The sequence below is a fragment of the Diabrotica virgifera genome, chromosome 9 (genome assembly GCF_917563875.1).
Source record: "Diabrotica virgifera virgifera chromosome 9, PGI_DIABVI_V3a".
Lineage (NCBI taxonomy): Eukaryota > Metazoa > Arthropoda > Insecta > Coleoptera > Chrysomelidae > Diabrotica > Diabrotica virgifera.
Window position 1 is genome coordinate 129,375,475 of NC_065451.1, and position 72,089 is coordinate 129,447,563.

Consider the following 72,089-nt stretch of genomic DNA (forward strand, 5'->3'; position numbering starts at 1 on the left):
AAATTACAAGATACCTTTCTTGTTTAGAATGACCCAAAAACCTAAAAACTTTTTTTGTATTTGTTTAAAAAAATTGTTTAAACAATTTCTGCCCAAAAATTCCGCACGACACCCTTTAGATTTGATTAAAGGGGACATTTTTGAATAGGAATCTACAAAGAGACCGAATCAGAAATTTTTCCAGACGGGAGCGGTCTCACCACAAGGACTATCTGTACGTATAAATAAATAAAAATAAAAAATATTTATTTGTTTTTTATTCATTGGCGTTTTTTTTTAATTTTTGTTTTATTTGTTTCTCGGGTTAGGGTCAAAAAGCGCATTCTTATGTATGCTAGGTTTATTGCAGTTTCGACATTTCTATTTGAATACAATAAATTGAAATATACAATACTTACAATAATATTAATTGCAATAAAAACTTAGGCACCATAATTTAATAGATGTCTTATAATTTAATAGGTGCCCAAATCAATGAGGGTTTGTAGCGTAATAGTGTATTTCAAAGGCTACCCGATTGCAGCACTCTGGTGCCGTAGTATAGGAGCATTTGTAAATATGCGTAGGGGTATGGGATGAATGCGCCGATTTTACCTGGTATAATCTGGTCCGATAAAGGGTCCTTTAAGCTGTAGGCACAAGTGCGCCGATGACAGTTTTAATCCAAGGGTGTGGGACGAAAGCACGATCATTATTTACTTAATGGAATTTCTGCACATCTAGGAAAATATGTAAATTACGTAAAGAAGAGAGTCTGTTTATTATTATAGGTACAAGGTACCTATAATACCTATATTATACTAAGAAGAAAGGTTGGGTGAGAGGTAGGGTGTTTATTAGTACCTAACACAATTTAATTTTTCAAAAACATGCCAGTTGTTTAGATTTAGTCATCTGATTTCTGCATTATGGAGAAAATTACAAGTCAACGAGGCAAAACTGTTGCCCAAAACAAAATTTTAAATTTCCAAATTGCGGGCTCATTCTATTAGAGAAATTAGAAAATGACCGTTACAACCTGTCATATCCGGACCTCCCCATATCCGGACGGTTCTACCGTCCGCATCTACCGAAATCTACCGAGAAAGGTATTCCTGCTGTTGGACAACGCACCCGCTCATCCCGACGCAAAAGAACTAAAATATGGCGAAATAAAATGTCTTTTTTGTCCCCAAATGTAAGATCCCTTTGTCAGCCTATCGATCAAGGTATTATAGAATATATAAAACGTGTCTATCGACGAAAGTTATTGACGGCGTTGATCACTGGAATGTATGAAGGAGAACACGTTTCAGAGACTATAAAAGAAGTGGTCTTGATATCCGGATTTTTTCATATCCGGATCAGTCTGTCGCCACATTGATCCGGATATGGCAGGTTTTACTGTATCTAACAGAGAATTATATAGATGACAGTTCTCGTTTTCCAGCACATAGTTTTGGGCTTGTGCTTTAGCGTCTTCTGCGAGAACAACGAGTTGCTGTGAGTCGTTTCATTCAGAGTACAACAAAAGTTTTTATTACCCCCATCCTAATATTTTACAATTTATACACGTTTTAATACAATCAAATCAAACTAATGTTTAAGTTAAAGTAAATAGCATACACCTCCCAAAAATAATGTCTGACAAAAAATACAAAGAGCGCTTAAAGTTATTACGAGCATTAATGGAAAAACATGAAGGCGGTGAAATAAGTCGATTTGATTTTGTAAAATCAGCTTCATCCCACTACCGTAGTAACATGGAGCTTTAATTTAATTAGGTGCAGTTATTAATCCGTAAGTGTAGTGTATGTATATTCTTGAAATAAATTCTTATATTTTCGTTCAATTTTTAATTATATAGCTAACCTATTTCGTCTATAAATTTAGTATTTTAGGTGGAAATAAGCCACAATTTAAGTTTGAAATTAAATTTATTTGACGTTTCGATTTCCACTTCAGAAATCGCTATTAAAATACAAAACCTTAATAAATTATACAAATTTTGTTTTTGTTGCTTGGTAAAAGAATTCTGTCAATAATTGAAGGATTGTAATTCTAAAGGGTCTAAGTGCCAAAAAATCAAAAGTCAATATTTTTGCGAAAATAGGATTAAAGTGCCAAGCCTAGTAAAACTTTATCTCGATGTCTGTAAATAATAATTATTATTATTTATAGACATCGAGATAAAGTTATACCGGGGTCTAAGTGCCACCACTGGTTTCGCTCAAACGGGTCTGACCGCGTGTACGCGAACAGGGCGAGGTTGCGGAGTGGTGGTCGCTTATGTGCATGGGTATAGTTGACTTAATAACGCTGTAAGAAATGGACGTTGCATTATTGAGTGATCAAAACATTCAAAGAAAACGTAATAAACAGAATTATAAGGTCGAACAAAAGAAACATCGTTTACATGGAGAGGAGTACAAAGCATCAAAAAAGGTTACAGTGGCAAAAAAACTTTAATAGAGGTAAGTTTGTTAATAATATTTTGATTTTGTAGTTTTAATGTATTTGGAGTAGTACAGCTGTGCTCTTCGGCATCATTTTAATGTCAGCCAATTCAAATAAAATTAACGGTAACAGTCAACGGTTTCGATTTCGTTTTATGCACTTATGGTGTGTGTACACTTGTACAGTGTTATTTCATTATAAAATATTAAATTAATATGAATACTTAGATGATTTATCCAATATATTTTTTTGGTTTCAGGTGAATTGCAAGTGCAAATTTCAGTGTAAACTTCTTTCACGGGGTCTAGGACGTTTCATCGCCGCCAGTTCATCGCCGCCGTTTCGATGCCGCCAGTTCATCGCCGGCCGATTCATCGTCGGCCGTTTCGATGCCGCCGGTTCATCGCCAGTCAGTTAATCGCTAACTGACATATTTCCGAATTTTCGACCAATTTTCGACAGTTACATTTATTATTTATTTTTAGTATTAATTAGGAATTCTAGGAAATGCGAGATATGACCATTCCCGTTGCCATACTTAATCTTTTAATAGACTTTTAAACTTTTATAATATAAAATATAATTTAACACTACAAATTTAATACTGTTTAGTATCAAATTTAGGGGAAGTAGAAATAGAACAGTAAATTAATATAATAATATTTTTTATCTATTTATTTGTCATAAGTTTTGAACTGAATTTAACGTCGTGTCGTGTCATCTCCCATAATACAAGATCAACTGACTAACTGGCGATGAAACGGCCGGCGATGAACTGGACTGGCGATGAACCGGCGGCATCGAAACGGCGGCGATGAAACGTCCCATTCCGTCTTTCACGCGGCCGAAAGGAAGGGATTTTTAACGAGTATTACGGTATTGGAGACTCTATAAACAAGGTAGATAAAATTAAAATAGTACTTAATCGAAAATACTTTAAAATAAAACGGTAATTTTACAAAAAAATTCTCAAAAATGAATTATTTATATTCTGATACTAATATTTTATTTCAGGTACTTATTTACTTGGTCTCATTCAAATAATACCTGTAGGGAGAAGACGTCATGGAACATACGTCGATCAATCGAAGAGTCGCAGGCAGACATCTGTAGTTTACACGTTGCCTGATGGTACCGGTAATCACGTTCAAGTATGTAGAAAAACATTTGAATCAGTATTTGCGATATCCCATAAAAAAGTACAGACTTTGGTAGAGAAAAAGAAGTGCAGAAAAAATATTTATAAAGACAACCGTGGATCAGGAAACAAACCGAGAAAATTTTCCTCTGATATACAAAATCTTGTAATAGAGCATATAAAATCACTCCCATATCAGGAAAGTCATTACAGTCGACATGATACCCAAAAGTTCTGTCTGAGCCCAGACTTAAATATTAATCGTTTATTTAAAGCATTCAAAGAAAAATACCCTAATTCTCCTATTAACTACAGATATTATTACTTAATTATTAAGGATAAGTTTGCTTATTTGAAGTTTGGACGCCCTAGAACCGATACTTGTCCCAAGTGTGATTTGTTGCACGCAAAAGTAAAAAGTTCGGCAGGAAGAGATAAGACAAAATATACTGCAGAGTTAGAACTACATCATCGCAAAGCCGAGAGTGCACAAAAAGCTATGAAAGCTAATGCAGTAGTCTCAGTCTCCAGCTAGCAACACAATAACTATGGCTATGGATATGCAACAAGTTATTTTCATACCAACACTGACACATAGCCAAATGTTTTATAGCAGACAAGTACGGTCCAGGACATTAAGGCGCGGCCACATAGGCGCGGCCGTTTAGGCGCGGCCGTTTAGGCGCAGGGACATTTAGGCGCAGGGACATTTAGGCGCAAGGACATTTAGGCGCAGGGACATTTAGGCGCAGGGACACTTGGGCGCAGATACATTAAGTTAAGAGGGGTATTCAGAAGTGGAACTTGTAGAATGAATATACCTACTTAAAATATAATAATATAAGGTATGCAGGTAAACAAAATTTGTATATAATCCGGCTCTGCCCGAAAAGGTATAAACTTTTGGGACATTTTATGGCCAGAGGGATTATACAAGTATAATATTTCCCCGAAAAAAAAAACCACTTAGTTTCTTTTGTCCTCTAAAAGAAACAATCCCACAATAAACATTGTATATTTTTTTTTCTTAGAAGGCAATATACAGTTTAAATATTTACAACCCCCATCAGTAGATTACAATGGTACTTACAGGTAATTAGCATCGTGATTGGCCGCCGTAGGATTATTACAGGTATATAAATACTATAATAAATACAGGTAAACATGCTCTCATTTAGTTACTAGTGTGCTAGCTTTCTGACAGTATAGCTGTTTGTGATATTTTTTGTGATTATTGTGGTGTTTTGTGAAAAATGGAAGTAGTTTCGCAGAAAGGAAACAAGAAATTTCATAGCAATGGGTATTGTTATATTTTTGATAGACTTAGTGCATGTGAAACAAAACAATTTTGGCGATGTGAGCAAAAAAACAACGGTTGTAAAAAACGTATTCATACATTGGAAAATGTGATTGTGAAGGAAATTCATCAACATTCACATGATAGTAATGCGGCTAAGGTTGAGGCTGATGTTGTGCGTACAAAAATGAGAATACGTGCTGAAGAAACAATGGAACAAACATCTCAAATTATTAATACTTGTCTAAATGAAGTTAACTTGTCGCAAGCCGCCCAAGCAGCTTTACCTAAAAGTACATCGTTGAAGAAAATGATACGAAGAAAGAGGAATCTAATAAATGCCGCACCTCCAGTTCCTCTACGGATAGAAAACTTGATTATTCCCGAAGAATATAGAACCTATTCAACAAATGGAGCGGCAGAAAATTTTTTGCTAGCCGATAGCGGTCCAGACGCAGACAGAATTTTAATATTTGGCCGAGCAAAGAATATCGATGAGGTGAGATATTTTGAAAAACTGTTAAGGTTTTGTCTCTTAATGGGACTATCCTTTTGTCTTTTGTCGGGAGGTAAATTAAAAATTAAAAAATTACCTTTATATTTAAAAAAAAAATGAAAAAATGACAGGAGTAAAGTGTGCTTTGGAATGGTCAAATTTCTACCGTTTTTTTGAAATATCTTGGTAATTATTAAATATTTTTAAAAAACTTTAGTATAAAAAATGTAGGTTATAAAGAGAAGTAACTTTTGTTTGTTTAACATTTTTTACGAGATAGGTACACTTTTGTCCTTTTTTTCAATATGCGTGAGCTCATGTGTTGGACCACATCAGATTTTTTCTACTTAAGTTATTTTAAAATATTTAATAATTAAGAGGATATTTCAAAAAAACTTAAAAATTACACGAGTAAGTGCGCTAAAAATGATAAAAGTGGACTTATCTCGTAAACCTCACTATATATACTTCGTATATGCGTGAGCTAATTATATGGCACGAGTTTGTCAAGTACCACACCAATTAGTGTTTATTTTGTTACAGATATTGGTACCATCGCAGCATTGGTTTGTGGATGGCACATTTTCAACGGCACCGCCTTTTTTTTCACAAATATATGTAATAATGGCCAAAAGATTTGGTGGAGTTCATCCTGTAGCATATGCATTATTGCCAAACAAACAAGGTGTCACTTATAGAAGAATGATAGAGTTGCTCAAAAACATAGGGCCAAATTTAAATCCAAATAAAATTTCTTGCGATTTTGAATTGGCAGCCATAAATGCCTTTCGAGATGCATTTCCAAATGCTCAGATGCTGGGTTGTTTGTTCCACCTTACGAAAAACTTAAGAAAACATTTGGGCGAATGTGGTTTGATGGGTCGTTATAATAATGATGCTGATTTTGCTCTGCACGCGCGTATGATAACGTCGTTAGCGTTTATTCCAGTACATGATTTGGATAACGCCATTGAGGAATTATCCCATTCATTGCCTCCAGAATTAGAACCGTTGCTGCAGTGGTTTGAAGATACCTATGTTGGACGTCCAAATCGCCGCGGGAATGGAAGGCGGCCTGCCATTTTTGGCCCAGAATTATGGTCCGTTCACAATCGTGTTTTGTCTGACACAGACAGAACAAATAATCATGCCGAGGCGGCACATAGGCGACTACAAATAGAATTAAGTATGAATCATCCTAGTATTTGGAAATTGATTGATGGCTTAAAAACAGTACAGCGAGGTAGGGACATGTTTTTTGAGCAACTGGTTGCTGGTAATGAACCTCCAACGAAAAGATCCAAATATACTCTTGCCGACGTAAGAATAAAGAATCTTGTACGAGACTACGAAAATAGAAACATTATTGAATTTCTTAGGGGCATCTCTCATAATTACGAGATGAACGCATAATAGTACTGTTATTATCATTATTTTAAATATTATTATTGCTACAATAGATTGTTATTAATTATTAATTAGGTTTTACTAAGTGCGGATTACTCTTGCTATGTACATACCTATACGAATAGTTTGTGTTGAATATGATTGTGACCTTTATTGTATAGAATAATAATAAACTTGTGCTTGAAATGAACTAATTCTACTTTATTATTCAATAATTTTCCTAATGTATCTGCGCCTAAATGTCCTTGCGCCTAAATGTCCTTGCGCCTAAATGTCCCTGCGCCTAAATGTCTCTGCGCCTAAATGTCCCTGCGCCTAAATGTCCCTGCGCCTAAATGTCCCTGCGCCTAAACGGCCGCGCCTAAACGGTCGCGCCTATGTGGCCGCGCCCTAATGTCCGGCTCCGCAGACAAGTATCATGCTATAATCTATGTGTTCATATTGCTGATAACCAACAGGCTTACATGTGCCTCTGGAATGAGTCATATGCAGGAAGAGGTGGTAACGAAGTCGGCTCTTCCATATTTAAGGTACTAAACATGATGTCACCTAAAACTTTAAAAAAGCATGCAGTTATTTGGAGTGATAACTGCATAGGCCAGAATAAAAACAGAATGGTTCTTTTTGCCTTGATCTATTTAGTAGCTAATGGCATTTATGACACTATTGATCATAAGTATTTGGTCAGTGGTCACTCTTTTATGTCCTGCGATCGAGATTTTGCCCAAATTGAAAAAAAGAGAGTAGTTAAATGTTTTGATCCAAAGGATGTTGAAAAAATTATACGAGAATCATGTCACAAAAATCCATTTGAAGTTGTTAATTTGGACCAAAATGATTTTAAGGACCTGAATAAGGCTTCCACAGACTTCTTGAATACGACAAACTTAAAAATTTCAACTATTTCTTGGATTCACATAAGCAAAGACAAGTTACCTCGTGTTGATTTAATGGAATCACACAATGACTCAATACCGTGGGACAGTGTCAACGTTTTCAAAAAAGACAAAACTCCAAATCAATTAAAAAACTACACTTTGCCAGTGCTAGAAGCTCGAAACAATATTTCCAAGGAAAAATTGAAAGATTTGAAGGACATGCTACCATACATACCCGCCGAAAAGAAAGCATTCTATGAACATTTTATTAACCAAACCGAAGTCTGAGAACTTTCTGGATATCTTCCATAAAGGCACTTAGCTCATTTTCAATATCGCTTCAAATGGTACTTAAGTCATTCTAACACAATGAATGTTCATTTTGTATTGGTTCCTTGGATTTCTTTTTTTTTTAATATTTTACGGTTTGCTATAATATATGTTTTTAATTGATTTATGTAAAAATAAAGAAATATTTCATTAAATTGTTTATTTAATGATGTTTTTTTGTTATATCTCAAAATAAAAGAAATGGCACTTAGACCCTTTAGACTTACAACCCTTCAATTTAATTTTATCTGACTCATTCATATTGACAATTCAGAAATAGGCATATGTCTGTCTAAATTATGCATTTTAAAGTAGATGACTGTAAAATGATATTGCCAATATTTATGAGTTGAGTTCCTGGAACGACTTATTGGTATTTAGATAGTTCAGTTGATTATATGAAATCAACTTTAACTTAAAAATATCCGTTAGAAAAATCATGGCATCTGATTTGTCTTTAAAAAGACAACCACATGCAATGATGTTATTGATCAGTTTAACGTACGTTAGCTAAAATAAAAAATGTACATTATATAACCATATATTTACCATGTCGGGGTAGTATTTTAAGAGGAAACAGTAGCGATCAACAGGTAGCGAAAACGCGTTCCAAGATTGCGGCTGTAATTTTGAATATTTTTTCGAGATATTTGGCACACGTATTCGTAATATAATAAAGAATGGCGGTACAGAGCCCAATTTGAAAAATATATTAATATGTGGAAATTACTCTGTAATTAAATACAATATTAAAAAACGAGCCTGTACCGCCATTAAGAAGACCAAAAAATATACTTTCTTCAAATAAACTTTTTTATCCGATGCCTAGATTTTGTGTCATTTTGGAACTACTAAATTTTTTTATTTTATTAGTAGTTCCAAAATGACACAAAATCTAGGCATCGGATAAAAAAGTTTATTTGAAGAAAGTGTATTTTTTTGTTCTTCTTAATGGCGGTACAGGCTCGTTTTTTTAATATTGTATTTAATTACAGAGTAATTTCTACATATTAATATATTTTTCAAATTGGGCTCTGTACCGCCATTCTTTATTATATTACGAATACGTGTGCCAAATATCTCGAAAAAATATTCAAAATTACAGCCGCAATCTTGGAACGCGTTTTGGCTACCTGTTGATCGCTACTGTATCACCTTAAGTTTTTTTCCTCGTGATTTGCTATGGGATCACTAACACGAGAATTTTACTGCCATCATTGAGGAATATTCTTAAGTTAAAGTTAACTTCATGTAATCGAATGAATTATCTTCCAATAATGTTCCAGGAACGCAACACATAAATACTGGCAATATCATGTATGTCTGAATTCTCAATATGAATGAGTCAGATAAAATTAAATTATAAGAATTTTTTACCAAGCAACAAAAACCAAATTTGTTTAATTTATTATTTTTTTGTATTGTGATAACGTCAAATAAATTTAGTTTTAAACTTAAGTTGTAGCTTATTCCTCCTAAAACAGTAAATTATATAAAAAGTAAAAGGAAGACATTATTACAACACCACGGGTGGCGGCGCAGTCATACCAAGGGATTAGCGACCCTTCGGCGCATTTATGTCCTCAGCTTAACGTAGCTCAGGTAAACTCGGCGCATTCGTCCCCTGCCCGTAAGTACTTTCGATAAGCATTATCTATTGTTCTCTGATTAACAATATGTCAGTATTGAAGTCCAGGCACTTTTATCATTACTTGGACGTTTTGAGAGTAAACAAAATGAAACAGTTAATAATAAATAAATAATATTATACTTCTCTAATTGGACGGCGTTATGTAGAAAACCACCAACCCTCAATATATGAGATATTGGGTTAGATGCACATTTGGACAAAATACGCGTTCTGCATTCTGTAAAAACCTGCCACCCCTAGATTAATGTATAACCGATAAAACTATAAAAATGCTAAGCCACATATTAAATTTATCTGACATTATAATTTGCAGAAACCTGCCAACATACTTGGTATTATTCTTTTAATTTACAGAAGCCTTCCAACCTACTTGGTAATACTTTAATAAATCGCCAATTGCACCCAAGGGGGACACAGGAAATGAGAAAAGATTATATTTCAAGATAACAAATGAACAAACAGATCAAGAGTGCTTAAGTTTTGACTTAGAAAAACCCTAACGCTTCCCAGAATACCTACAGGCATCGTTTTTTATAAACGTCGTTTAGGGGTGTATAATGTAGAAATACACAGTGCTCAAGAAAATAGAAGATATTGCTACATTTGGTCAGAAGGTTCAGCTGGAAGAGGCGCCCAAGAAATAGGCTCTTGTCTTATAAAATATGTAACAACTAAATTAATTCCAGAAGTCAAACATCCTACCCTTAGGTGTGAATCTTGCAAGGGGAAAAATCGAAATACATATTAAGTTAATACTTATGCTTAAGGAGTTAAGTAGTAGAAAGCGAGGAGGACGGTCACGGGCGTGTGTATGTCGTGTCTATGTGGTGTCGGCGATAAACAACTCGCAATCCGGGATTTATCACGAAAACCATTTAGATATTCGATGTAAATTGATTTAGGATTATTTAGTGTTGTGAATTTTGTTTTGTGTACAAAAACACAGAAGTATTTTGATTTAACATTTTGCGATCGGTAAGTGATTTTTAATTATTGCTGTTTTATAAATTTGACCTTGTTTAAAATTGGTGTCAAATTTTTCGTGCATAAACAATTGGAATTAAAACTTACTGTAAATAAGTAGCTGGTTTGCAAAACATTTATTTATTTTATAAATAATAATAAACAACATTCAGGTAGAAATAGAAATACGAGTATAATACAGACAAACAATTAATTATAATACCTAGTAATTTGTAATAGTAGAGGAATTGAAATTAAGATGACGGACAGCGGCAGCGATGCGTATCTATCAGAGGAGGGTAAAAGGAAAGGAAATGAATTTGACGAAATCTTTAGCAAGAGCAGAAAAGTGTATCGATCTCCCGATAAAAAGAATGCTGGAGGTAGAGAGAATGAAATTACGGAAATGATGAAAACGCTAATAACTGATAATAAAAAGAAAGATAAGGAACTAGAGGATATAAAAAACATGGTAGGTGAGTTGGTAGGAGAAATGAAGGAACTCCGAAAAGAGAATAGCGAGTACAAAGAAAAGCTTAAACAAATAATTCAAAAAAATGAAAATTTAAAAAAGGAAATGATGAGTATAAAACAAAAAATGGACAAATTAGAGCTAACTTTAGAAATCTGTCAGAAAGAAAGAAAGAAAAATAATTTAATATTGAAGGGTTTGCCAATAAGTACGTCTGATACGGAACAGCTTAAGAATGAAATATGAAACTTTTTAAATAAAGAGTTACGAATAATGGCAGAGTTAAATAAGGTACAAAATATCAACGACAATATGTGCATTATTGAGTTTAATAAGTTTGAAGACAAACTAAGAGTACTAAAAGCAAAAAGTTTTCTAAGAAGTTATAAACAACACCGCGTATACATTGAATGCGATTTAACACTTAAAGATATTGATATGCAGAAAAACCTTAGACATATAGCAGCAAAAGAAAAGGCAAATGGCAAAAGAATAAAAATGGATTATGTGTGGTATTATAATATCACACCTCCCCGTTTTGTTAAAATTACATATTTTTAAAATAAGATTGATTGTCTTGATTGATGTTCCTTACATGGCGCTCCTGTAAATTAATTGGGAGAATCTTCTGAAAATGGGCGACAAAAATTGGAAACGGAGACGGCGAAGACGGACCAGGACGAAGATGCAGAGAACCCAGGGAACAAAGACAAAGTGATAAAATGTAAGTAAGAATGTCTATCTTTATTAAAAATGCTTCCCTCGTTTTATATTATTATTGAACATTGAATATTTATCTTTGCTGATTTTTGAATAATTTATGAAGTATCGATTTTTTTTAAGAATATCTATGAATTTTGAAACATGAAGTGATTTTTGAATTGAATATTTTTATAGAAGTTTATTATATATGCTATTATTGAATTTTTATTGAATTTTGAATTTTTATTGAATTTATTTGAAAAATCTCTATCCGATTTCGATTTTTAGTCCGGTTATTTTTGAATATTTTATGGAATCTCGAATTTTTTTTTTTCAAAAATTTCTATCGAATTTTGAGATATGAACTGATTTTGAATATTTTTATCTAACTTTTGCATATGCTATTTTTGAATTTTTATTGAATTTTTGTCGAATATGTATACTATTCTTGAATTTTTATTAGCCAGTTATCTTATTACATATTGATATTTATTGAGTATATTTAGTACATTTTCATCGATTTTGTGTTAAATTTTGTATGATATGAACCTGAATTAATAATTTTTGTGTGATAAATGATATATAAATGATTTTTTTTTTAATGAATAATGATTAGTGATGACATACGTTAATATAAGAGCTTAAGACAAACATTGCTATAAGCAAGAGATTTATTTTTAACGAACCGACCTGATGCGTCGAGATAAGGAATTTGGAGAAGAACTATATAGATAAGAAGAAGAACTAACAATAGTATAAGCTAAATATTATGAGACAACTTGAGACAATAAGAAACCCACTGCTCTTGTCAAATTGGGAAGGTACTAAGTGATTTATAGAAGCTTGGAAGCTTATTAGAGACCCACTCTGTGTTTTGAGAGTACCTATTTTATTCATGATTATTCGTGAATAAACAACGGCCTCAAAGCAAGGGATTGAGGTTGTGATATTTTTAGAAGAATTTGAACCGCATAAAATACCTATTTCGTGCTTTGAGTTAACTATACCACCTTAATGGTGCGTACAGATCAGGGCGAAAATTCGGGTTAATATTGGCGGAGAACTAAGACATCCGAGTGAAACCTCTTTTATTAAGGTAAAACGAAGGTATCGGAGCTAGTATATGAAGTGATGATTATGATGATATATGAAATGATATATGAGATAAATGATATATGATTGTAATTATGAAATATGTATATGAAGATGAATTATGTACACTGTAGAAGTGTTATTATGTGGAGAAAAATGAAGAAATATAGTTGTAGTACCAGACAAGAAGAAGAAGAGAAAAAAAGATAATTTTTTATTAAAATATGTGGGAAAAATGAAAGAAGACACATAAAAATTGCAAGAAAAGAAGCAAAATTAAGAAGATACTAAGCAAGTAAGTAGCTAATCATTGAATTATGTCTAAGAATTAAAGTTGTAAATTTTTGTTTTCTCTAAAGTAACGTAAATTATAAATAACTTATTTTTAAAGGTAGATAATGAATTCAGGTTAAATTTTCGCGGAAAATGGAAGTGTTTGAATTAAGGATAGACAATATCTTACAATAGTGTTAGTAGATAGTAAGCAAAGGGACACAAAAAGTGAAATTTTTAGACATTCAGCAACAGAGATTAAATATTTATTATAGGTACAAGAGAGTTACTAGAAGTTTTTAGAGACATATTAGAAGTTTTTAGAGAGATTACATTTTTATTATAGGTACAATATTTTAAAGTTAGTAAGGCGTATATAAATAAATCAAAAGAAGACTGAAATAGGAATTATTAATAGAGTAAAGGATACATTTTTTTTACTTATTCGAGTAATATTAGCTTAGCTTAGGACTTTTAGGTAGATACGAGATTTTTAGTTAGGTATTCCCCCGCTTATATGAGATGCCTATAGGCACTAAAAGACTATTTAAAAGTTAGGATCAATTTCATTCACTGTGGACACTGTTTTGATGAAGTGAATTAGTGAACGGGAAAAAGGACGAAAAGACACGACGTGAAAGTACGTGAACTAGTGATAGGTTATAAAATACCAGTTTAGTTTAGGGAAAAATTGATTGATCTGAAATGTACCATGTTACAGTTAGTTAGGATAGTTAGGAAATTTAATTTTTGAAAATAGTATTAGGTAATCATAAACACTCTGTGAAAGGGAAAGAGGGATATACACTCAGATATTCTTCTTCTCTTCTTAGGACTTTCTTTTTAAAAAAAAAAAACGGCGATGATAGACAATCAATCTTATTTTAAAAATATGTAATTTTAACAAAACGGGGAGGTGTGGTATTATAATATCACATATGGTTTTATCGTTATTGAAGACACCAAATGGAGATGGAACCATAATACGAATAATATAGAAATAGTCAGAGATAATGTAGCAGCAACTGGTTCAAAAAACTACTAGTTAATGCAAATTCGAGGATGGATATGGATACGAACGTGGCACAGGTTATGGACATGAGAGAATTTAACAAAATCGATACGAGTCTTGACAAAAATATACAAAAACTAAACCGTAAAGATACAAACAATGAAAGAACTATGAATGCAAAAAATGAAAAGCAAAATAAGTATTGGAAAATTGGATTGTGGAATATACAAAGTCTAAATGGTAAAGAAGATGAACTTATTGATGAGTTTGAAAACACAAAAATGGATTTTTTAGCATTACATGATTTTTGGAGGTGAGTCAGAACGTGCGAGGGCAGGAGTTGCCCTAATGGTTCACAGAAATGAGCATAAAAATATCACCAGATGGAAAAATATTTCGGAACGACTCCTTAGAATAGATCTCAGTAAAAACGAGAAGACAACAATTATTGTAGGGTATGGACCGTCGGAAAATCAAGCCAAGGAACTCAAAGACAGCTTCTGGGAACAATTGCAGGACGAAATGGACCAAATAAGTCATAAGGTCATAATAGTAGGCCATTTTAATGGGCGAGTAGGGTCAAGCAATGAATATGACTACCCTGTAGGACCATATGGAGAAATAGTCAGGAATAATAATGGACAAAGAGTTATCGAGTTTTGCATCATGAATGATATGCAAGTTAGTAACACATTTTTTCAACACAAAGAGATTCATAAATACACACGAGTGATGGATTCGCGGAACGAAAAATCCGTTATTGACCTAGTATTAGTACAGAACAGATATAAAAATGAAATAGCGGACGTTCGTGTTAAAAGAGGTTATGAGATCAGTTCAGATCATTTCTCGTTGAAGCTAAAATAAAGACAAGGAGAGAACAGACATTTAATATTAAAAATGAAGAAAATCGCTATGAACAACCAAGTATTAAAGTATACAAACTTCAGTCTGAAAATATTAGAAAAGAAAACTGTCGTAAATTAAATGAAGAAATACAAAAAACAAATTGGAAAAATGAGGATATAGAAATATTATGGAATATTTTTAAGGAGCTGGTGTATGCAACTGGGAGTAAAGTATGTGGTGTAACGAAAGGAAGATATCTGAAAGGTACAGCTTGGTGGAATAATGACATAAAATTGGAAGTTTCGAAGAAGAAAAAATTGTGGAAAAAGTATATAAGTAATAAAAGTGAAGGTAATTATCAAGAATATAAGGAACAGAGAATAATGGTTAAAAATAAAATTAAAGAAGCTAAGAATCGTCAATGGGAAGAATTTGGAAATAAAATGGAAAGTGATAGTAAGGGTAACGCGAAGTTGCTCTATAGGACCCTAAAAAACCTAAGACAAAAGAAATCAAACGGAGTAACAGGTTTAGAGGACAAAGATGGTAACATATTATTAAAAAATGAAGAGATTACCGAAAGATAGCGAGAACATTTTATGGAATTATTAATGGGAGACAACAACGAAATAAGAAAATGACAGGGAGGAGTACAATTTAAATGAACAACAAGATAATGATGACATAACATACGAAGAATATAGGGAAGCAATTTTAAAATTAAAAAAAGGCAAGGCTGCAGGACACGATAATATTAAGGCTGAGCTAATTAAATATATGGAAGGAGAAGGATTACAGTTACTATGGAAAATCATAAGGAGCTGCTGGCATACCGGATGCATACCTAGAGACTGGACTCTTGCCACTATTCTACCATTACACAAAAAAGGTGATAAACATAAGTGTTCTAACTACAGGGGAATATCATTGTTGGTAGTTGCTAGTAAAATCTACGAAATAATACTAGAAAAAAAGCTGCGAGAAAATATCGAGGCCACACTGGATGACAGCCAATGCGGCTTTAGGCCAGGGCGAGGTACAACCGATCTCATATTCACGGTGAGACAGTTAACAGAAAAAGCCCTACAACATAACAGTAAGTTGGTTCTATGTTTTGTGGACTTGGAAAAAGCATTTGATCGGGCGCCACGTAACAAGATCTGGGAAATATTAAACCGTAGAAATGTGAAACCGAAGTTAATCCAAGCAATAAAGAGTATATATAAATGTACACGTAATAATGTAAGAACGAAAAATCGCTATCTCTAGAATTCTACACAAGGACAGGTGTAAGACAAGGTGGTGTTCTGAGTCCTTTGTTATTCATCACTCTAATGGACGAAATTGCAAAAGAATGCAGGGGTAAGATAAAAAGAACTAGGGTAGGGGTGTATAAACTTCAACAAGTTCACGTGTCAGAGTTGATATATGCCGATGACCTGGTAATTGTGGCAAAATCAGAAAAAGACTTGCAAGTGAATGTAAATGTTTGGAATGAAGCCTTTAAGAAATTTGGGATGAAAATAAATATTGAAAAAACAGAAGCTTTAGTAATATCGAAAACTCAAGAAAATATAAATGTAAAGCTGAATAATGAGACCATTACACAAGTAGAGGACTTCAAGTATTTAGGATCAACAATGAATGGACAAGGAAATATAGAACCAGAAATAAACAGCAGGGTAATGAGTGCAACAAAATTGTACTATGCGCTAAATAAAAGTTTTATTAGGAAGAAAGAAGTAAGCCTGAAAACAAAAATGAAAGTGTTCCAAACTGTATACGAGCCGGTGCTACTCTACGGCAGTGAAACGTGGACAATGAATAACAACATCCGTAGTAAAATTCAAGCATGCGAAATGCGATATTTACGTGCGGTATCTGGAGTGACCAGACGTGATCGTATAAGAAATGAAGACAGACGTGAAAGGTGTGGTATTGGAAGGACCTTAGACAGACTTGAAACGAAACAGTTATCGTGGTTCGGACATATAACGAGAATGGGTGAAGGTAGAACTGTAAAGAGGGTATGGAAAGCGGCATCCGACAACAAACGAAGAAGAGGCAGGCCAGCAAGAACGTGGAACGCAGATATTGGAAAAGCTTGCGTAAAAAGGAATATTGGGTGGAGAGAAGCAGAACGACTAGCTACTGACCGAAAGGCATGGAGACGTCTGATTTCTCCACTTACCTCGACACCGTAAGGTACAAGAGGACGGCTTAAGTAAGTAAGTAAGTAAGTAACTTATGCTTAAATCAATTTATCATGAGACACACAAAAACTTAGAATGCATTCCGTAAAATATCTTTACGGTAAAAAAGAAAGTTTTTTTTAGTATCCTCGTAAAGGTCAAACCGTCAGAAAGGGCAACAGATCGACAAGAAATAGGAAAAAGTCGAAGACAGTCAACTTTTCTTTGTTTTTTGATAGTGGAATGACAACACTAAGGGTGTGTAAGAGGATGTTTTTGACCACTCTTTATTTGGGGGAAAAAGCAATCCGACTATGGAAAAAAATCTTTTCATGAGTTTGAAAACTTAAATGACAATGATTCACAACGTTTAGAACCTAGAAATAAGAGAAAATCAACTAAGAAAGAATCAAATGTCTATTTACATGATTTTTTTGATAGCTTGGTGAAAATGGACTCTCATTACTATAGACAGTCTTCAAGCAAAATGTATTTACGAGCCCAACTGGACATGTAAACAAGATATTTACAGGGAATATTGTAGACGTAGTGAAGAGAAAGATACAAAACCACTGTCCTATCTTGTATTTTCAAATACATTTGAGGAAAAACATTTAGGCTTATTTACACCTAAGTAAGATGAATGTGAAACTTGTGTTGGTTACAAAGGGGGCCAAATTTCAAAAGAAATTTACGATATTCATCTTTTGAAAAAGGAAGAAACCAGAACAGAAAAAGGAAAATGACAAAGCAAACAAAAAGTATGTGTTCACAATGGACTTACAAAGTGTATTGCTGTGTCCAAAATCAAATGTATCTAGTTTATATTATAAAACAAAGCTTGCAGTACAAAATCTTACATTTTTTAACCTACACACTAAAGAGGTAAAATGTTATGTTTGGCACGAATCTGAAGGTGGACTCACGGCTAATGAGTTTTCATTAATGATCTGCGACTTTATCGACATACTAGTCAGAAGCCAGCGAACGAGCAACACGTACGTGACGGAAGCCGCGAGAGCGCCAAAGCCGGTGTCAAGCAAGCTAGTAGGCGGAGCCTGCTTATATCTTGCGGCACGGCTGTGTGACGTCACTCACGCAGCGAACAAAGAAACGAGAAAAAGAGCGCGAAAAGTCACGAGGAGCGGCGTCTGTTATAGTGTACAAGGGTATTAAGAAATTCTCTTTCAGGTCATCGGTACACTACAACAGACTGAAGCATACGGGACGACACCAGTGGTTCCGTCAGGATTCGACACTGTAGAACCTGTAAAAAGGTTAGACAACTCCGACCCCTGGCTCTGGTGTCTGAGAACCTCAAGAGGAGCTCACGCTCGAGAAGAGAGCGCATGAGCTTCCGTGTAGGTGGGGAAGGTCACCCCGAAGCCGTCGACCACGTGGTCACGGTGGAAAAAACACAGTCGTCTACCGTCCTAATCACAATGCAAGATAGCGGATGCGTCACACGCTCCCAAAGTCGGAACCGCGACGCGGTTCCGCCCCTCTCCGACGATAATTACCCTCCCCTTTCCAAGAGAAAATCCGTATCCGCGTCCCAAATTAACGAAGTTGCCTTCATTCTAAACACTTCAGCAATTAAAAATATAACCATCACATACAATACCGACATCACCGTGACCGTTCGTGCTTTACAAGACTGGCAATCCGAAATTTCACGAAAAGTGAACGAATTTACTAATTACCAAAAACGCCTTAATTCAATTAAGAACCCTAACTCGTCAAAAAAAGGAAACCACAGGCCCAAATTTAGAGTCAGTACAGGCGACTCTAGGCCCGGCACTCCCCTACAAAATTCTACACCTACCACTAGTACCCATATAGATAGGCCCAGTAGTTGCCCCCTTAGAAGGACAAATAGTTGAAATAGCGTAAATAGTTTATTAGATAATTATATCCTTGTTAATAGTCGCAGAAATAGTATTAGTGGTAAGTATACTTCACAAAGCCCTCCTCATAATAACACACACAACAATATTCTTTCTGGCGGAAATAATATTCAAAGGCCAATTCAAGCCCAAGGCACCGCCCAAAATGCCCCAAACCTGACAGCCCCTCCTCCCAAAATCGATACCTACCGTATAGAACAAATCACGGATGACTTAAACTCACAAGCCAGGCCATTTCACATATTAGACAGTGACGACTCGTACTGGCAACACGTACTTGACCGAACATTCTAACCCTGTCACTCGACTCTATCTCAGAGAGAACTGACGATCGATTTCTTCTAAGTGCTGGAGTATATCAAACTGGTCGGACGGTAGACCGAGCAGTTTGGAATTTTTAGACTTGGAGAAAATTCAGGAATCGGAGAAATCCGTGAATAATACCAATGAAATAGTCTTTGTTAAGACTAAAAAAGGACCAGCGTTTGGAACATCGAAAAGACATTGCAGAATTATCAAGGTTTCTAGCACCCCTAGAGCAAATAATCTTCCTAATCTGAGAAAAGATTTAGTGAAGCAAGTAGCCAAAAACATCAGGTCAACCTCGAATAGAGGTGTAGTAACGACGCATTCAAACAAAAGAAAAACAGAGAAAAAGGAAGAAAACAAAGAACACAAGTACATTCAGGACAAGATGGACAACTACCACAACGAAATAATGGACCAGGACGGATTCGAACTTGCAAAAGTTTCGAAAAAAGCTAACATCGATAATTTAGCGGACGCACGCGGACAAGCTTCAACTTCGTCCGGCATTGCGACTGAAAATAGGTTCGAAATATTCAAGAGACCCGATATGCAGAATAAAGGAAATGAAAACCCAACAACAAAACCAGAGAAGAAAATCAGGATCGCCCCAATTGTACTACAGCACGAAATTGGGCACTACACAAACCTTGTGAAACATTTGACCAAATTACTTGGTCATAAAAATTTTTCAATAGCACCTGCAGGTAGAAGTGGCACGAGAGTGTTCACTTACACTAATGAAGACTTTAGCAAGGTGAAAGAAAACTTAGTAGCACAAAAACAAGGTTTTCACACATACGCGAAGAAGGAGGAAATCACCAAGAAAATTATCATGAGAGCAGCCCCAAGAATGGACATCAAAGAGATGACAGAAGAGATGAAGGAAGCCGGAATTGATGCAAAAATATCTGCATTAAAACCAAAAAGTGGATTGGATGGAAGTACCTACTTAATTCAGGTACCTAAAACACAAGATCTAAAGGAAGTGAAAAAACTGACTGGCATACAAAACATTCGTGTACGGTGGGATACTTATAGTAGACCACAACGTGCTACGCAATGTTTTAATTGCCAGACTTTTGGGCACAGTGCCAGGAACTGCTACAGGGCCCCAAGGTGCATGAAGTGCGCAGAAGACCACAGCACAAGACTTTGTCCTTTGCCAAAAGGACAAATCAACAAGGTAAAGTGCTGCAACTGTGGTGAAAGCCACACATCGAACTATCAGCTGTGCCCAAAACACCTACAATTCCTGGACTTCCAAGCGCAGAAGAACGGAAGAACCCAACCAACGGCTCCACCAACAGCACCAAGAAGTCACCCTTCGGCCTATAGGACAACGACAAGTGGAAGAACTTATGCCCAAACCACCAAGAGCGTACCTCAACAACCTCAACCGAGGAACAACAGCCAAAAACAGGAGGAAATCAACAATCTATGGCAGGAAATATACGACATCTGTGACTACGACAGGATGATCCAACTACTCAAGCAAATGAGGGACGAACTCAGGACACACACCGATCTCAGGACAAGAGGAGAAATCTTTGCCAAATACGAAGCTCTTTACAATGCCAAATAAGAAGTTAAAGCTGCTGCAACTCAACATATCCTCCCTAAGGATAAGAACAAATGAACTCAGGGAAATGGTGATCCGAGTCCAACCAGATGTCATATGCCTGTCCGAAACGAGATTCCAGACGACTACACAACTTCCAAGGATAACGAACTACCAAGGAATCGGAAGACACACCCTCAGAGGAGTGGCTATTTACGTGAAAAATAGCATCGAATGGAACCAAGTAGACACCGAAACTGAAAACTTCGAAACCATTGGCATCAAAATTGGAAATATTAATATTTTTCTGTTTACAGGATTCACAGAGCCGATCTAGACCTTGAAGAAATAGAAGAGATGTTCAACTCAGAAGAGACCGTAGTGCTAGCTGGAGACTTCAACTGCCACCACATCAACTGGGGATGCCAAGACACGGACAGAGCAGGTGAACAACTTTTTAGATACTGTGAAGACAGAGAAAAAATGTTGTTCGCACCTGACGAACCCACAAGGATAAACCCAATAAGAGGACAACGCGACAACACACTGGACTTATTCATCACGAAGAACATCATCGTAGAAGACGTCAGAACTCATTTTGAATGCAGTTCTGACCACAAACCAGTAACAGGCACCACGACGTCAAGAACAGACCTCCCTACTGTTGAACCAGAAGAACGATGGAAATGGAAAGAAGCAAACTGGCCAAACTTCAGAAGACAGATCAACCAATTCCAGATGAGAAGAGAATTCGAAACAACAGAAGAAATAGAAAGAAAAATAGAAGAAATCACCAGGAACATACAACAGGCCATGAAGGACAACATTCCAAGAGAGAAGACAAACCACAAAGGACTCATCATTCCAAACGAAGTCAAGGACCTAATCAGAGACAGAAACAACGCAAGAAGGGCTTACCAAAGGACAAGAAGACAAGAGTACAAGGACTACAGCGATGAACTGTCAGCAGAAATAAGGACAAGACTGACCAGCATCAACGAGAACAAATGGCACAACATCATCAGAAAAGCCGAAGAAAATCAGGGAAACGTCTGGAAAATGATGAAGGCCAGAAGAAGAGGAAAACAAAAAATGCCACCTATCACGGATGAAGAAGGAACACACTACGAGGCCCAAAGAAAAGCTGACGCAATTGCAAGAAAACTGGAAGCCACACACAGGCAAAACCAACACATGTCGGACCAACAGACCATAGACGAAGTAAACAGGGCCTACAACAGGATTTCAGAAAGAAATCAATTCGTGATAGAAGAAGAAGACCAACTACACCCCGCAGAAGTCCACAGGATCATCAAGAAACTCAAAGGATCCAGAGCTCCAGGACAGGAAGACATCCACAACATCGTCCTCAAGGAACTACCGAAGAAAATGATAGTACAACTGTACTACATTTTCAGGTATTGCCTTGAGAAAGCTCATTTCCCAAACAACTGGAAACACGCAAAGACGATACCTCTCCTGAAGCCAAGAAAAGATGGAAGAAGACCAGAAAGCTACAGGCCAATCTCACTGCTGGAACCCTTTGGAAAAATCCTGGAGAAAATCATATTCAAGAGGCTCATCAAACACGCTGAAAGAAGAAACATCATCCATGAAGACCAATTCGGATTCAGAAAAGGAAGAAACTGTGAACTACAACTCGCAAGAGTTGTCAGCGACACCAAAATCAGGTTCAACAGAAAACAGAAAACAGGGATGGCAATACTGGACATCGAAAAGGCATATGACACGGTCTGGAAGAAATCACTCATCTTCAAAATGGACAAGGCTAGATTACCACATTATATAGTTAATATTTGTGACACATATTTAACTAATAGAACTTTTCATGTTACAGCTGACAAAAAGATGTCCAGGATACAACAAATTCAAGAAGGGATGCCACAAGGGAGTATTTTATCTCCTATTTTATATAACATTTTTGTTTCAGACTTACCAACAGATGCAAGAACCAGTACAGCTTTGTATGCAGATGACACAGCAATCTACACTTCAGGCAAACAGGAAAGAAGAATCATCCAAACATTAGAAGGCCACCTAGAGAGGATTGCAGAATTCACGGATAAATGGAAAATCAAGATAAACGCGGAGAAGACACAGTTCACCATCTTTACGCAGCAACCCAACCCACCAGCGGCAGAACTAACGATGAGAGGAAACGTTATACCAGCCACACCATCAGTGAAGTACCTAGGAGTCCACCTAGACAGAAAAATGAACTTCCATCTGCATACAAAGCAAATTAAGAAGAGAGCCACAGTCAGTAAAAAACTAATTCTGCCTTACATTTTCAGGTCATCACCACTATCGAAGAAGAAGAAGATCCAGCTCTACCAAGCATATGTCAGGTCGACTATGCTTTATGCAGTCCCAGTATGGAGTTCAACCGCCAACAGCAACTGGAAGAGACTAGAAGCAACAGAAACGTCATGCTACAGGATAATCGACGGTACAGCATGGCAGGACCGGGTGACGAATGCAACCATCCATGAAAGGCTCCAGTATACACCACTAAGGGGGGTGGCCGAGAAAAGGACCCAGTACTTCTTCCACCAGGCCATAAGAAGACTCCTAAAGACCAGGAACATCCTCGAGAATAACAGGGCCCAGAGGATGTTTCGAGAAACACATCGTCTGATCGACCATATGATCAGACGATAGCCAGGTGGTTGCAAACCGGTCAGGAAAGTAGGTACAGAGCCAGATAAAGTACCTACAGAAGAAGACGTCCAGGACACAACAAGAGAAGAACCAACACCGAGAGGATGAAGATCAAAGGAGATGGTGCAATCGCGGAACTTCTAAGAAGAAAATAAAATATCTTAAGGTTGAAATGTACATATAAGTAAGGGCAATAAACGTTTTTATTTTATTTTTATTTTTTTATTTTTATTTTATTTTATTCTTATTCATTTCACATTCTATATTCCAATGGCCTACTCACTAACTATGCCTCTTTTGTGGTAAAGCCACACCTTAAGATAGCCTACCTCAATTCAAAGGTGCCAATCAACTCACGTGATTTTGAGCAAAAACTCCGGCGAATCACTGGCAGAGACCTACGGGTAACGTCCTTTGTCAGTCGCCAAAGAATAGCCAAAACAAACCCACAGCCTTCTACACAGACTGACTACCACCTAGTCATCAAAGGAGTAGACCGTTCCCTCTCCGAAACCGAGATAGGTGACCAACTCACTATCTCGTCTTTCCCGTTCACAAGGGTTATACGCATTATATCTAAACAAACGCATAACTCTACTTCCCTAGTCAGAGTTTTCACGAACTCTGAGGATCACTACGTGGCAGCATTAAGGGACAGAATCCTCATCAACGGACAACCCCTTATATACGAATTGCCGTTCTCAGCCACGACCGCCACCCTAAGACAGAAATTCTGTAAGAAGTGCAGCAACAACGGACATCTGACACATTCCTGTCAAGCCACTGTCCAAGATGCTTCCACTGTGGGCAGGAACACAACCAAAATTCCTGTCCAAACACACAAAATCCCATGTGCCCTAACCGTCAGGGAAATCACCAAGCACACTCCCCGTTGCCCGGCCAGAAGGACTATCCCTCAAAACCCAGAAAGTATGCAACAATTGTATACTTTCAGACAAGACCCTGCCTATCCTCTAAGCGAGGACATGAAATACCTGATCTCATTTAGTAGCATGTTAGTCATGAATATTTTTCCCACTCACAGACACAATGTGATACATCACGCTAACCAAACATGCCAATATTTATTTGGACATGTCATTAACCCGATGCAAGTCGGGAACCACCTGGGCTTCAGATTCGTACCTGTGTACTAATCTTAGGGCCGGCATGCTATTGAAAGAGAACAATGTGATATCCACTAACAACAGAAATCATAATGAGCTGTCTGATAGGTACAATTAACCGCCGGGGAGTCAGTAATAAACACACTCTAGTTAAACATCTAATCCATACGCATAATATTCAAATTTTAAGTATTACTGACACCCTCACCAAATATTCACCTTCATATCCGCATTATAACACCTACCACCGTCCTAAAAGTCTCACATCTCGAGGGAACGGTATCCTTATACACGATAGCATACCCCGCGCAACACCATAACATTCCTAAAAACATTAATGTTCCAGATACGGACTACTTGGCAGTAGACATATACCTTAATAATCAAACTTATAATACGATCATCTCGTACTACAGCTTGCCGAACGAGCCCCTATCTGAGGAATTGTTTGAATATTTCTCTACACTCAATAAAGCGATTCTCCTGATCGATCTCAATGCCAGAAATATTCAATTCGGTGACAATAGAAACAAGAACTTACAGACTGCCTGACGATGTGTACCAAACGGCAAAAATAACTAAAATATTACTACTGATGGAGAAGGGACAGGCGGCAAAATTCAAAGGAAAATCATTGGACGAAATAGAAGTAGATATGGAAGAGGAATTAGTATTTACTTCCGAAAAAATCTCTGAAGAACTGGACGAAACAGAAGCATTGAGAGACCTTCAAGGGTCACCTGAACATAGTTATACCTGAACCTAGCACCAGTGCATGCGGCCGCGATAAACAGAAAAGCTATAAACGAATTGGGAGGGTTCGCTGGAGGAACAGCAAAAATGCACCGTAAGAGAATACTTCCAGCTTCACAACAAGAATAAAAAAGCACCGAAAGAAAAAGAGTGTGAACAATTAATTTCAAAACATTCCGATCTACTGCACAATAAAAACTGGCAAAAGATTAAAGTCTTTATCCAGAACTCAAAAAATAACTGAATCATCATTTTAAAAACCAAATATATTCAGTAGTAGGTAGTAATTTTTGTTTGTTTCCACATTATTTTTATTATTGTAACACGTTCGGAAGTTCATCTCCCATAAAATATGGTGCCGGTTAGTTTTATAAAATATATATTTAAATTAATATTGATTTTCGGTTACATGATGTTTGTTTATGTAGAATATAATATATATTTATTGTTTCAAATTAAATTTAAAAACAGAACGCGCTTAGCGCGTTTCTGGCATACGACATAAAACGGTGTTTTATATTCGATCAGTGCACTATCATGTCTACGAATTTGTTTTCTATTAAAATAATAAATAACTATATAAAAGTTTATAATTTTTTGTCTATAATTAAAATTTTGAAAACGTTGCCAAAGTCGAAAATAAGTAAAGATTAATAAAAAACAATAATAAAATGTTTACACTTTTTACATTAGAATGAATAAATGAAACGAATTTGGAGCACCTAGTTTTTCGTGAAACTGTTTTAAAGCACGTTTGCAAACACAATGCAGGCATTTTTTACGAATAGTATAACTCACAATCACTTTCACAGAGAGAAATTACTTTCAAATACCAAAATTGTAGAAAGTGAGTCATGTTTTAATAACTTTTCATAACCAGGTAAAATTAGACGTTTACCCTTTTGAAAAAAATATTTTTGTTGTTGGAATACCGACAAAATAAGAAAATTTAATTACTATTTAATAAACAAATTAGTCGATTATTGCAGAATCTGTTTAATTGCTTAAATATTGACAAAACCCTTCTTCGTCTCATTGTTCAGAATATACATTCCGATACAAGAGATCCCATTTTATATCAAATACATTTCAATAATAATTTGACTGGTCTATTTAAAATCTTTTAGACAAGATTTCAGTTCTAGGAAAATGGAACGTTGCCAGCATATACACTGTGTCAAAATAATCCAAAGGATTGAAATCTAATGACCTGGCTGGCCATTCAATAGGTCCACGTCTACCAATCCACCTGTTCGGAAAAATTTCATCTAGGTACCTTCTAACATTTGCAGCATAATGTGGAGGTGCACCATCCTGTTGAAACCATAAACTTTCATCAAAACCTCCAGGATTACGTCTGCTGGAAAACAAATTACGTAAAGTAGGTACGAGATACCCCCTTAAAAACTCAAGGTACGTTGCCCCGTTTAAATTACCTTCGATAAAGTAGGGTGCGATGATTCGATTTCTTACAATTCCAGCCCATACATTTACCTTTTGCGAGTATTGTGTATGATGCTCACGCATCCAGTGGGGGTTTTCTTTTGCCCAGTATCTACAATTCTGACGGTTAACCTCGCCATTTAACGTGAAAGTGGCCTCATCAGAAAAAATAATGTTTTGTACCAAGAGAGGGTCTCGGTGGCAGTTATCCATCATTGCTTCGCAAAATTCTTCTATCGGGATCATCTTCGTTTAATTCCTGCACAAGTTTGATTTTATAAGCATGTCATTTTTCAAGCTTTAATAGTTTGTGTACCGTTGTTTTGCTAACACCGATATCGCGACTAACTTTACGCACATACATAAGTGTGCGCATCTTCTTCAAAACTAAGTAAAACATCTAATGCTGTATCAGAATTTGCAGAGGGACGACCTGATTTCCGTGCATTTTCAACCGTACCAGTTTCTCGAAATTTCTTTTCAATCTTACTGACTGTTGAACGCGTTATAGGTATTTCTGGATATTTATCATTAAACAAATTGCACACTTCCATCTGAGTTATCGATCTGTCTCCATACCCAATCATCACAAGTATTTCAATTCTTTGCTTTACACTTAACTCCATTTCTACTTTAAATTAAATCTAAGCAATAATTAAAACATTCATAAATACCAAAAATATTGTAGTACTAAACTGTCACTGAACATCAATAAATTACTAAACAAATAATGACATTTAACAAAAACATAGCCTACTATGTTTCTTTTAAATTGATAAGAAATAATTTCTTTCATATTCTGTCCGCTAGACAATAACTATTTTTGATATTGTTAATTTAACTAACGCCTTACTTTATGAGCACACACAAAACTATTGTATTTTTGTCCACCCTGTATCAATTTGAATCAACACGTGATACATTTTTGGAATCAGCTAAGCTAGAGTAATCCGAAAATTGAGATAAAATGGGGGTGTTCCATTAAAAAAAAAATGACGGTGACGTCATTACTCGAAAGTAATTCACCCTGTATATTAGAATATTATTTTAAAATACGGTAAATTAAAATCAAAAATCGACGTGTTTCAGGATTATTTCTTAAAATGCTCTGTTTAGCTAAAAAAGAATTTGTTCCAGACTTTACGGACACAGTGTATAATTCCACTGAACGTTATCTGCAAGGTCGTAGTTTATTATATCTTTCTCTAACGGTAGGCATTGTCCGAGATCGACAATGTCGTCGCAGATTAAGGCGATGTAACTGGCAACAACGGCAGTGTTCAAAGGTACTACTAGTACGAGTATTTACATGTGTTTCTACAAGTCAATTTCATGAGCGTACTGAAAGGTATTTCATAAACCAGACAGCTGATTTTGCGTATAGCGAATTGTGAGTAATTTAGTGACAAAAACAGAATTATTTGTAGTGTTATTAGTGGAAGGTGATTTTACCTTTACTGAACTGTGAGTAATTTAGTTTAATTCAATTTAAGTAGTGACAAATAATAATTAAAAACAAAATTATTTGTAGTGTTATTAGTGGAAGGTGATTTTACATTTACTGAACTGTAGAGTAATTTAGTTTAATTCAATTGAAGTAGTGACAAAAAATAAACATGTCTGACAGTAGTAGTAGTGAACCGTGTATCAAAAAGAAACGCCACAATTTAACACCTGAAGAAAAAACTATGATCGGAAATGTGTTTGAAGGACTTGAAGTTTCGGAAGCTAGTGTGTACAGTCATTAAAACAGTCGATAAAACAAACGATAGTAATACTTTAAAGATTGAGACAAGAGGAAGGAATCAAATAAAATTCGATGATACGACGAAACAGGTCATTCGTCGTGCAGTACATGAATTTTATTCTAAAAACGAATTACCGACTAAAAAAAATTGCTCTTTCCCTTCAATCTAATGAAAATATTCCAAAAATATCAAGACGTGTTTTGTTATGTACTTTACGTGAAATGAACTTTAGGCATTTAAAGAGAAAGAGGAATAGTACTCTTATTGAAAAAGAAGAAATAATTTTATGGCGCAGACGGTACCTGAAAAAAATTGCAGAATTTCGAAGAGATGGAAAAAAGATATACTATATACAGCGTGTCTACTTAAGTTGGAAACATATGGGAAACTTTTTTATTATTAATTTTACGAAAAAAAGTATTCTTTATAAAAAGTTCTGCATGACCCAAAACCTAAGATTCAATCATCAGATATCAAATTTTCTCAATAATATACGAGGTATGTCAAAAAATATGAATTTCGGTTAAGGGTGAAGTACCTTTATTTCTCTCAATAACGAAAATTCTTAGCATAAAAAGTTGTTTGGAATTAAAAACTAAGATCAAATATGCAATTACATTCTTCTAATTGAAAAAAAAAATTCTCAAATTTATGGATACCTAACATATTTTTTAATTATTACTAATATGATAACTCTTTTATTATTCATTTTATGAAAAAAAGTTATTCTTCATAAAAAGCTCTGCATGGTCTAAAATCTAAGACACAACCATGATATATCAACTTTTATTAATTTTATACGAGGTGTGTCAAAAAATACGAAATTCGCTCAAGAATATAGTACCTTTATATTTCACAATATTTCAATTAGAAGGATGTAATTGCATATTAAAACATAGTTTTTAATTCTAAACAACTTTATTTAATAAACATCTTCAATATTGTGAAAAATAAAGGTACTTTACTCTTGAGTGAAATTCATATTTTTTTTACATCCCTCGTATAAAATTAATAAAATATGATATCTGATGGTTGCATCTTCGGTCCTAGGATATGCAGAGCTTTTTATAAAGAATACCTTTTTTTCGTAAAAGTAATAATAAAAGAGTTATTGTATGTGTAATAAATAAAAACGAAGTTAAGTATCAATAAATTTGAGAAAAATTTGGAAAATATTTTTTTCCAATTAGAAGCATGTAATTGCATATTTGATCTTAGTTTTTATTTCCAAATAACTTTTCATAATAAGAATTTTCGATATCGAGAGAAATAAAGGTACAGTGGAACCTCGATAACTCGGATTAATCGGGACCGCGGCCGATCCGGGTTATCGAAAATCCGGGTTAGCCGGAGAGCATTGTAAAAATTAATAAAATACGGTATACTTATAAAGTCCGTTATAATTAAAACAACATGAAATATATATGCACAGTACACATCTAACTTACCTATTATAGTTGTAGTATAGACAGTATAGATAGAGTATTGTTCATTTCTAGGTAAAAAAAAACTCAGTCAGTTTCGGTTCTCGGTTGTGTCAATTTCGTCTGCCATCGGAGCGATGTTATGTTATTTAAGAACAGTGGCTCTTTCATTGTTTAAAGTTTAAAAGACCATTGTTCTAAAAATAATTTTTTAAAAGACAGTTGAAAATAAATAAAGGAATAAAAGGTGCCTGTTGTTTGCGATAGCCTGATAATGGATAATGAACGCCGCTCTGCGACGTGCCATGAGTCATTTTTACCGTATAGTTCAAATTATGATACCCATTATCTCTTAAATATTATATTATGGTCAAGCCAAGTTTTATCAATGAAACTCGATATTTTTAAGACATTCCAGAAGCGGCTACAGATAAAATGTTTTAACATATAACATATGTTTCTATTGTTAAAATGTTTGTCTGATGAAAATTGGTCCGGGTTAGCCGGACTTCCGGGTTATCGGGGGACGACTTATCGAGGTTCCACTGTACTTTACTCTTGAACGAAATTCATATTTTTTGACATACCTCGTATAATATTGAAAAAATTTTATATCTGATGATTGTATCTTAGGTTTTAGAGCATGCAGAACTTTTTATAAAGAATAACTTTTTTTCGTAAAGTGAATAACAAAAAATTTCCCATATGTTTCCAACTTATGTAGACACGCTGTAGATGAAATATGGTTAAATGAAGGACATACAGTGACTAAAATTGGCAAGATTTTGTGAAAAACAAACGACAAGCTTTCCTAGATGATTCGTCGACAGGTTTAAAAGCCCCATCTGGAAAGGGAAAACGCCTTAATATTACCCATATTAGTAGCGACTGGATTTGTTGACGGAGATTTAAATGCATTTGTTTCTAAAAAGACTGTAGATTACCATGAGGAAATGGATGCAGATCATTATGAAAAATGGTTTTCAGATATTCTATTAAAAATTCAACCAGGATCTGTTATTGTTATGGGTAACGCTCCATATCACTCCCGGCGTGTAGAACAGTTACCAACCACTAAATGGAGAAAAGCAGAGATTGCGGATTGGCTTACTAAAAAATATATTAAATTCAATGAACAAAATTTGAAGACCGAGTTACTAAACTTAGCACGGTGTCATAAAGATAAATATATTAAATATGTAGTAGATGAAATGGCGCGAGAACGAGGCGTAATTGTACTTCGATTGCCGCCATACCATTGCGAATTAAATCCGATAGAGTTTATATGGGCTCAAATAAAAAATGAAGTAGCAAGGAACAATTTTCAATACATTAATGTTCAAAATTTTCAAAACATCAAACTCAATACGTTACGTTACTTAGTAGGCTAGTAATAATTATCTAGTAGTTTTACAAATGTTTGACATTTCTCTTCCAGAATTGAACAAGTGCCGTCGTATTTTTGTGTGTCTATAAAAAATTCAATTTATTACCTTCTTACATCTTGCATCAAATATCGTTCAAGGCGTTAAGGCACCCTATGAGTCGTCAAAGTTAAATAAATATCAAATTCAAAACTAAATATTTTTTGAAGTAAAAAAAACATTGCAAAAAATAACTTAGTCCACTCATTCCCAAACATTACTATTGCGTTACGTATATTATTAACTATACCGATTTCTTTAGCTTCAGCCGAAAGATCATTTTCTAGACTAAAACTAATTAAGAATTACTTAAGATCTACGAGGGTCGTTTTTTTTTCGACCTCCATTTGTCCATAAAAAATTCCCGTGAAGCGTTTCGCCATTGCGGTGCGCAGTGGGCGACAGCGCATCTCCCCCGCTACACTCTACATTAATCCCGACTTCCAGGCATCAGTCTGTACTGTGCTACACACGAAACAACATGGCCGCGACAATTAGTTCTCCCGCCAAGTGTGAATTACGCGCTGTCATTCGCTTTTTGCAGGCAGAAGGCAATAGTGCAGCTGCAATTCATCGAAGGATGTGTCAAGTGTACGGAGAAAGGTTTATGAGTGATGGAGTTGTGCGTGAATGGTGCCGAAAATTCAAAGAAGGACGAAATGATGTGCATGACGAAGGGGGTCAAGATGCGCTTGTTCAACGTGTTGATGAAGCGGTGAGAAACAACCGTCGCACAGAGTGGTATTTTATATCAAAAGCTGGCCAAAATGCAAATTTCACACAATAGCATTTCGGGCCGGTTCTTGTCCCTAAAGCAGGTCGTTATATGTGACGTCATATGACGCTATCCCCTCCCCAAATAACTCTTCCAAACAATGTTGGCAGCTGTCACTTCGTAATACGTTTTGGCTGCGGTTAGTTTTTGGATTTTTCTATACTTTTTTGTACGATTTGCGATACCTGTATTTTATTATTCAAGTGATTTTTGTGAAAGCGGCAGTTATGAATATGCTACAGGAAGGTAAGTACTGAATAATAAACATTTTTTTTTAAATATTACCTTCTAGAACCTCAATCAAAATTAATCAAATTTTTTGTATAATTTTCGATATAAACGAATGATTTTAGTCACTGTCTACTCATCGATACTACATAAGAGTTGATTTATTATAAAGACTAGACTATTTATTTTGATAAACAGTTTTGAACGTTTCCCCATGTTTCCCCCAATTTAAGTAAAATCGAAAACACTATGAGTAGTACAAGATAATTTATGAATTTGTTAATAAACACCATGCATCTAAATGTACAAAAATATTTAAAAACCTAATAGCACCTATATTTTTTACCTTCACTTTGAATCTAAAAACCCAACCTAACATAACCTCACTTTCTAGAACTTCTGTTTATACCGAAAGTGACGATTATCTTGGTTAATTTTGACTATCTTCAATTATTGTCTTTTTAATTGAAGTAAACCCCATGCATCCAAATGTAAAAAAATAGTAGCACTTAAGTATGCTTTGTTACTTTCACTTTGAATCTAATAGGTGTAACCTAACATAACCTCACTTTCTACCACTTTTGTTTATACCGAATTATTCGATTATCTTGGTTAATTTTAACTTTCAATTTTTTTTTAATTTTTCATTGAAATTATTTTTTTGCATTTGTATTGTTCCTTGTATTGCTCTTAATTCCTACATTTATAATTAATTATTATTGAAGATAGGTAAAATCATTGAATATCTTACTTTTTTGCATGGCGTCAGTCATAAAACTTACTTTAATAATGTATTTCAAATACATTTAAAAAAAAAATAATTTAATTATGCAGATAAGGTATTTATAAAAACTTTTGTTTAAAGTTTCAGAGACTACAATACCTATTACAAGACAACAAATGCACGAAATAATAAGGAGTAGCACAGAAAAGCTACTTGATGCAAAACTGAAAGATTTAGATGTAAGATTATTGGAAATTACGGAATGTCCGTCTGAAAAATTGCCGGAATGGGTAAATGTTACTAAACATTTTAAAAATGTTTATAAAAGGAAGTGGATCGCATGTAATTTCATGGAAGACCGATTCCTCAAAAAAAATCAAGAGTGGTTAAGGGAAGAAGTTTTTTTACCTTATAGATCAGACACTCAAAGCTCAACACGTAGATCGACAAAGGAATTCATGGAATTGAGTGAACGTTCAAAGCGCCGAAAAACTTTGGAACTTAGGTAGATATATAAATAACCAATTAATTTGGCTAATACAATCTCGATTTAAAAAATAAATAAACAATAACCATTTATTTTATTTATTTCTAGGAAGAATGTAAATGCTGAGGAATTAACCTATGCTGCACAAATAAGCCAACGGGCCGTTGGAAATAAAGATGTAGCAAAAGTAATTCAAGAGGCAACAAAGTCTCCAACTAGGGCGACTAAAATTCGTAAAGCTATCGCTTCTAGTAGTCAAACAACTATTACAAAAAAACATACGGCAGAAGAAGCTTTGGCAATATTTGTAGAAGCTAATTTATCGATGTCTCAATACAAGGTAATTCAGCAAGCTAACAAAGCTGTTTATCCCTGCTATAAATATGTTCAACTAGCAAAACAAGAATGCTATCCACCACGCCTTGTTAGTGAAATGTATGCTGAAGTAAAATTGCAAGATTTGGTGGATCATACAGCAAGAAGAATTTGTAAATATTTAGAAGAAGTTTTAGAAACATATTGCGGTAAAGAAAATGATTTTGTGTTACTTTTTAAATGGGGATGTGATGGTTCGCAGCAAAGTCAATACAAACAAAAATTTGATAACTCGGAAGACAGTGATGCCAACCTATTTATTAGTTCTCTTGTGCCATTAAGATTAATGGCACAAAAAAAAGTTATTTGGCAAAATCCACATCCTTCTTCACCTAGATTTTGCAGACCAATTAGGATGAGATATATCAAAGAAACTAGGGACATTTCCAATGAAGAAGTAAAATACATTGAGGAACAAACTGAGAATTTACAAGGGACAATTATATCAGAAAATATAATTATTAAACATGTCCTAGTACCAACAATGGTGGATGGAAAGGTTTGTAATGCACTTACGGACACTGCATCCACACAACGCTGCTATATTTGCAGTAAAACTTCGAAGGAGTTTAATAATTTAGATGTAGAAAAAAGTGAAAATCCGGAAACGTTCAAGTTTGGATTATCAATACTACATGCTCGAATAAGATTTTTCGAATTCCTTCTACACTTATCCTATAAAGTAAAAGCAGAAGTTAAACTAGGTCGTGTTACTTTGAAAAACGATAAAGAAAAAATAAAATTGGCAAAATAACACATTCAAAAGGAATTTAAGGAAAAAATGGGATTGCTAGTCGATATACCAAAGGCTGGGTTTGGTAATACTAATGATGGAAATACATCCCGCAGATTTTTCACCAACATCAAAGAAGCAGCGTCAATCACAGGAATTGATATTAAACTAATTGAACGGTTTAAAATAATATTAGAAGTATTATCTTCAGGATTCCATATAATTGTGGAAAAATTTGCTAGGTACACAATGGACACTGCAAAATATTACGTGCAGTTGTATGCCTGGCAACCTATGTCCCCAACAGTTCATAAAATTTTGATACATGCCCCGAGTATAATCTCTCATGCTCTGTTGCCGATTGGGCAACTATCGGAAGAAGCAGCAGAAGCGCGAAATAAACACTTTCGTCAATATAGGGAGAATTTTTCTAGAAAATTTTCCCGAAAGGAATGCAATGAGGACGTGATAAACAGGCTATTACTTACTTCTGATCCGTACCTTAGTAGCATTAGACGGAATAATAGACGGCCAAAAAAAGCAATTTCTAAAACAGCTCTAGAATTTTTAAAATGTGAAAAATCGGAAGATGAATCTGAAGATGAAGAAGCAAATGAATAAACCTAAATAAATAAATAAATACACAAAAATATTTTTTGCATTATTTTTTAGATGTATATGCTATTAAGTTACCCCCGTTGATATAGACAAAACTAAAAATAGGGGGGGGGGGCTTTTTGGAAGTTTGATCGTGCTACTTTCATTCCTGAATACCCTAAGGGACTCTACTTCAAATTATATATAACCTATAAAAAAACATTGATTTGATCTATTTTAAACTCTATAATATGGAAAAAATCCCCAAAAACCCGTAAAAAACAGTTTTTTGGATTGTCGAAGGAGATGCACCTTACAGAACTGAAAAAATTAGAAATACAATTTTTATTAAAATACACAAAATACCTAAAAAAATAAAAAATCCAAATAAAATTGTAGCTTTAAAAAAATAGTAGGTAATAATAAAAATGCATTTTGAGGTTATGTAGGCACACTAAACCTACAGGTCTATAAAAAATAGACATGTTTTAAAAAAGCCTGCGCTATGTGTGTGAAAATAGCAATAGATTGCCTCCCACAAAAAATGACGTTTTTGGTGATGGGGGGGGGGGTGGAAGGGGTGGAGGGTTAAAATTGCGCTGAGTCTTATTTTCTTATCACATATAGCGTAAAAAAAAAGAAAAAATTGAATTATGGGAGTGAGGTCATTTTGCCTATCTTAACAGTATAATATATAATATCTTAAAGGGTAAGTACCCTTTACTTATTTATATTATCATACATTATTTTTATCTTAATATTATTATTATTACATATTAGCAAGTGTTTGTTATTAATAATAATATTATATTGTAGAAGATACAACCAAAATTATTATAAGAGTATTAAGACTAATGAAAATATGTTTGGCCAGCTTTTTGTGGAAAATACCACTCTGTGCGTCGCTTCACTTTAACATCGTTGGCAATGGAATTTCCACAAGTTTCTCGGTCCTCACTTTATTCCATTGTTACGGACGAGTTAGGCTATAGGAAAATTTGTACTCAATGGGTCCCGAAGATGTTGACCGAAAATCACAAAAAACAACGAATAGCCGCAGCACTGACTTTCCTCGACCGGTATTCCACAGAAGGAGAGGGGTTCTTAAAGTCAATTGTGACGGGAGATGAAACGTGGATTCTGTATGATACACCCGAAACAAAAGAACAATCCAAACAGTGGATGCATCCCAGTTCGCCGAAAAAACCCACAAAATTCAAGAAAACATTTAACAACCGAAAGGTTATGGCAACTGTCTTTTGGGGCCACAAAGGTGTGTTGCTTATTGAGTTTATGGAGCCGGGGACGACGATAAATGCAGCGGTTTATTGTGACACCTTGCGACGGTTGCGGCGAGCGATCCAAAACAAAAGAAGAGGATTGTTGACTTCTGGGATTGTTCTGATCCACGACAATGCCCGTCCTCATAGTGCTCGAGTAACCCAAAACCTTCTTAGGCAGTTTAATTGGGATTTTTTCGATCACCCGCCATACAGTCCTGATGTAGCGCCGAGCAATTTCCACCTCTTCCCAGAATTGAAAAAAATGGCTTGGAGGACGGCGCTTCGAGACTCACGAGGAACTTGAAACTGCCATTAATGAACATTTCAAGTCACTGGCGGCAGAGTTCTACGAAGAAGGCATTGAAAAGCTGGTACACAGATACGATAAATGTCTCAATCTTCAAGGCAATTATGTAGAAAAATAGGTTAAGAAATTCCCTTTATTTTGATAATAAAACGAATTTTTAATATTTATTGGTGTTTTTTTATGACCAATCGGAGGTTGAAAAAAAAAAGGCCCTCGTAGAATGGGTCAGGAGCGGCCAGAAAATAATGCTTTCTACAGATTTCTACAGAAATTTCTAAAGAGTCTGAGTTTTTAAAGGACCTGAATATTGAAAATATAATTAATGAATTTGTTAAAGGTAAAGCAAGAAAAGTTCAATTTCTATAAGAAATTTCCGTTGGTTTTCATCATAATAAGTGTATTTGTTTAAAAAAAAAATCGCAATATAAATATGTTTTATTTTTTTATCTTTAGTTTTTTAATAATTTTAAGTAATTATTTATAACTTTCGCATAGTATTTATTCTGTCCTGTTTTATTGTGCTATATATTGTATATGTTACCGTTAAAACCCGAATTTACTACGAAAAACTAGTTTTAACTAAGCGCTTTAGACAATTCTAGTTTTAACTAGTCAAAACTAGATTTGACTGCTAAATTCAGTTAAAAACTAGAAATCGCGAACGGATTTCATTTAGAGTAGTTTATATGCGATTTTCTTGTGATTGCATATCGATCAAATCTATCTGACAGCGACTATTCATTTCTGAATGTAATATAGGTTTGGACACAAGACCTCTCTTCGTTTTTATATTGTTACTCTTCTTCCGTTGGCAGGTTTCACACATTGGTATAAAAGTATTGATCATATCAATAAAGAGTTATATTTGCCTATTTCCTGGCGGTTTCAGTATTCAAGCTATCCCGATTTCCATGAAAGATAGCAACATGAGCCTTCAATTATGCCAAAAATATTTTCGACAGGTACATAATATTTGATGGGATCAATTTTAGAAGCTAACTTTTCTATTTCGCCAACTTCAACAATTCTAAATCATTTTTGTCTTTGATCTTGTTATGGTGTTTTCTTGGCAGACAGTTCCGCATCTTGTACTTCGACCATTAATTTATTACATATGCTTTTGGTCACAGCATTGTAGTGACTTTCTTTCTTATCTGTCTCTTCCATTTGTAAAATCATTTCCAAAACACGTTCTTATATCTCTGCTCTCAATCTGATCTTCGATATTATTACTAATGGTGAATAATACACAGTGGTGTCATATAACCAATAAAAACGATGAAAAACAATCAACAGTTTCACACACTACTTTGCCACCGACCGGCCGCCTTCGTCATTAACACTACCCCGAACAAGCCGTACTACATACTTGTCTCTTGCAACATTCACCAGTAATTCCAAAAAAGCTACTTTGAACTAGTATAAACTACTCTAAATGAAATCCGTTCGGGATTTCTAGTTTTAACTGAATTTAGCAGTCAAATCTAGTTTTGACTAGTTAAAACTAGAATTGTCTAAAGCGCATAGTTAAAACTAGTTTTTCCTAGTAAATTCGGGTTTTAACGGTAACATATATATTGTGAATATAGTGTTTAATATCTACTATACAGGGTGTCCAGAAACTCTACCGACAAATGAAGACAGGAGATTCTTCAGATAATTTAGAATAATTCCTTTAATCGGAAAAAATTTAAAAATACGGTATATTTTACCAACTTAAAGCAAAAGTAACTTTTAGTACTACAATACATCATACCTTAATAATATAAAGTCAAAAACTGCTTAAAAATTAAAGACAAAAATGTTATGAGATAAAATAACCGTTGACGTACTCAAAACGGACACATATGACCGTACTAGAAATTCGCAATTAATGAAATAAATTCATCTATGAAATATAAACGTACCCGTTTTCGGATTTCTAAATATGTAGTTTTTTTTTTATTTTTTTTAGAAATTCAAAACAAGAAAAATTTTCCAATCGACTTAAAACGATAGTAACTTTTAGTTGTAGAATATCTCACAATTTAATAATCCAGAATCAAACAGGCTTAAAAATTAAAGATAAAAATGTTATACGATAAAATAACTGTTGACCTACCCAAAACGGACGCCTATGACAGGTACTAGAAATTCGCAATACATGGAATCGATTTATCTCTAGAAGATAAATATGTATACCAATTTTTGTTTTTTTTTTCAATAGAAGCGTTCTGGAGGTATTTAAGAAAATCTAATTACAAGAAGCCATCATCAAAGAGCTCTAGCTCCCTTAGGAAGCATTTTCGGACTAAGTGAATTGGGTTAAAATATCTTAAAATTATCTGAGGAATCTCCTATCTTCGTTTATCGGTAGAGTTTCTGGACCACCCTGTAGTTTATTTTTAAACCAGGAGGAGTAAACTAAAAAGACAGATTCACACCCAAGAAAGTCACTACAAAAATCACCAAATACGTCTTCTTTTTTGATTGAGCATATCGGCCTTCGACCGTAATCCATATATATTGCATTATAGTAATAATTCGCGGAAGAGTTATCAAAACAATGTTTTTTATATATAAAATTAGACTAAAAATCACAGAATCGCTGAAAATCATAAAAAGCGGAAAACACAAAAAAATCGCCAATATAACTTACTTAACCTATGAAATGCCAATATTGTCAAAAGTTCATAAATGTCAATAGTGTCAATATTTCAAAACAGTGGTTACTCCTCCTGGTTTAAAAACAGAGTATAGTAAAGTCGGAGAGTAGTAAAAACACATCAGCCATACTCGCGCACTTTATAATGGCTTCAGATATGATTAGCATAAACATAAATGCCCCCTTGAAGCCATCAAGTTACAATAAACACACCGAAAGCAGTCAGTTTTTGTTAACTGGTTATGAAAAAAAAGAGGTAAATTGTTAAAAAAAAAGTAAATTCAGTAAAAATAAAATTGTTGAGCATAAAATATTCATTACTATTCGCTTTGAACTTGGAACACACACAACTCAACTTGCAGCAGTACCCGCGATGAAATTTTCGAAACTTTGGAAGAATTTGTGTGCGAAATTTATGGTACAAAAAATGTATCAAATATCAACACAGCACGATTTCAAACATTCTGTCGAAGTTATAAGTCTAATAGAAAAATTAGCCTTTTAAGAAAATATAAGTGTTTTATTTGATGCGCATATGTATCTTTATAACTTCCTAGTGCTTCGACGTGTCGGCGCAGGCCGAACGACGGACGAGAAGGTGGACAGGCGAAAATCGTAATAGGAAAATCAGTTGGTTAAAAGACATCCTCTGTGATATGTGAGCTTCTTGCTATCTGTAGACGAACTCTGGGAAAATAATGGATTGAAATTAAATATATTACATCAGGAAACTCAGCAGACAATATCCAAAGGAAAAAAGAACAAGAATTCAAGTAATTATATCACGTGGTCACATATCAGAGATCCCAGGGTAAGCGAAATCAAATTATTTGTCCTTCTGTTCTGATATATGTACATATACATATTGTTACCGTTTCATCGTAACCCAACATTTAATGATGGTTTTATGTCCTGTTAGGAGATTGCTTTGATATTTTTTTTATTATTAGTGCGTTTAAGGTGTGGCATTCATATTGTTTTTTGCTATCAACGCGCAGCTGCGAAAATGTCGGAAAGTGACGTTGATTAGATTGACAAGTTTGACGGGACATAACCTAATGTTTACTTGTTTTGGAACCGTAATGCTCTGTTTGGGTCCAGTGAAATGGATGTAATTGCATTATAGAGAGTGGCTAGAGGTCTTAAATGTGTATTTTTAGGTTCCTTTTACATTCTACAACACCATATTTACATTCCACTACATAATTTGGATACTTAGTTGGATTTTTATGGATAAATATACCTTATATAACTAATTTGGATACTTAGTTGGATTTTTATGGATAAATATACCTTATATAATTAAAAGTATGACATCATAGACCATTACCGACCCGTTTCATCAAATACATCCACAGAACCTCTCGACTTCTAGACAGCTCCACACAGATGTGATAGTGCCCGGAGATTTCCCAAATCTAGTGGACCTCCCTATGAATATACCCAGGAGTTGTCAAAGATAAGAGTTTTTTCTATGTTTCAATTCATAAGTATAAATATTTTGGTTTTTACTTTACATTGATAAATTGAAAATAGTTTTTTTTTGAAGTAGGATTTTAAATAAAGTTAGGTAATGGTAAATAATTAGTAACTATTCAAATAAAATAAATTAATCGATAAGGGAAAGGGGAATTAAGACATATATAAATGTTGTCGGTAGGTTTTTAAATAATATTTCTGGAAAAGTCTTTAACCAAACTCATTTTGTTAGTTTTATATAGCTTCCAGCATCTATGTTTACTTAAGTATAGTACTTAGACAGATCTGGCATTTCAATTGTTTCGGACACTTAATAGTTCGATTGGTGAGTACTTCACCCTTTAAGTCTCTGCTAGATAAGGTATTCATTTTTTTGTGTAACCATTAGTTGTTCTAGCATTAACTATACCTTATCTAGTCTAGGATCAATAATTAATATTAGTATACTAACCATAGTATAGGATTTTGCTACGCTCACGGACAGTGACCTGGTTTTGTTATTGATACTTTTATATTGCGCAATAGTGGTGGTAATTTAATTGGCGTGACCATTTGGTTCTAGATTGTTTTTCTCAACTCCACCACTATTGTTTATCTCACATGTATTTATAGGTATCATGGATACATTTTAAATTGATAAATATTATAAATATATTTGTTATTAGTAAGGTTGATTTTTATTTCAGTCTCGTATCACCAGTTAAAAATATAGCAGAACAAGGTGAATAGTGAATATTTTTTTGTATTTCAGGTCATTGTATCAACGGTCGTTTATTTCCTGTCTTTCTTTATTTCAAAATCTCGAACCTTTCAAATTCTCGGTTCAGAAATCTGAGCTGTTCGTTCGAGTTGGCGCCCTTTTTCTTCTTCTTTCCTTGTCGTATCTTCATATTATTCTATCTCCAGCGTTCTTATCTAGTTGCGTTCCCTTCTCGCATTAACCGGTCTCATTTTCTTCCTTGTTTCTACCATTTCGTTATCCCATATCTCTGTATATTTCAAAGCCAATCTTCAGTGTATGAAAGCTAGCCAGAATCCTCACTTGAGATATAGTGTCTCTCTGCCTATTTGATTTGTTCGTCTAAGCTAAGCCACTCTCCATTAGTATCTTAACCCTCTTCTCTTCCAGCTTTCTCCTATTTCGTCAGTTTTCCATTTTCAAAATCTCAATACCTAGAGTATTGGGTTACAAATTGGCGCCCAACTTGGATCATTGTGTTACCGGCATCCAAAAGGGGCAGTCAAAAGTTTTCGTGAGTAGTTCAGCAGCAAGTACTAGTGTTTTGTTTTGATAGTGGGAGTAGCCGAAAATTGGTACGAGAGACAAATCAAATCGAGAAGAAATATCTCTTTGATTATGTACAGTACAAGATAGTAAGTTACAAGAATTATCATTATAAAAATTATTTGTGACACCAAGTAAAAAAGATACTTGGGTCTCAGGAGATTATTGTTGAGAGAAAGAGAGAAAAGAGTTTTGGAGTTTATTGAACGAGTACTGGCAAAAAAGAGGCCTGGCTTGTGTTTTGGAGAAATAGCTGCTGGTATCCTGCTGGATTGTTTGCTGAGAACGGAGAGGGCTTTGATTGGTAGCCTAACATAATCAACAAGGAGGAACTGTTTGGGTCAAGAGGAGACATCATTGTGTGTGAATCAAAAAGGTCAGTCAATAACCTATGTGATAGATTTTGTTTTATAATCAGAAGTTAAATTTTTTTACGTAAAAGCATATGCATTTAAGATTCCAACATTTCAAAAATTTAATAGGAAGTATAAGTAATTTGCGAATATCAAATTTGTTTGTTTAGCTTGTTTTATTAATAGTATCAAGAACAAAGCGATAAATATTTGTTTGAATTAGATTAATTTATATGGTAAAAGTTTCTTTTGGACAGTTATGCCCACAGGATTTAATTAATAAATTTACAGAACATTGCTTTTGATAATAAAGGTAATTGTATGTTTTTATTTATGAGTTTTCTATTTATTTCCTTTTCCTATTTTATCCCGATAAGGATCAACTAAGAGATACTGAAACCACGAGAGGAGATAAGTATAACATAAGATAATTTAGACATTTTTTTATATTATAAAAAGGCACCCTGAGATTCTTTCTTAATTTTTATGTATGATTTGCGTTAATTAAATAATTGATCAAGTAAATAATAATTAATATAAAAGTAATAGAAAGCAGATCATAACAACATGGCGAACCAACGTAAGGCGTGAAAGTATCTCTGGTTGTGAATTTGAAGGGATAGGTGAAGGAAAATTTATTTGCCCGTCGGAAAAAGTTGATATATTTAAAATTTTTGAAATATTTTGTTCGACTTATTTTTTTTTATTTTTGATTGATTTGAATTTTGATAAATTTAAAAATTTGTTTGATAGGGTAGGTGGGGGTAAAAATCCGCATGGGGCAAGAATCCGCACACGCTTTCTAGATGACAGAGACAATATATTAACTTGATTCACTCATGGATCGGTCAGTACCTTTCGAACAGCGCTACAGACTATACACGTGGTTCGTGCGGCGGTAGTTAACGAAAATATGAGGTAAGTTTTAAAATTTGGTGTTCTGATCTAATATTTTTAATCATTCTTTTGAATATTGTATGTGTTAAACTATTTTTCTAAAAAGTCTTTTAACTAATTTGAGTAAGCCGGTTTATTGTAAATAATTTTTAGGAACAAAATCCTTAATTTGAGGTTAGTTTGTTCAAAATATGTTTAGCTAAAATTAATAGTGAATTTTGGGGTATAAGTCCGCATGCCGGAAGGGGCAAAAATCCGCATGCGGATTTAGGTACGTTTGTGTGTATTATCTAGAATTTTGCTTAATTCATGAAGTTTTTTGCAAAGTTTGTATAAATTACGTTTTTTTGTTTGTTTGTAAAAATTACGTTTTTGTTTTAGGACCTACAAGAGAAAAAATGAGAACATGAGGCCATTTACAGAGGATGTTTTTATGCAGGCTAAAAATTTAAAGGAAAGAGGTCTATCAACAAGAGAAATAGGTAGAACTCTTGGCTATGATGAATCTACCATTCGAAAAAGGCTAAAAGCTGACAGCAGCGTTAATTTCTTGGGTAGATTTCGACGTGTATTTACTCCAGAGCAGGAAAAGCAAATAGTGGACCATTGTAAAGCTTTAGACTTACGTTTCTATGGGCTTACCCTAAAATCGCTTCGTTTTCTGGCATATCAGTTTGCAGAAAGAAATGGTATCCAGCATCAATTTTCCAAGCAATCAAAACTAGCAGGTAGAGATTGGACTAGAAATTTTATGAAACGAAACCGCCTTTCACTACGTACACCACGAAAAACCAGTGTAGCTAGGACCATGGGGTTCAACAAACATCAATTGACACAGTATTTTCAAAATTTAAAATCTGTCTTGGAGAAATATAAATTTCCTGCGAATAAAATCTATAACATGGATGAGAGTGGTTTACAAACAGTACCAAATAAATTAACTAAACATGTTGCTCCCACTGGAAAAAAAGAAATAGCAAAAAATGTAGCTGCAGAGCAAGGAAGAACTGTGACAGCTGCATGTTCTATGAGTGCAACAGGACACTATGTTCCACCATTCTTTATTTTCGCACGCAAAAGACTAAATCCTCTATTGATAAAGGACGCTCCAACTGGTTCTTTTTTGGCTGTAACTGATTCTGGGTACATGAATTCAGTTAAGTTTCTTCAATTTTTGGAGCACTTTCGCAAATATACAAATCCTACCGCTGAAAGCCCAGTGCTATTAATTTTGGATAACCACATATCCCATACCACTCTAGAGGCCATCACTTACGCAAAAAATAATAACATCCATTTGCTCAGCCTCCCACCTCATAGCAGCCATCGAACTCAACCACTGGACAGAAACTTTTTTAGGCCATTAAAAGCTTACTATGATGATTTGTGTGATAATTGGACCACATCTAATCCCGGGTAAGTAGTCACAGAATACCACGTCGCTGGATTATTCAAGCAGGCCTATGAGAAAACTGCTACTATAGAAAAGGCTGTTAATGGATTTAAAATGACAGGTATTTTCCCTTTAGATGAAAATATCTTTACCGAAGAAGATTTTTAACGTTCTTCAGTAACTGAACAAGAGCAAGAAGAAGTAGATGATCTTGACCGAAATAATAAAGATGCACAATTAATGATTGTATTTGACGAAGACAAAAGTCAAGAAAATGACAAAGCAGAAGAAGCAAATAGTAAAGCAGAAGAACAAAATAGTAGAGCAGAAGAACCAAGTGGTGATGCAGAAGAACGAAATGTTGAAAATCTACCAAATAGAGCTAGCATTTCAAGTAACCTGGAATCAAAACCCGGAAGCTCCAAAGATGAAATGTCTACTACGTTACCGTCAGATATCATTCCGTTGCCAAAACTAACCAAAAAGAGAAAACGAACAAGAAAAGGATTAAAATCTACACTTCTGACATCTACTCCACATAAAGAGCAAATGGAAATCTCAGAGCTGGAAAAGAAATACAAAATTAACGAGAAAAACAGGAAGGAAAGCATCAAGATAAATAAAAATACAGTAAGAAAAGTATTTGAAGAAAACCAAAATATACTAAATAAAAAGGAATATGACTATTCTTCTGACTCGGAGGCGCAAATGTCACTTCACGATAGTAGCAGCAATTTAAGTTTTTCTGAAAGTGATGCTGAAAACGAATTATCCGAATTAAGTCCAGGAGAGTTTGCTGTAGTAAAAGTTTACGGAAAAACCAAGGACTCATTTCGAAGGTACGTTATGAGAATTACTGTAATGATAGATGATGGTTACAATGGTGTTTATTATAGAAAGGCACCAAATACAATGCGTTTTTCAGAAACTGACGAAGAGTTTTTTGTTAACAAGACAGACATTATAAGGAAACTTTCCAAGCCATTGCTAGGCAGTTCTGCTAGATTTAAGGGCTTTGTGAGCTTTTCAACCGATTTAAGTGATTTAATGTTGCACTAGATGTAACCTAAAAAGTGTTCCAGCTTTCAAAAATTTCTTCAATTTTTTATCTTTTTGAGTTTAGGCCATATATCCACTTGTTTATATGTTATAAGTTTTCAGATAATGTTTTTTGACAAAATAAAGGATTTCTATTTGATACGTTGTTTGTTTTTATTTTTATGATATTATTTTTGTTCAAAGGGGGCAAAGATCCGCTACGCGGACTTTTGCCCCAATTAATGGGGCAAAAATCATATTTGTAAAATATTGTACTTTGCGCTATAGTTTTTTTTCTTACAGCTATTTAGCATTCGTTTTATATTTATAGCTAAGGGCATTAGTTATCCTAATGCCCTGACAAATTTAATATGTATACTGCAATAAAAAGTGTGGCAAATATTGCATATATACAAAGTGCGGACTTTTACCCCCACCTACCCTACATTTGATATTTGGGGAGAGAAAAATTTTCGTCTCTACAGCATAGAAGGTATTTTCGAATTTCGTATCAGGCGGGGATAAATTTTAACTACATGCCAGATCACCAGAAGCAAAAGCAAAGAAAACAAAAAAACAAGAAGAACATTTGGAACAAGAAGAACATATAGAACAAGAAGACATTTTCGAAACAGCAATCATGGCATCAGAACAACAGGAATTATCAGGAATAGATAAATTATTACAACTGATGCAACTCCAGTTACAAAAAATGGATAAAAATCAGGAAGAAACGTCAAAGAAAATGGAAGAAAATCAAAGAGAAACACTACAAAAAATGGATGAAATATTAAATAAAATGGATAAAAATCAGGAAGAAACATCAAAGAAGATGGATAAAATGGATGAATCACAACAAAAAATGGATCAAAAAATGGGTGAAACATCAAAGAAAATGGATGAATCACAACAAAAAATGGATCAAAAAATGGATGAAAATCAACGTGAAACGAAACAAGCCATGGAAGAAACATCAAAGAAAATGGATAAAATGCAAGAAAATCAGGAAGAAACAAAACGAACCATGAAGGAAACACAACAAAAAATGGATGACAATCAACAGGAAACAAAACAAGCAAAAGAAAAAGAACAGGACATTCTGGAAATGGACAAGGAACATGAGAAACGGAAAAAGGATAATTTAGACAAAAAACAAACGGTGGAAATGAATTTGGCAATGACGCAAGGACAGAAAAGAAAGAGGAGAAAGCTGCAGAAGATAAGTAAAGAAAATGAAGCCTGGGATTCCTCGAAAAAAGAGATGAGCCCAGAAGACGAAAAAGAAAAAAAAAAGATTGACAAAAGAAAATGAAGCCTGGGATTCCTCGAAAAAAGAGATGAAGAAGAAGAAAAAGAAGAAAAAAGAGTGACAAAAGAAAATGAAGCTTGTGATTCCTCAAAAGAAGAGATGAGCCCAGAAGAGGAAGAGATCAGAATAGAAACAGAAGGCGAAAGAGATACCATTGAAACTGTGTTATTTGAAGAAGAAGTATGCAAAATGGAGGAGGCAGAATACACAATAAACATGTGTAAAGAGTCGGAAGAAAATGAAAGAAAATTGGCATGTGGAGAAGAAAAGGAGAAGGAACTGCGTGAAATATTGAGGGAGTATGAAAATCTAATAAATGAAGAAAACAGAGTAGCCAAAAAGTATGAACATTCATTTGAGGTTAAAGATGTAGGAAATTTTCGATCGAAAACGTACCCAATCCCATATAAGTACAGACACTGGGACAAAGGAAACAATTGTTTTTCAGGCGCGAATAAATATTTTGACATAAGAGAAAACTGTTGTCGAGAGAAAATCATTTTTTCGTTGCACTTATTAAAAACGATTTTATCTCAAAACAAGGCGGGGATGTTATTGTGTAACAATTTATCAATCAAAGATAGAATAAAAATTTTATTTTTTAATATAACGCGGGCACATAAATTTGATACACCCTGTATATTGATTTGTAAATATTTATTAGAAGTTAGCTGTCACGCAAGGTGGTTTCTCCTTAATGAAATTTTCCATGAAGAATTAAAAACATTTTTGTAAATAAAAGTGGAGTGAAAGTTAATTATTTAGGATTATAATTTTAAACCGATTGTTTATTACGGAAAAGGGAGATCCACAGGTAGATGTAATTATTAGTTTTTAGAAAAATAGAGGTAAAGAGAATTGGAATTTTAAATATGTTTGTTTAATGACAGGAATATTTAGATAATTTCCGAAAAGTCATTAGTTTTGAGTAGAAGTATTGTTTGAAGGAATGACTGGGTTTTTCGATTGAAACAGAGGGAGGTGGAGAGAGAAATGTTTCTGATTGGCTTGGCAATTTGGAATGGGGAAAGTTTTGTTTGAATGTTGAGATAGTTTTGGAAAGAGGAATTCATTGTGTTACCGGCATCCAAAAGGGGCAGTCAAAAGTTTTCGTGAGTAGTTCAGCAGCAAGTACTAGTGTTTTGTTTTGATAGTGGGAGTAGCCGAAAAGTGGTACGAGAGACAAATCAAATCGAGAAGAAATATCTCTTTAATTATGTACAGTCCAAGAGAGTAAGTTACAAGAATTATTATTATAAAAATTATTTGTGACACCAAGTAAAAAAGATACTTGGGGCTCAGGAGATTATTGAGAGAAAGAGAGGAAAGAGTTTTGGAGTTTATTGAACGAGTACTGGCAAAAAAGAGGCCTGGCTTGTGTTTTGGAAAAATAGTTGCTGGTATCCTGCTGGATTGTTTGCTGAGAACGGAGAGGGCTTTGATTGGTAGCCTAACATAATCAACAAGGAGGAACTGTTTGGGTCAAGAGGAGACATCATTGTGTGTGAATCAAAAAGGTCAGTCAATAACCTATGTGATAGATTTTGTTTTATAATCAGAAGTTAAATTTTTTTACGTAAAAGCATATGCATTTAAGATTCCAACATTTCAAAAATTTAATAGGAAGTATAAGTAATTTGCGAATACCAAATTTGTTTGTTTAGCTTGTTTTATTAATAGTATCAAGAACAAAGCGATAAATATTTGTTTGAATTAGATTAATTTATATGGTAAAAGTTTCTTTTGGGCAGTTATGCCCACAGGATTTAATTAATAAATTTACAGAACATTGCTTTTGATAATAAAGGTAATTGTATGTTTTTATTTATGATTTTTCTATTTATTTCCTTTTCCTATTTTATCCCGATAAGGATCAACTAAGAGATACTGAAACCACGAGAGAAGATAAGTATAACATAAGATAATTTAGACATGTTTTTATATTATAAAAAGGCACCCTGAGATTCTTTCTTAATTTTTATGTATGATTTGCGTTAATTAAATAATTGATCAAGTAAATAATAATTAATATAAAAGTAATAGAAAGCACTAATAGAAAGTAATAGAGAGCAATGTCACGCTTAAGCTTAAACGTATTAGAAAACCCCAAAAAGAACTCCAAATATAGATGTTTGAAAACTGAAAGAAGTTAATATAAAAAACAACCTTCAACAGAAAATGTACGAAAACCTTGATAAATTAGATACTAACACCTACGAGATAAACCATCAATGGGAAACACTAAAAAATTGCCTACTTGTTCCATGCGAAGAGATATTAAAAGAACCGATAAGAAAGAGAGACAACTGGATGACCGACGAGATACTCGGCATGATGGACCAACGAAGACAAGCCAAGAACAAAGACAATCACAATTACAAAATAATTAACAATGAAATCAGAAAAAAGATAAGAGAGACAAAACAAACTTACTATGAGGAAAAATGTGAAGAGATAGAAGATCTTCAGAACAAATACGATCTAGTCAACCTGCATAAAAAGGTTAAAGAAATGGCCGGGCTGCAAAAAAGAAACCACAACACAACTCTTTTAGACAAAAATGGAAACACTATTATAACGACTGATGAAAAGCTAAAACGATGGAAAGAATATATGGAAGAGGTTTTCGACGACGAAAGAGGAAACCTACAAGACATATCTTTCGAAAACAGAGAAACAAGTGTAGAAATTACAAAGGAAGAAATATTGTATGCACTAAAAAACACCAGTAACGGAAAAAGCCCGGGGCCAGATCAACTGTCTATCGATATCCTTAAAATAATAGAAAATGAGTACATAGATGTCCTCTTAAAGCTCTTTAATGAAATTTATCAGTCGGGTGACATACCCAACGAATGGTTGACCTCAACATTTATTTGTCTCCCAAAAAAGAAAAATGCTAGAGAATGCACCGACCACCGCACCATAAGCCTGATGTCTCACACACTTAAAATGTTTTTAAAGATCATTTAAGGATACGATCAAATCAATAGAACAGAAAATAAATGAGAACAACTTGACAGTCACCAAAGCTGATAAAGGTAACACAGTAGTAATACTAGAGACCACAGACTATATTCAGAAAGTGACTAAATTTATTAATGACAACAATTTTCTAACAAAATCCATTAATATCAATTCATTTACTACCAAAGTAAAAACTTCTATCAACAAAGTAACTGAAATCTTCGATAATAACACTAAGAAAAAACTGTTACCGACCAAAAATATCATTCCTAGACTCTACGGTCTCCTAAAAATACACAAAACAGATATTTTTCAGAATATACCGATCAGACCAGTTGTCTTTTTTTCTGATTCACCAACATATGCTTTAGCTAGTCACTTAAATAATTTTTTAAAATCAGTATATACTAACAAGCTCAATTACGTGGTGTCAAACAATTTAAATTTATCTAAGAAAATAACAACAGTAACCCTCAATACCGGAGACATGCTAATTTCATTAGATATAACTAATCTGTTTACTAATATCCCCATACAATAAGTTATTAATATCATAGCCCTAGACCTCTGGAATGACGGCTACACCCCAGGCGAGATTATTGAATACACGGAAGCTTTTGAATATCTGCCTGAGCCAAAACTTTTTCAATTTTAACAACATTACATATGTTCAACCAGATGGACTCGCAATGGGTTCCCCACTATCACCAATATTAGTCGACATTTGCTTGAATGATCTCGAATCTAATAAAATAATGAAAAATAACCCATTTACGGATTATATTAAATTCTATACCAGATATGTAGATGATACTTTAATAATTTGGAGTGGAACAACTGATATACTACATGACTTCTTAGAGTATCTTAACACTCTCCATCACTCAATTAAATTCACATTGGAGATTCAAGATTGTTCAAAAAGGCTAAATTTTTTAGATTTGACTTTGACCATTAAAAATAACACGATTGACTTTGAGATTTATAGAAAGCCAACCCATACTGGTACTATCATCCCAGCTGATTCACATCATCCTATACAACACAAGTTGGCTGCTTTTTACAGCTATATCAACCGCCTTATTTCAATCCCATTAACACCAACGTCTTTTAATAAAGAACTTAAAATAATCCAGCAAATTGCAGTAAATAATGGGTATCCTATTGATTTGATTAATAAAATCTTACACAAAAAAACAAATAGGCTATTAGAATACCAAGTATGCAACCGACTGATGAACAAATTGAGGAGAAACCATATAGATCTCTCACATACGTAGGTGATTTTTCATATAAATTAGCGGATAATATCTAGGAGATGGGTTCGGCAATTGGAAAGTGGAAACACAAAAGAAATCTTATGTATGTCGTTGTACTCACTTTATAATGCTAAAAAAATCACGGCTTCTAGATTTTAATGCCTATTTTTTTTATAATTCTCATTTCAAAATGTTCTATTTTGGCATTAATTTTCAAATATATCCTCCATCTTGATCTTTCATTTGTCGTTCTGTCACATTCTGTGTTTAAGGTCATGTCACTTTTCTAACAATGTTGCCATATTTAAAAAAAATATTGATTCTTACAGAATTTTTTAAGAATATATAATAACCGACAAATTTCCAGTTTCCGTTTCCTGTTGGCCATGTTGCCGTCTAATTGAATAGGTACATTGTTTTATTTGGTACTTCATCGTATATTTATGGTTTTTATTTCTTAATTCATCGTATATTAGCTTAGATATTTTTTTTACAGATTGGTGTTTTATTAGATTATTTTAAGAGTTATTTTGATATGGCTAGATAATAACCACCATGAAGTCTTCCGAAATTTAAATTTGGCAACATCCTAATCAACCCTTGTTTTGCCGAAAATGTACGAATACACCGACAGTTAAGACGTAGGGTTGATCTTTGTCTTTTTAAGCCCTTTCTGTCCCTAACTTTCACGGAGTGAACTCGTCTTAGTGTCGTTTGTCGTTTTAAGTGAAAGTGAAGCCAAGCGTACAAAATGGCCCCGTGTACTGGATGTGACATAACATTTTTAGAGGGCAGTGTTATGGCTGTGGATAGGGAGACAATTCTCGCGTTTTTATATGCACACGGGGTGTTAAAAAGTACGAGAAAGTGTGGTGGTTGCGGCAGCGTATTAAAAGTGAATACGGAAGGAAAATTTAAGTGTAGCAAAATGGTCTCCAAAAATAAACAGGCAAAAAAGCGTTGCGGCTTTACTGTATCGGCAAGGAAGGGGACTTATTTTGAGTCAGCTAAATTGCCGATAGAGAAAGTGTTTACTTTGGCGTCGATTTTGCTATGGTTAAATCCTCCTAGGTATGGCTTCATTCGGGATAACTTGAAAATTGCTCAACAAACTGTTACCGATTGGTACTCTTTTTCACGTGAGGTCTTTGTGAGTTTCGCAATGAAACACTCAGAGAAATTGGGTGGAAGGCAGTTTAATTGAATTGGATGAAGCAAAATTCGGCAAGCGAAAGTACAATGTCGGAAGAATCGTTGACGGGGTTTGGGTATGGGGAGCCATTGATCGAAACTCCAAGAAGTTCTTTTTAGTGCCGGTCGAAAAAAGAGATAGAGACACTTTGCTTGGAGTGATTAAGGAATGGATTCTTCCTGGGACAACAATTTATTCTGATTGCTGGAGAGCATACGATTGTTTGTCACATGAAGGATTTATTCACCAAACAGTTAACCATTCCAAACATTTTGTCGATCCCGTTACCGGCACACACACCAACAATATTGAACGGCTTTGGAGGGAAGTTCGGGCCTCCGTTCCCAAGTACGGTGTACGACGAAGCCACTTTGTAGGTTACCTTGCCGAATTTTTCTTTAAACGCGCATTTCCAAGTAAGTCCGAAAGATTGCATCACTTTTTCATGGCTGCCGCCGAGCTGTTTCCCCCAGCCGAATAAGGGTAAGTTTTTAAGATTTTTTTTTGTGTTTCTACCTTCCAATTGCCAAATTCTATATATTACAACGTGGCAACATTGTGCATGTATGTCAAATTCGAACTTTTACGCATCTGCGCGGGAGTTCGTTTTGCAATTTGAAAAATGATTCCTTTTTGGGATATTTTTTATTTTTCCATGATTTAATAGTATGAATACTGTTATTTATGTTTACTTCAATGCCTTTTATATTTTGTAAGCAGTTTTTTATTTTTATAATAATTTTTTAAATTAATTTCCGATTTTTTCATGAATTTTGTTGTTTTCCAAGGACTTTTTAGTCTTTATTTCATTTTCCGTAATAAAATTCATGAAAAAAACACGTTTTCTCCACTTTTTTGGCTGTCCAAAAAAAATTGCAAAAATTAGCGTTTTCCCATCTTCTAGATTTTTACCAAATTAGCTAATCTTTTTAAAAACTATTGCAACATCTCATTGAGAACAAAAATGAACTTAGGGTTGGTTTTCCTGAATAACAAGGACAATCGTGATATACTCGAATATAGCGGAATATACAGATTAAGCTGCCATACCTGCAACGCATGCTACGTAGGTAGAACTTTTAGGTCATTTAACATCAGATTAAAGGAACATCTTCGTTACATAGATCGCCCATCATCAGGCCAATCACATTTTTCCCAGCATATCCTTCGTCCAAACCATACATTCGATCCACATACAGGTCTCTCCATCCTCCATACTTGCAATAAAGGCTTTGTATTGAATAACCTAGAACATTTAGAAATTTTAAGATCAAATAATAACTCTCAAGTACAAACTTTAAATGCACAGCTGGAATTAGATTACATCCCAGCATACTCGGTTCTAATATAAACTTTTGGGAACATTTAGAAATTTAAGATCAAATAATAATCCTCAAACACAAACTTTAAATGCACAGCTGTAATTAGATTACATCCCAGCATACCCGATTCTAATATAAACTTTCACAATAGCTTATGACTATACTACTTCAACGCTGTAAACTATTTTTCTAGATTACATCACAGCATACCCGGTTCTAATATAAACTTTCACAATAGCTTATGACTATACCACTTCAACGCTGTAAAATATTTTTCTTGAAAATATATTTTGTCTTGATAATTAAATTTCAATAACTTAGGTCAGTTAAACCAAAATATTTGTACATTTTACTTCAATTTAATTAATTTTCAATCAACAACCCCCCTTTCAATTATCCCTTACTTCATATCACAGTCCACCAAATAGCATAAATTTAATACTTGAACCCGCCTTGGTAAGTGCAATTGTACTCTGCATTATACAGATGACCACGTGGCTACTTGGATTTTTCTGAATTTCTCTTTACATCAAATAATTTCCTTACATCAATCGAATGAGATACACGTACTGAGCATTGGACATTTAACTAATTTATCCATCGATATCTACAAACTAATGTTAAATTAGACTGAAAGCCTTGATATGGGAGCTTGATCTGTAGTGACCATATTGCAAACCAAATGGTTGAACTAACAGAATTTTGAGGCAGAGCTTGACCAGACTTAAATATCAGATGTAATTATATGAATTAACACTAAAGAGGTTACGGGAATTTCTTTTTAAGCACAAAATACCCTCATTCAGACTGTATTAACACAAATTTATAACTTAATCGCTAAACACGTGACTAAAAATTCAAAATTTTTCTAAAATCTACAATTTTGCTAATTTAAATACTGTTAATATTTCAACTTACCGGTTTTGTTTGTAATATGAACTCAATTGCCGGGGGTTTATCAAATGAGGAACAACCCTTTGAAACCGATTTTTAAATAACTTTTGTCCCCCACCATTCATTTCCGTTTCAATACAGGTGTTACAACATTCTTACCAACCTTATCATATAAAATAAAATAATTTTGACAGATAGAGGATACCAACATAATTTGTTTGAATTTTTGAAAAAATTGTTAATTTAAATTTGTTTCGAGTAAATTTCCAGTTATACAGTAGCAATTTATATTCAAATAAATCCATCTGATTGTTTGAATATTTCAACCAAAACATTACATCCGCAACATGTTCCTCATTTGAATATCAACCTCATTATTGTTAAACATCTGAAATTTCTGTCTTAATCATAGTTAAATTTCGTTAATGTAACTTTTCAAAAAAAAAAACTTAAATTGTATTTTATTACTGTTGCACAAAATTGTATTAGATCCGGTCAATATAATATTAATAATATTTTCACAGAAATAGTTGCAAAAATTAATTTATTTTAAAATGACTAAGCAGGCAACTCTCACTACTAATAGAAGTAGAATTTTGACATTGACTTAAGGTCACTCTCAGTGACAGTGACATTGGCACCTCATAAAAATTCAGAGGAATTTTAGTAATTCTTAAAATCCAAAAGAAATAAAATAAGATGTAGTGCTTAAAATTGCTTTCCTATTCAAAATTTCCAAACTCCTGTTTTGTCTATCTCCTATGTATTTGTTCAAGAATTTTGTTATGTGTTATTTATCAACTCAAAAAACAAAAGATTTTTTTATCATTAAAAGAAACCATCAATGCAACAATACAGGTAATGTTTCACAAAAGTTTTTAAATTAAAATTAATTTTGATCTACACAACTATTTATTAAACTCAACAAATATTACCATACAATAGAAAAAAGTTTTTTACAAAGCCTTTTTCACTTTTCATTTATCATTATTAATTTTTTCCACACTTTAACTTTTTAAACTTCTTAGTGATATTTCACAGTTTTTCATTGTGCTATAGATAATTATAACTTCACATTACAATAAGTTTAATTTACTTACTACATTACCTTAACACTTAGCTTTAATTCTGAGTCAGTTATGAATGATTTTATTGTATGACAATTTTAATATTTTTATATAAAAATTTTTTTTAACAAATTACTATTGTTAAATTTCATCTTCAACTTAAATTTTAAACATAGCAAATAAATATTCACAAACAGATCACGTCTATTTAGTCCAATCATCTGGCAGTATTAGCAGGAAAGTTTAGCGGAAGTTTTGCAAATTGGTAGTCTTATAGATTTTGAGGTGCTCTATCCGAATTTTCACCGTGCAACCTCTTTTTGACCTAGGAAATGGCACCATTTTGGGAAAAATGGTACTAAAAACTGGTTTTTCGCAAATATATCCTTACCAGTCGATTTTTCGACAAAAATAGTTCTATATAAAATTATTCTGCGGAAAATTTGCAACATTTTATGTCTAAATGATTTTTTTCGTCAGACGAATAGTTTCGGTGTAAGAGCGCGGACAATGTAACCGCAATACACGCATTGGTGAAAAATCTTCCACTCCGCGTCATAAACCGACCCCTGAGCGCTCCCAACGGTCTATTGTTAAAACGCAGGTATAAAAGGCCCTTCCCTTCGGCCTTGTCCCCTTCTCTAGCAGACATCTGCCGTTGGGCCTCAGTTCGAGTACGTCTTTCTGTGCGTGTGTATCGTTTTCAGAGACATGGCGACCGAGAAAAAAAACTGTTTTATTTGCGAGAATCCTTTAGCTGAAATTGCAGTGACTCAAGTTAAGGAAAAAGGGTTGGAGCCATTTCGCCAATCCAGTATTAAAAGAAAGGATGGTAAAAAGGACCTCCTCAAAGGACTAACTTCGATACAGGTTCACGAAGCGTGTCGAAGGCAATATAATAACGATAAATTAATCGCTGCATTGCTACGTAGAGGAGGTGTTAGCGCTTACTCTCCTCCACAACGGCGATCTAGTGTCTCGACATTTTCATTTAAAAATCATTGTTTTCTGTGTGCGGCTGTAGTAACAGAACTAATGAAAAAGTTACAGAAGCTAGGCCCTCGTGAGCGTGCTCGTAAGATGGTGTACAATGTGCGCAAGATATCGATGAAAGACACTATTATACAACTCGCTAGAGAACGTAACGATGATTGGGGTCGAAAGATTGTTGAGCGTCTTGAACAAATTCACGATCTAGTCGCAGCTGATGGACTGTATCATATCGCATGCATGAAAAAGTTGTATCACGCACCATCTTCTGGAGAAACCGATAGAAAAAGAGGTCCGCATGCGAGCGAAATCGATACTGCGATGCAGTATATTTACTCTCATCTTGAGGCAAATTATGAAGAATGTCAGTTTTCTCTGGACGAACTCATGGACAAAATTGAAGGCGATTATCGTCCGCACACGAAGACTGTTAAGGCGCAACTTTTGAAGAAATATGGTGACGATATTGTTATTGCATTTTCTGCGAACAAGTCCCCTGTGGTCTGCTTTCGAAACACAGGATACAAAGTATTAACAGATGCCTGGTATAGCCAAAAATCGTTCAACGAGGAAGAAGAACGGATGCGTATTGTAAAAACTGCTGCGGTAATCATTGTAGAGGACATCCGCTCTAAGGTTTACGATACCACGCATTATCCGCCATCAGATAATTTTCTTCAGGGAGTATCTTCGGATGTACCTGAAACTTTACGCACCCTACTGGACGACGTTATATTGAAAAATAAACGTTCGTCTTTAGAAAAATGGAAGACTAAAAGTACTGCTCTGGCGCATTGCGTGATTGCCGCAGTAAGGCCAAAATCTTTTTTATCGCCGATGCAAATTGGTGTAGCGGCATTTTTGTACCAAAAGTATGGATCACGGCGATTAATAGACACGTTATCATCTCTTGGCTATTGTGCTTCATACACCGAAGCAATGCTTTTTCAAGTCTCTACTATAATGCGGCCATCGTTGGGTATCGAGGATTTTGCGTTTTCTCAATTTGTTTTTGATAACGCAGATTTTAACACACGAACACTAGATGGTTACAACACTTTTCATGCTATGGGGGGCATTCAATGTATAACTCCTGCAACCGCTATCGCTCCGGATCAAAAAATCGAACGTCTGAAGAAAATGCCGTCTGCTCAAACAATTGGAAAATTTGGTAGTGTCGCACTGAAAACATTCGAAAAAAAAAAGTGTTCTAGGTTCGAAAGCTATCGAAATTCGAAACCTGGACAGCATTCGTTTGGTACCGAACGTGGTAATTCCGTCCGCAACAGACTTATTATGGTTATACGGGAAATGGGCTAATCTGGGTAACATACCTGGATGGGGCGGGTTCATGGATCAAGCCACTGCAGACCTTTCTTTCCAGAAATCGTTCGTAGCATGTCTGCCTTTTATAAATGCTCCTCCGGGGAATTACGATACAATTTACACGGTTCTTTGTTCTGCTGCCGAGAAATCTGAGTGTTTGAATCAGCAAACTTGCTTCGTTACATTTGACCAGCCGTTATATATTAAAGCGCGAGACATTGTTTCAACGAGTGGTGATGATACAAAATTAAGTAACGTCGTTGTGAGACTTGGTGGATTTCATTTGTTAATGTCGTTCATGGGATCTATCGGGTACATAATGGCTGGTAGCGGCTTGAAAGAGCTTTTCAACACAATTTATACCCTTAATTCCATCGATAAAATTATGGCTGGACATGCATATGCACGCGCAGTCAGAGCACATACGTTGACTCATCTTGCGATTGCAAAAATTGTCATGCAGTCAATTGATTTTACACCTGATGAGCGTCAAGAACTAGAAGACATTTTATACAACTTGGACAGGACAGTGGTACTTGAGGCAGATCAAGAAGAATGCTACAAGCAACTTGCTAATAAATTTGAAGAGCAGCTGGTGAAATTCGAACAACGCGGCGCTACGGCAAAGTTATGGGTTCAATACTTTCGGATGGTTACGCTGCTGAAACAATTCATCGAGGCAGAAAGAATGGGTAATTGGCATCTACATCTTGACACCATCCATAAAATGTTGCCCTACTTCCATGCCAGTGGCCACTTTTTATATGCCAAGTCTTGCCATTTGTATCTGCAAGATATGTATAGTTTGGAAGAAAAAATGACTGCTGATGAATATGAGTCATTTACTACCAAAGGATGGTTTACAATCCGACGATCCGATAAGTTTTGGTGTGGTACGTGGTCAGATATGACTATTGAACAATCGCTGATGAGGACAATGAAGTGCATCGGTGGCCTTACTCATGGCCGAGGAGTCAGGGACAGCGTGCTTACAATGTGGACTTTAGGGATGGTATTTCTACACAACGTTTGTGAAGGGATTGAACAATTCTGCAATGTAGCTTTTGCAAGTTCCGAGCAGCATGTTGATCTGAGAGGCTCGCGAATCAGTCGTGACAACATTGACGTCGAAAAATTGACGGATTGGTTCGCCCAACATAATCTTTTTCCTGAAATAGAAGAAATCATGTCGATCAGCACCGGAATTTCCGGAACTGAGAAAATTAATCCTCATATGGCACAAGAACTCGGTAGAGCGGGTCTTTCAAAAATCATTGGTGGAGACTTCAACACTGTTAAATTCAAACGAAATGACAGAGTAATTCCACTTAGCGTCATGAATGCTAGCATTCGGATAGAAGAAGACGTAGTCACGATTGATCCATTAGCAATTTTTCAGAGAATGTGCATAACGAAGAAATCTGATGAAGAACTGCGAAACTTCCTCACCTTCGAACTTGCTCCATTTCCATTGTCGCTCTTCAATGAACAAGGCATTATGCGCAAGTGCGTTAAATCTGCGCTGTACAAGGCATTTAATCAATGCCCTAATGATATCGACTTTGGATCCGCCATGTGTGTTATCGATGGAGGCTACTTATTACACCGGGTTGTTTGGAATCGTGGCGAACCATTTTCGTCCATTTGTGATAATTATGTCGCATTCGTTCAATCACACTATACTTCGAATGCAATCATCGTGTTTGATGGATATCAAACGTCATCGTGGTACGAAATACGCGGAGCGATCACGAAGATCACGGATGCATGCTGCGGTGGACATATTTTTCGACGAAACAATGGTTCCGACCGTGTCACAAGAGAAATTTCTGGCCAATGATAAGAACAAAAACCGCCTGATTGAAATGTTGAAATTAAAATTTGAAGCTGCAAACTTCACGATCAAGCAAGCCACAGAAGATGCAGATGTATTAATCGTAACAACGGCAAACAGCGTTTCATCTGCATTCGATTCCGCAATAGTTGTTGGTGAAGACACGGACCTTCTTATTTTATTGGTTGCATTATGCACACGCCCAAACACATATCTTTTAAAACCCGGAAGAGGAAAAACGTTGCAACAGATCTATTCAGCACAATGCATCACAGACAAATCAACCGCCGATAACATACTGTTTTTGCACGCTTTTAGTGGATGTGACACCACATCAGCATTATTCAATCAAGGAAAAATCAAATACATGCCTGCATTGAAAAAGAATCCGCAACTGGCGAAGCTTATCGCAGTATTCAAAGACCGAGATGCCGACCCAGAAACTATCGCTGAAGTAGGAGAACAATTTCTCGTTACAGCTGTATACGGTTACAGTAACAAGAAGACTATATCGCTGAATGACTATAGGTATCAGTGTTTTATGAGATCAGCATATAAAAATAAATTCAATATCGCCTCACTACCTCCAACAAAAGCGGCAGCAAGACAACATTCGTTCCGCGCATATCACCAAGTCCAGCAGTGGTATGGGGTGGAAAAGAATGCCGAACAATGGGGATGGAAAAAAAGTATCAACGGACTGATTCCTGTCACCACACTGCGGCCTCCTGCTCCGGAAAGTTTATTGAAACTTATTTCTTGCAAATGCAAAAAAGGATGTCAAGGAGCATGCGGATGCAGAAAGGCTGGGCTAAAGTGCTCAACGATGTGCATAAATTGTAATGAGGCGTGTTCGAATTTAGAGACTCGAGTACAAGACAGCGACGAAGAGGACGAGACCGAAAATATTCTTGAAACATTTCAGGCTGAACTTGAAGCGGAAGCGGATTCCGTAGAAGAAATAACCGAAGAATCGCGCACTTCCAACGTCGAAGAACCTGTTGAAACTGCTGAACCTGGTGAACCCGGTCCATCAGGGACAGCAAAACGCAGAAGAAAGATGCGTTAGATAGCACGATAAGTGCGTCAGGTGGACTAGGCCTACTGGGGATACCACGAGAAAAAAAAACGCGCCATTGCTCTACCTCATGGTGGTGTGGAAATGAGTTTTCTGCCAATAGGAGTGTCGTGATCACATTCGCGGCGCTCTTACACCGAAACTATTCGTCTGACGAAAAAAATTAATTGAACATAAAATGTTGCAAATTTTCCGCAGAATAATTTTGTATAGAACTATTTTTGTCGAAAAATCGACTGGTAAGAAGATATTTGCAAAAAACCAGTTTTTGGTACCATTTTTCCCAAAATGGTGCCATTTCCTAGGTCAAAAAGAGGTTGCACGGTGAAAATTCGGATAGAGCACCTCAAAATCTATAAGACTACCAATTTGCAAAACTTCCGCTAAACTTTCCCGGCTAACCCCTATTGAAAGACCAGATGATTGGACTAATTACATAAACGACCAATCTGGTCTAAAAGTTGCACACCCAGAACAACATCACTATATATAATTAAAATAACATCACTATATATAACTAACAAATTAGATTATCGGTTTAATGTCGTATTTCCCTACTAAACCCCTCAAGATCCTACCGATGTTTAGTAAATATATTACATTCAAATCTTTCCCTTTACCAACCATCCCTCTAGCAAAGTGCAGAGAAAAGTATGATATTGAATACTACTATATTCTTCCCTTATACCGGAAAGTAAGTATATATCTTATACTTGACATGCTTTTGATTGCCACTGCATATTGAATGCGTGGATGTCTGTGAGTGTGAGGATTGTACACCATACGCACATACATGTGGGTATTCATGTACATGCATGAACATATGTACCGGGTGTCCCAATAAGAATGGCGCTCGGCCATATCTCAGGAACCGTTTATATTACAGCTTTGGGAAAAAAATTTATAACAAAAGTTGCCTCGAGAAAAGCCTGGAAATTATTTTCATAATTGTAAGTCCACCGCTAGAGGGCGTAATTGAATATCAAAAATTAAAAAATCGAAATTTTACAAAATTTGCCTAATGAAAGGGCACTGGAAATCCGATTATCGTATTCTTCATAAAATTCTGCGCATATTTTATTTCACAAGTTTAAGTCTACCTGTGCAAATAAGAGGTGGGGGTGAGTCCTTGTTATGAAAAAATCGCTGTAAGTCCGGTTCTGCTTAATCGATTTTTGTAAACTTGGTCTTGTTGAAAACAGCTCTTTTTCGTCAATGTAATAGTTATAATTTGGAAACAGCCTATTACGTAATATGCCGGCTAGGAGGCGCTATTTATTTTCTTTTTAGAAATCTAGTTTTCTTTCAAAATATTAAATACAAGTATGTATTTTTTTCCTGTATTACAAAATTAGACCAAATTAGCAACAGAATACCGAAAACCGCATGTAGATACCTTTTTTCTATCTCGAGATATCTTAAGAAACGTGTAAAATTTAAACATAACATAGGGAAAAACATATTTTGGAAAAGAAAATACTGAAATGAGAACTTAAGAAACACTACTCAAAACTCAATCAAATCAATGTTGACCTCAAAGTAACCTATGATAAGATTCTACAACAACATCCGTGGTCTTTCGTTACTGATTCCTTAACTGATATAGAAGATGAAGTTTCTCGCTTACAATCCACCAAGAAGAGTTGTTTGATCAGCAAACTAAACCGTTTGATTTTGAAAAAACAACAGTCCAACACCTCAACACCCGGACATTGCTTTTCAGATCATAAATGCCACCCTAGGGTTTTAAATCTAAGTAACACCAATTTTTCAGAGGAAGAATTACAATTTTTAGGTCTAGGTCTTAAGTTTTCTTGTCAGAATTTTAGGTTGACGGACTCAGTGTTGGGAACCTTTGCAGTGGAGCTGGATACCCTTATAGAAGGTATGACAAAACATATTGAAACAAAACAGTATTTGAGAAATTCATGTATAAGCTTACTCCAACAACAACAATGTAAGTACAAACTCAATTTCCGAAAAAACCATCATTTATTTAAAAAACAAAATGTTTTACTTAAATCTATAAAAGAAAAACTCAATAGAGATTCTCTACTACTGAGTAAAGCCGATAAGGGTAGTTGTGTTGTAGTCTTGGAACAAGTTCAATATATAGACAAAGTAGAGTCCTTCCTTTCAGATAACAACTTTCTAATCTTGGAAAAAAATCCAATTAACACTTTTATTAATAAATCAAAAGCTATGGTTAAGTTGTACAGTGACACTATCATTAAATATACTACAAACAAGTTAACTTTATCTAATCCTATAACACCTAGGTTATATGGACTTCCTAAGATTCATAAGCATAATTGCCCTATAAGGCCTGTTGTTAGTTTCTGTAACACTCCAGTTTCACTTTTATCAGAGTTCGTTTACAACACAATTAAATCTATCACTAACTTTAAACCTAAGTTTTCTGTTTCAAATTCTTTAGAATTAATACAACGTTTAAATAACATCAGGATCAGGGAGAGTTTTCATTTGGTTTCATTTGATGTTTCTAATCTGTTCACTTCTGTACCGAGAGATGAAACTTTACCTCTGGTACAAAACCTTTTAAATAAATGTAACATAACTACAAACTAGAAGAAGGAATAGATGATAGTCAGTTTGGGTTCAGAAACGGACTAGGAACCAGAGAGGCGTTATTTGCTTTTAATGTGTTAGCTCAAAGATGCATGGACATGAATGTGGATGTGCATGTTTGTTACGTTGATTTTGAGAAGGCTTTTGACAAAGTAAGACATGAAAAATTAGTCCAAATTCTAAAGACAAAAAACATAGACAAAATGGACTTACGAATAATAACAAACCTTTACTGGAATCAAAGAGCACAAATTGTAATAGATAACGAACCCAGTCCAGAAATTGAAATCAGGAGAGGAGTTCGGCAGGGATGTATTATGTCTCCATTACTCTTTAATGCATATAGTGAAGCCATTTTTGAAGAAGCATTGCTATCTCAAAGTGAAGGAATAATAATTAACGGAAGATCTATTAACAACATAAGATATGCAGATGACACCGTGATTATAGCAAGCTCTGCTGAACAACTCCAACTACTACTGAACAAAACAAACAATTTCTGTAAGGAATATGGACTAAAAATGAATATAAAAAAGACCAAATACATGATAATAACTAAGAAAACAAACATACAAACAAGCATATATTTGGGAAATGTACCGATAGAAAGGGTTGATAAATAGAAATACCTAGGAACCTGGATTTCAGAGAAAAATGATCAAACAACAGAAATAAGGACCAGGATAGAAATAGCAAGAAATGCGTTTGTAAAAATGAATACAGTTCTCTGCAACAAAGACCTTAGCTTAGAACTGAGAGCAAGAGCTTTGAGATGCTACGTGTTCTCGATACTACAATATGGACTTGAAAGCTGGACATTAAAGCAAGAACACATAAATAAGCTACAGTCATTTGAAATGTGGTGGTACAGAAGAATGCTTAGAATAGCATGGACACAGAGGAAAACGAACACGGAAGTACTGCGAGAAATGGGTAAAGAATGCGAAATAATAAACACAATAAAAATAAGAAAGTTACAATATCTGGGACACGTAATGAGGGGACCGCGATATGAAATGCTAAGACTGATAATACAGGGAAAGATAAGAGGCGGAAGGAGTATAGGAAGAAGGAGAGTGTCATGGTTAAAGAATTTAAGGGACTGGTTTAGATGCAGTTCTATAGAACTCTTTAGAGCAGCGGTGGATAGAGTAAAGATAGTGATGATGATATCCAACCTCCGATTAGGAGACGGCACTTGAAGAAGAAGAACATAACTACAAAAGACCAAGTTGCAATCTCAACCATGCTTAAATCTTGTCTTGACCAAGACTTTTTTCAATTCAATCAAAAAATATATAAACAACCAACAGGTTTAGCGATGGGATCTCCACTATCCCCATTTTTAGCTGACCTTTTCCTAGATAACTTGGAACAGAATTTTGTTCATAACAACAACAAAATAGTCTTCTGGTCTAGATATGTTGACGATTGCCTAGCCATCATAGAGGGATCTCAAGATGATGCCACACAGGTCCTAGATCATCTTAATGAACTTCATCCTAACATTTCTTTTACACTTGAACCAGAGTCTAACAATAAGTTGAACTTCTTGGATATAGCCATAACTCGTCATAAAGATTCTCTAGAATATAACATATATAGAAAGCCTACCCAAACGGATCATGTTATACATGAAACATCTAACCATCCAATACAACACAAAATGGCAGCCTTCAATAGTTTCATTTATAGACTTCTCAAATATCCACTTTCTAATGACAACTTCAAGTTAGAACTTTGTACTCTTAAGCAAATTGCTCACAACAATGGTTATGATCCCAATATCATAGATAGACTTCTCAATAAAGCAAAACGAAAACTTGCAGAAAAGCATGCTTACTCTCAAACATCCACTACCCTCAATATTAATAATAACACCAAGTATAGTCGGTTCGCTAAACTCAGACGCAATTGGCTAGATATTTTAGTCGATATTTTTTTGTTTTTTGCCAATTTTGCAAAAATTGGCAAAATTACTAAATATTTAGTGATTATTAACTATTTAAAAATTATTTTTTGCCAATTTTACTAAAATTGGCAAAATTACCGACTAAAATATCTAGAAAGTTGCGTCTGAGTTTAGCGAACAGACTATATTTCTCCTTCACTTACATTAGTGACATTTCTAAAAAAATATCCAAACTTTTTACTTCCACAATTGACAATATCAAAATATCTTTCAAGTCACATAATACTTTAGGCTCCTTTCTAATTAACACCAAAGATAGGATGAACACCTTGGATAAGAGTGGTATATATAAATTGAGATGTGATGATTGTGATGCTTCCTATGTAGGTAGAACCATTCGTAAGTTGTCAACGAGAATTAGAACATTTGAAAAGACCAAATTCTTCAAGTTTCGGTCAACACTTAGATTCCAGCAAACATAATTTCAATATTAATACAGGCTCGTCCATTTTACATGATATCAGTAGGAAGAAAAACTACTTGCGAGTTGGATTTGTTGGAGGATTTAGAGATTACCAGGGAATCAAATGAAAACTCACATTGCCTTAACACTCAAATCAATTTAAATTGCACTAAATTTAAACCAATTTTCAAAAACTTTGTTACAGCATCACCTCGCAGGAGTCCCAGCTCGGCTGTATAGGTTTTCCAGCACTGAGTCTATATTCATTAATAGTTTTACATTTCTTTAAATTTGTATCATCCATAACACATTACATGTTAGCCAAGCTCATTTGAGGTCAACTGTTTCACAGCTGGACTTAATTAAAACTTATATATACTCTTTTTTGGAATTTTAAAATTTCATTGACATCATGTATTTAGATGGCCCTCGCTGTTTTCATTTGATCTTGGATTATGCTTGACACTTCAATCTTGTATTCCGATCATTGACTTCAAGTTTGACTCAACATTGGTATAATATTTCATTAAATTTTTCTAAATCTCAAATTTTACTCAGTCCATTTCAATAAGTCTATTTCAATTTTTTCAACAGCTGACACTTAATTAGTACTACAGAGTATGCAACCCACTACTCTTCATATTTCAACCAGTGCCACATCCAATCTCTATGTCCAGAAACATTGTCGCCAACCAACATCTTAGCCCACCTCTGACAAGTTTGAATGTGGTAACTGGCTTTCACTTTTAACTACAAATAAATAATTTAACAAAACATTCTAATAACCTCTCATTTCACCGTTTGCTACTGATACTGTTTTGTCTTGCTTGAGGCCTTTGATCGTTTACAGTTTTTTGAATGTATAGCCCAAATGTGTAGTGACTGTACATATTACACAGTCATAGTCTCACCAAGTTGTCATCTGTCAGCCATCACTTGATCATTTACGTCAAGAAAAAGTAATACTTCATTACTTCATTCTTCATTCTGCCTCCAAATTGTAAAATGTAGAACCTACTGGCAATTTAATTTATCTGTTTTGTCCCTTGTTCAGTGTTTAGTTAGATGTTAATTTAAGTTTGCCACCAAAATTATTTATTAATAAAATGACATTCGAGGATACCTTCTTTTTATTGACGAAGTAAGTCTAGAAACGTTTTTGTACTTTTTATCATATCACCTTCGATTTTTTGTCGAAGTCTGTAACTTTTTCGTCTTCTACAATGGCGTTTTCTTTACTTATTTCAGATGCCCCTGAGGATGCTGTTGTGAGCGAAAGTATACTTGGGCAAGATTAAATTAAATTCAGTGCTCGATATCTGCCTTTTGACTTTAAAATTTAAACATAACTGTTGCTGTCATATAAGTGGAAATATATAGAAGCTAGTGTCCTCAAACGACGCTTCAGTCACGGACCAATCAGCGCGCGGAGAGCATCTCTGACCAAAATCGCGCAACGCGATTGGTTCAACCGCTTGGGAAAATCCATCTCCTACGTCATAATCCCTAAAACAAAGGAAATATCGGATATAAAAGGAGGTGGATTTTCTATATTTCTTCAGTCAGAGATTGCTCTCGTAGTATCAAAGACTCTTGGGTTCTGTGTAATATTACACCTAGAATTTGCCTTTTATTTCTTTACCATTTTAATGTGAGAAGATTGAAAATATTTGATATTTATTGCTTTATATTATTTGTTTGTGTTATTCCAGCGGTATCTCTGATTGCAGACCAAGCGCTAGAAAACACTCATTTTTATGCCATTTTAGTGTCGCATATTTTATTCTGTTTGAAAATATCGTCTAGCGGAATTCCTTTCGTGGGTCACGCGCCTGAGATATTTTCCCATTTCATTTCTATCATATTATTTGATATTTATGTTGTGTTTTATTCTCTAAGTAGATTCCTTCTGTAAGTTAAGGAAATAACTTAGAATATTTGCCATTTGATAGTTGCATTATTTTTATCTGATTTACTGTTTGAAAATATCGTCTAGCGAAATTCCTTTCGTGGGTCACGCGCTTGAGATATTTTCCCATTTCATTTCTATCATATTATTTGATATTTATGTTGTGTTTTATTCTCTAAGTAGATTCCTTCTGTAAGTTAAGGAAATAACTTAGAATATTTGCCATTTTATAGTTGCATTATTTTATTCTGATTTACTGTTTGAAAAATATCGCCTAGCGGAATTCCTTTCGTGAATTTCCATTCTTTTATCATATTACTTGATATTTATGTTGTGTTTCATACTAAGTAGATTCCTTCCGTAAGTCAAGGAAAGAACTTAGAATTTTCTGCCATTTTATTGTTGCATTTCTCTAAGTCGTTTACCTCCGTAAACACTTAGAACATTTTCTTATTTTCTTGTCTTTTATTTTCTGTCGAAAGACTCTAACGTTGTGGAACTCCTTCTCGAAGGTTACGCACTCGTAGTGTCCTTCATTATTTCCATTTATAAAGCATACTTTGCATTTTATTTTCGAGCTATCGGAGCGATATCTCTACACACGTAGACCACACGCTGCGAACCTCACATATAACGGAACCAGTGGTATTTTTCCCAGTGAAATCACGCACTGACCGTAACCTTTTCGTGTAAGATATAATTCATCGCAAATTAACACTTTACACACGAAATATTTTACTGTATAAAAATGGTAGATACCAGAACCTCATCACGTTCTACTTCACAGGAACGGAAAGAGTCCCAGGACCCCAATACGTCCACGTCTGGATCAACGGGAAACCCTAGGGAACACTAGTGTGCTATGAAAAAAAACAAAGAAACATTTTCCAGATGTCACCGTATATAATAAATCAAAACAAAATATGAAAAACTCTACTACTGGGGGTGACGTCTTTGGGGCTATTTCATTGCATATATTCTAGCCGCAACAGTTGCATTTCTTATGCATTCAAAGAATGTGGCTATCATGTCAAATGCTTCTTCGTTTGTAAGAATCATCTTGAATTTCACTCTGTATAAATTTTATATAAAATTTAATAGAAACAAACCGCAACAAATCATCAATGAACAAATTTTTATGTTTTACTGATTTGACACATGATGACTTTTTGAAGTTAATACTTCTAATAGTTCTATTTTTTCCATAGCACACTACTTGTTTCCACTTTGACTTCCTTAACTTAGTTTACCGGTGACAATAACAGTTATGTATTTATCTTAGTTGGGAATAGGATAATTGATATTAAAATATAATTAAATAAAAATTAAAAATTTGTGTAGAAAATCTGACGTTTTTACATTTTCTACGATTCATCGAGAGAAAAGAAAATGCGGAGGCAACAATTCATAAAAATTTACATATTAACGCTATTTTTTGGTATTATTTTAAATATTAAAATTAGTGTAATATTTAAATAAAAATAAAATTAAACTGTTTAAAATATATTTATTTCGTTAAAATCATAATAATAGAAGTATAACTTCTTACTCGCGTACAAAGTACACACACTCTTTTTTTGTTATATTTTATAGTGTTATTTGTCTTATTGTTGTTTTGATTCATTACATACGGTGACATCTGGACAATGTTCCTTTGTTTTTTTCCATAGCACACTACGTGCTTCCATACAGGGTGTCCCGAAAAGATTGGTCATAAATTATACCACAGATTCTGGGGCCAAAAATAGGTTGATTGAACCTCACTTACCTATACACAATAGTGCACACAAAAAAAGTTACAGCCCTTTGAAGTTACAAAATAAAAATCGATTTTTTTTCATATATCGAAAACTCTTAAAGATTTTTTATTGAAAATGGAGATTTGGCATTTTTGTGGCAGCTTCATTTTAACATAAAAAATTAAAGTTAAATTTGTGCACCCCATAAAAATTTTATGGGGGTTTTGTTCCCTTAAACCCCCAAACTTTTGTGTACGTTCCAATTATATTATTATTGTGGCACCTTTAGTTAAACACAATGTTTTTAAAACTTTTTAGCCTCTTAGTACTTTTTCGATAAGCCAGCGTTTATCGAGATATTTTGAGTATTTGTCGAATTCACCACATATTTGTATATGGTTAAGTGCGATTAAGTATTACCATACATAGATGGCGTATTTCACGATTTCTATAAAAACTTAACTACACAGAGCGATGTTGCAGACTACTGTTCAGAAGATGAAGAAGATATACCAGATGAAGATTAGTGCAGATAGGATTATGTACGCTAAAGTTTTGTGCATTTGGATATAACTATTTTTTTTTTCTCAAGTCTTCTCATTGTTTCTCAATCAATTATTTTTTTTCTTCTTTAGGTAATAATATATTTAATTATTGTGGTATATTGTTGTTTTATTTATTTTGATGTACTTATGTTTAATATCGTGACGTTTATAGCTTATGATCATTTAGGTATATTCTTCTTCTTGTCGGTTCAGAAGGAAGATCACTGTGGCCTAGGGGTTGTACCGTCGAGGAATCGACTGGCGCCCGTACTTTATGGTTTTCTTGAGGTCGTCTTAAGGCCCACGACCCATCCCGCTGCCTGACAAGGTAATAGCTGGCCGGTCACACCCCTTGTTACCCCATCCTGTGCGTTAGCTGAGGAGTGGGGGTAGCACCTTGACCAGAATGTATGACGAATATAAAGCTTGGATCCAACCTTAAAGTCCCGTAAGTAGAAAGATATATGAGACTATTTTTCATACAATGAACATTTCAATAAAAAAATATAGTAAGGATACATGTCAAACTTCTGACAAGTTACATAACACCATAGTGAATGAAAAGAAAGAAGAACAAAAGGAAAAAATAAGAAGCGAACTAAATCGGCATCAAGAAGAAGCAGAAGCTGCATATGCAGCAAAAAGAAAAGATAAAATAATTTGTCAAGATGACACGACCCAGAGAGTGTTTGCATTTGATTTGCAGCAGTGTTGACCCACGCCCAGCCTAAACACTTCAATAGCTTTTTATAAAAGGCAACTATGGACGTACAACCTTACAATTCATGATTGTGGTAATAACAAAACTACTTGTATGTGGTATGAAACCATTTCTGGTCGTGGAGCCAATCAAATAGCTTCTTGTTTGTATAAAGAGCTCTTAGAAATCCCACCAGAAGTAAGAAAAATAACATTGTATTCGGACACTTGTGGAGGGCAAAATAAAAACTCTCATCTCATTGCAATGTTTATGGTTTAATGGTTAATTCTGGTCTCGATACATTGGATCATAAATTTTTAATTCCAGGACACACAAGAATGGAGTGTGATAGAAAAAAAAAAGAAAAAATATGAAAGCCGAATTGAATACCCAAAAGACTGGTATCAACTTGTTCGACTGTGTGGTAAAAGATATCCCTTTAAGGTTCAAGAAATGACTAGAAATGATTTTATTGATTTTGCAAGATTACTAAAGAGTTCATTACAAGTAAGAAAGGTAGATAATGACGGTAACCGCTTTATTTGGAAATATGTTAAATGGATTAGATATCAAAAAGAACTGGACTGTTCTCATATAAACTAGACTTGGACTGTTTTCATATAAAAATAGTTACAAAGAGGATGAAGCATTTAAAACAATGAATTTTCTTAGAAGAGGTTTTTCATCTCCTCCATTAAATCTACCAAAATGTAAATATCCAAATCCAATTTCTTCAGAAAAAAAATAATCTAATGGATTTATTACCATACATAGATGGCGTATTTCACGATTTCTATAAAAACTTAACTACACAGAGCGATGTTGCAGACTAC